Source organism: Sparus aurata, chromosome 18, assembly GCF_900880675.1.
Source record: "Sparus aurata chromosome 18, fSpaAur1.1, whole genome shotgun sequence".
In the NCBI taxonomy this organism is placed as follows: Eukaryota; Metazoa; Chordata; class Actinopteri; order Spariformes; family Sparidae; genus Sparus; species Sparus aurata.
The window spans coordinates 852,220-924,308 of NC_044204.1; the positions used below are offsets into that span (position 1 = coordinate 852,220).

Consider the following 72,089-nt stretch of genomic DNA (forward strand, 5'->3'; position numbering starts at 1 on the left):
AGATATAAAATGCTTCAGAATCGCTATGTTTGGAAATGAGATCACGTGTATGTGTGAATCGAGATCGCGATCTTTTTTTAATGATTTTTCGTGCAGCCCTACTGTGGATTATCGATTGATTGTCAATTACTATTCTTGGATTTTTTTTTTTTTAATTTCTATTCTAAAGTTTCTGTTGAAGTTAAGTTTTTGCCTTTTGTTTGTGTCTTTGTTTGTGGTGGTCAGCTGGCAGGACTTGGTGGCAAGTGGCGTAGTGGAGTACATTGACACTTTGGAGGAGGAGACAGTGATGCTCGCCATGACCCCAGATGACCTCCAGGAGAAGGGTGTGGCCTACTGCTCAACCTACACACATTGTGAGATCCACCCCTCCATGATCCTTGGAGTCTGTGCTTCCATCATTCCCTTCCCCGACCACAACCAGGTACAATAAAATCCAAAAACAAAAGTCATCTTAAAACCAACCACAAAAACAAAGTTGGTTACTTTGTTATGTACCCACTGTTCTATGAATCCATGATGACCACCAGAAGCAGAGCTTAAAGCAAGAAGTAATCCAAACACTTGGATATCAATAAGGTCACGCTGCCTATGAGAATGCATAGTGTAGGACCAGTCATAACCTCATCAGGATCATGATGTTTCTACAGAATTGTCTCACCAAGATTCTGAGTAGCAGAACTGTGGCAGTCTATACGTAACTTATTCTTCCACTAACATCACCAATAGCTGTTACATCACCAATAACAGTATGGTCATGAATCCTACATTACCAGGCAAGGCCTGAGGATTCTTGAAAGAGGCTGCTGCTTCTGTCCATTTTGACAGGGTCAATGTTACTAATTAGTAATATTGACCCTATCAAACAGACAAAGATGCATGATGTAGCCCCAGGTTGCAGAGACACCTGGGACCTGATGAGTGGGCCCGTATATGAAACACTGGCAATATGATATCCTCAAAACCTGTACCTGTCCCCACCCTAGATCTGTTTTGTGTTCCACGGCTGACTACTCTCTAATGTAGGTGACTTCTACAGGATGGTAACAGCCGTATCAACCAGGAAAGATGCCATTCAAAATATTTTCCGCTGAACTGACTGATTATTGGAAACATGGCTCAAGAGGCCTATATGCCGTTTCAATTTCCTGCAACCATCCACCTGGAATGCCTTAGCTTGGTGCAGTCACATGACGAAGGCTCATCATCTTATCAATGATGTTAACCCTTTTTCTCATTGACATGTGACATCAGTTTTATTTGGTCTTGTTCTTCAGTCTCCCAGGAACACGTACCAGTCCGCTATGGGTAAACAAGCCATGGGTGTCTACATCACCAACTTCCATGTACGAATGGACACACTGGCTCACGTGTTGTACTACCCTCAGAAACCGCTGGTCACCACCCGATCCATGGAGTACCTGCGCTTCAGAGAGCTGCCTGCAGGTAGCACTTAACTGTACATTCGGACTGATATTTCTCAGACTTCAGCAGATCTGAGTTGGAAGTGAAGTGAGTTTTCTGTCCGGCTGTTTATTATCAATTTCTGAATCGGCAAGTTTCACGCACGAAAATACAGGTAAAAAGCTGTGATGCTCTTCAAAGGTTGAGTGTATATTCGGATAGATGAGGTGGAGGCCAGCTCATTGTGTCCATCTTGGAGATACTTTCCGGGGAGCCTCAGTTTGGGGCTGTGATGGTATGGATTTGAGCTTACTGTAGAGAAAGGATCGCTGTGGTTTTGTAGAGGGAAAAAATTACAACCTTGAACCAAATGAGTAGCAAGGTTCCTTAAGGCCCCCACACACCGCCCAGACTCAAACCAACAGCCTTTATCCAACCACTCCGTTGCCTCTTGTCTGACCCGTTCGGCAAAAAAGTTGCATTGAACACACCGCTTCGACGTGCTGCCAACTCCACAGTAGTGTGTACGTTCTGCGCTTGTGCGAGATGCAATAAGCGGGTTGCGCCAGTGTTGTGTACAAAAAAGACGCTGGACGAGAGCTTTATGCATGCAACTCTTTACTTTCAATCAAAACAAAACGTAACCATTTCAGACAAAAACGGCTGCATACAGCAAGGCATTACCAAATGAACACAGATTAATTCATCCTGAACAGACATAACAGCTAGTCTCGTGCCAGTAACGTTACTCCAAAACATTAAAACGGGGAATGATGGAACGGAGTGCATAGAAAAACAAAGCGCACACAGTATTCCGCCCCTCCTACACAATGTGTTGATTTGCTAGCACACCGCCAATCAGAATGGTCATACAGCTGGCACACAACCAATCAGAGAATACACAGGCTCAGACAGCCGACAGCCAACCTCCTCATCCGCGCGGAAAAACCAAAGACAGACAAATCTCGTCTGTTATTTCCCAGTTGCTGGGAAAGTAGAGGTCACAAACTGGACCTTTTTACAAACTATTGTTACTGGCTAACTTGGCTCCGATAGTTGCTGATGGCTGCGCAGCCTTCACCGACCACGCGGGGAGAATGTCACTATTTGCATGGAGATGCACTGAGTTAATCATCATCATTTAAGACACACTTCTGCTGAAATTATCAGCGTAGAGATATATTTTTTGTAAAATAAATCTCCACTCCATCTAATACCTCCACACAATACTCTGGTGATAGGGTTAGAAAATATGGGCTTGTTTTAAATCTTTGCTGTCCCGTCATAACGTTAAAAACGTTGAAAAACAGCTGATTGCACCGGAGGCTGATTGGTGTGGCATTCAAGTTATATCTAGTCTCATATAGCCAGAGTTCTCTCAGTTCTCAGAAGTTTTTTCATCCAGCGTTGATCCACCAAATAAATCCATGACGATTGATATAGCAATTAACGTCTTCTGGGATTTTTAAAATAACATATTGTAGATCTTAGCAATTTTTATGTGATTTGGCGGTACATATAATTTAGGTGCTAACTACAGTCAAAACATTAGGGGTGGGAAAAATAATTGATTCTTAGATGAATCGCGATTCGGACGTGGATGATTCTGAATCGATTCACAAATGTCAAAAACCAATTTTCTACATGTTAATTGACAACGTAATGTTGACGGAACGCAAGAGGCGGAACTCAGAAGCGCGGAAGTGCAGCGCCCAGACAGTTGACGGCGTGCACACAACAAAAAGCATGGGATGTGTCGTGAATGTCTGTACTCACAAACAACTCATGGGTGGAACGTCTGAGGCATTTGTTCACGCCGAGCGGCTCGAGAGCAGTGTGGAGACCGCTGTTAGCCGTTGGATGATAGCTGTGGCGTTGAGTGCGCAGCGTCCAGGTTAACTTGCGACACCTGTAACTAACTATCGGGTATTTCTGTCATTCCGCCGTGCGTTCAAATGGTTACTTAAAGCCATCGTTCCCAGCCGCATACATCGTTATTAAGCTGAATTCAAGTCGATGTGAAAACTGTACACTGTCAAACAGCCCGCACAGTATGTTGAAATCCAGCCCGAACTCAGTGTGAGGTCAGTCAGCTGTGGCAAAGTGTGAGACGTCCAGATCAACCTGTGATACAAACACCTGTATCGACCGTCGACCAGCTGCAGCTGTATTAATGTACTACATGTATGCTGCTACAGGAACACTTTTCTTTTCCTTTTGGTTCTTTGCAAAGCTGGATGTTTGCTAGCAAATGTAACCTTCCAGTTGACTTGCCACATTTCTTTCATTTGTTTTATTAATTAAATATATTGGAAGTAAATTAAGTATGGATCATTACAAATACTTTGCTTTGAAAGTACCAAGTAGTCACACAGTGAGAAAAAGTAGGAAGTGATTAGCAAACTTAGATTTAATTATTATTATTTTTTTTTAAAACGTGCATGGAAATGTACATAAAAACCTTGCTGCATCGAGATGCATCGAGAATCGAGTTAGAATCGAATCGTTGACCTCTGAATCCGAATCGAATCGTGAGGTGCCAAGAGATTCCCACCCCTACAAAACATGTAATGCTGTGATCTTTCCCTCTCACTGAAGGTACAGAGAGCAAGAGACAGAGACACCAGTCACCTTGTTAAAGACAACTGTCCTTGTTTTTCAGGTATCAACTCCATTGTTGCGATTGCCTCATACACAGGCTACAACCAGGAAGACTCGGTGATCATGAACCGGTCGGCAGTAGATCGAGGCTTCTTCAGGTCAGTTACCAGTTTTTACGCCTGATATCAGTTACTGATCTGAGTGTTAGTTTCTGATGTAACAATGTGTGTTTCAGTGTTTTCTTTCTGTGGCTAAACCTGCTATTTACTCTGCAGGTCTGTCTTCTATCGATCCTACAAAGAGCAAGAGTCTAAGAAAGGTTTTGACCAGGAGGAAATTTTTGAGAAGCCGACACGTGAAACCTGCCAAGGTGAGAAATGCTCAGCTGAAGTCTGTTTAGTTGTAGTCTGGTGTTTGCAGTATGAAAATTCCTGTCGATCATCTTGGGTGTGGTAGCAGCGTCTAGTCTCAGCTGTTGAATGTTATTGGTGAGCGGAGATAATCTTACATCAGAGATTGAGAATTCATTTTAAATATCCTCAGGTATGAGGCACGCCATCTATGACAAGCTTGACGACGATGGGCTCATTGCACCTGGTGTCCGTGTCTCTGGCGAGGATGTTATCATCGGGAAGACAGTGACGCTGCCGGAGAACGACGACGAGCTGGACAGCACCAACCGGCGCTACACCAAGAGAGACTGTAGCACTTTTCTGAGAACCAGCGAGACCGGCATTGTGGACCAGGTGATGGTGACTCTGAACCAGGAGGGCTACAAGTTCTGCAAGATCCGGGTGAGAGGACACCACACCTGACACTAGGGCTGGGCGATATGGCCTAAAAATTGAATCTAAAAAAAAATCTTAAAATTTTTCACACCAAACTCGATTTACACATTTTTTTTTCCTTCTCGAAAACAAACTTGAAATGACAACAAAATTTTAAAAGCATTGCAGTTATTTTAATGCTTTTTATTTTAAACAAATTTGCCCTGTCATTGTAAACAGTGCAAGCTGGAACTCACTTGAAAAAGTAAAAGTGCATCCTTTTGAAAACATTTTGTCCCTTTTTGATAAAATGCTTTTGTAAACATAATTTTAACATGTGAGATTGTATGTTTTTATAAAAACAGATCAGTTTCTCCATTGGGATTGATAAAGTGTTAACATAACTTTCATTAAATACTTTTTTGCAAAAGGTGCCTTTTGTTTACAATAGGGCTGCACGATTATAGCCAAAATGATAATCACGATTATTTTGATCAATATTGAAATCACGATTATTAATCACGATTATTCATTATCAGTGTTTCCTCTACATTCTTTTAGGAGTGGCGGCCCGCCTAAATCCTAGCCGCCGCTCCTTCAAATTTCTTTTTTGTTCTTTTTTTTTTTTTTAAATTGTTGACCACCGCCGCATCATATCTCCACCTTCACAGCAGAGTCCTGCACTGGGTCGGGTGTCACGAGTGCTGAGGTAAACTAGATAACTGTCTTGTTCATTATCTACTCTTTGGAGTAGATTCCCCCCGCCCTCCCCCAATAACTTACCGGTGCCATCAACGTTAATTACTCGCGAGAGCGTGGCCTTGAAAGTGACATCACGTCAAGCACCCAGGCACCAGGGGCCTCATTTATAAAACTGTGCGTAGGATTGACGTCAAAAGGTTGCGTACGCACAAAAATATCCTGATTTATAAAACAGTGCACACGCACGTCCTACGCCGATTTCCCTTTATAAATCACACTCCAGTCTAAATGTGGCGCACCTGTGTGCGGGTCATACCACGCCCATATTTGCCTATGAATATTCAGAGAAACGCCCCTAATTAATATTCATTCATGACTGAAAGCATGCCGAAAGCAGAGAGTTGGGTCGGGTCACCAATGCCAAAAAGGCTCTAGAGTGGCAGCATGTGGCAGACAATGTAAATGCTGTTGCCTCAGAAGGTCGGAGTGTGGCCGAAGTGGAAAAAAAAGTGATCAGACGTAAAAGTGGAAGCAAAAAAGCGCCTGGCATCACACACAGGCAGAGCATCTGTGTGACGGGCGGGGGAATGGGCCAACCGGAGCTCACCCCGCTGGATGAAAAACTGACTGGGATCATCAGGGAATCCCTCCTTAGTGACGTGGTCACGGAGGTGGAGGGGGACACCGATGCCGGCCCAATTCATTCTCACTTTGGTGATCTTATAGCAACTTGTGTGCAGTTAGTGGCACCGATTACATTTGGGTCAAACCGGACATTGCTGGAAATTGCGCATTTTTATTTGCCTGTTCACCCACCGTATAAGAAACTTTATGTACTGCTGCGACAAACCAATTATACCTCCTAACACGTCTGGCCTAACACGGCTAAAGTTTGGCTGGGATATCCCTGACCTGTCAATTCCCTCTGGAATGTGCCGGTTGAAACCCGAGTGTTGTGAGCACTTGAAGCGGGACCGGCACGGCGTGGTTTCTGCGGGTGCTCCTCTCTAACGCTGGGCCCAATACCGCACATAGATCCAAGAGGACAGCTCGTGGGAGTCGGAAACGGCTCATCAGCCACTCATCACTGTTGGCCAGTGGATCTTGCTGGTCACTGCAGTTCCGCTCCCTCCGTATCCTTCCGTTTGCCACATCCTCCAACAGTGCCAAAGCAGCCATTGTGCGCCATAACGCATTGTAAATACATGCCTTTATATGCCCATCTATTAGGTAATATCTGCTTCACGTGTGAGAATTACCCTGACTGACTAACAGTCCTTCAGACTAACATTATAAGATAATTATAGTCTTTATCTGTATGGCAACAAAACACAGTTACAAAGTGTTTTATGCGTTATGCATTGAAAACGGAGATGAAACGAAATGCACTATATGGTATAGGATATTAATATATTAAACTGCATTCATATCAGTGTAAACGTAATTTGCTCTACTGTTGTCTTACTTTTGTCCTAAATCATATGTTTCCCATGTACACTCCAGGGAGTTTGTTTGTTTATTCATTGTAAAAATAGTTTTTTTTTTTTTTTAATTCATTTCTTGCAAATAAACTGTTCATATATGAGAGGTAATATTACTATTTATTTTACACGATCAGTATCAGTTTCACACAGTTTCTCCTGTTTCTTTCTTCTGCCATCAGTGGCGCAGTTTCTCCTTACCCTTACTTAGTAAACTAATTGATAGCATTAAGCGAATATATACACGCCATGATGTAACTGCTGACTGCATTTTCAGATGAGCTTGTTCAAATATTTCTCAAAACCCAGAAAAAATCATTGTTCTGAGCCTGGGTGCAATCTTTGCCACTGATTCTACAGCCCCATCAAGAAATTATTATTTATTTTATTTATTTTTTTATTTTATTGTTGTATTTTCGTTATTTTTTATTTTTACATTCAGCCTTTAAAAAGCCATTTTCCATGCCAGCCATTCAATAAAAAGGGGGATTATGCTGGGCATAAAAGTGAAATCTGCAGTCAAGTGTATTTTGTTTACGCCGCCAAGGCTCCCCGAGAGCCTGCCCCCGCTGCTGAAAAAAATCCTAGAGGAAACACTGATTATGTTGGGTAAAACATATCTTTTTTTATTGCACTTTCTTTTTTAAACAAACCATATGTGAACAAGGCTTCAAATTGAAACTTAAAATAATAGTTAATCATAAATAATAAAATAAAATTTACCCAAGACAAAGGGCAAAAAATAAATATGCCATTGCAGAGTGCAATCATAAAGTGCAAACAAATGAAAAAAATTAAGCCTATGCAGAAAAGACGCATACTACAAGGAACAGCAACATACTACGTGCCTACAGATTTTTGCATACATTCTATTGGATAGTAATCATGACATGTAGGTAGATGTACAGGACATGAGGTGTGTGCTTGCTGTCTATTTTACACATTTTTGGCCAGGAAGACGAGCCTGTCTCCTACCTCTGGCCCGAGGTCTCACTGTGGCTTCGTAGCACAAACCTGGGGCGAACATTTTCAGTATGTGGATTAACCTCTGGCTTTCCACTGTATATACAGGCACCATATCTTTAGCGATATGCAACGTGACTGCATCCATAAAAGCTGTCCACTGAGCCCCTTTCTTCTCATACGGAACACAATGATTAAATTATTCTGCTAATTTCGGCTGCTTTATAGCAGGTGTTTGTGGGCTGCCGTGCTCCTGTACATCTCGTAGTGAACAACAAGAGTCCCACTGTGATGCATGTGTCTGTTTGAGAGGCTGAAATAAATTTGTCGGTCTGCTGCCTTTAGTTGCAGCAGCCTTTAAACAAACTTTGCAGCGGACAGTGGTTTGTTTGAGGTCTGACGCTACAGAACTAAACTACTGATGAGGCTTGCTGCCATGTTGTTGATTGTTTCTCTGTGGAAACTAAATGCGGGGGGAGGGCGGAGCCCACTATGAACTACAGGAGCCCATGGGGAGGGGCGGCGCAGCAATTTAAAGAGAAAATCTATTTTATTTTTTTAGAAACGTCCTAAACCACAAACTCGAATTAAATGAATTTACCGATTTATCGCCCAGCCCTACCTGACACACGTGAGACCACGTGAGACACCTGATATACCTGACAGAACACCTGTTACACTTGACAGAACACCTGTTATAACTGAAAGAACACCTGTTACAGCTGACACAACACCTGTTACACCTGACAGAGCACCTGACAGAACATTCTTGGAGAAGATACCTTTTTCTTTTTTTCTGATGAGCTTCCTGTTCATGCAGGTTCGCTCAGTCCGAATTCCTCAGATCGGAGACAAGTTTGCCAGTCGACACGGACAGAAGGGAACCTGTGGGATCCAGTACAGACAAGAGGTAAATGTGAAGTAAACAGACAGGAGGTAAACAGGAAATCAGCAGACAGTAAGTAGCTGTATCATGTTATTTGTTAAGTCCAAATAGAAAGTCTTACCGATTATGAATGCTGTGAGATGTTTCTGTCGTCAGTGGCTGGCCTCTAGTCCTGGATCCATTCATGAACATATCAGGTTCATGGTAATCAGGCGCCAGTCACAGAAAATATTTTTCATCAGTCAGATTGTGTCAATCTGTGAAGTTTAAACATGACGCTGGTGAACGATTCTTCCAACTTCTCTAAGGACATGCCATTCACCTGCGAGGGAATTACACCAGACATCATCATTAACCCTCACGCCATCCCCTCTAGAATGACAGTGGGCCATCTGATTGAGTGTCTGCAGGGCAAGGTACCAGTCATAAATATACATATTGGTAATAATCAATAATTGTAGCTCTGATCACAGGCTGAAAATCTATTATAATGGTATAAATCATTTACTTAAATGCAACATGCAGGTTTATTGACATACATATGCATATTTTGTTTTTGCTTCAGGTTTCTGCGAACAAAGGCGAGATTGGTGACGCCACGCCTTTTAACGATGCTGTCAATGTACAGAAAGTGTCGAACCTGCTGTCAGAATACGGATACCACCTGAGAGGAAATGAGGTCAGTCGCTTGGTTTACTTCCTGTTTAACTTGAACACTTGATCCCTGCCTGAGTGATGTCAGTGCGATGTGGTGTACATTTACTGAGCAACTTCAGTGCTTTCAACACTATTGATCTGTGCTCAGGTTCTGTATAACGGCTTCACGGGGAGGAAGCTGACTTCTCAGATCTTCATTGGTCCAACTTACTATCAGCGTCTGAAGCACATGGTGGACGACAAGATCCACTCAAGGGCCCGGGGCCCTGTCCAGATCCTCAACAGGCAGCCCATGGAAGGACGATCACGGTTAGTGAGACATTTGTCTACCTGTCTGTGTTACATCTGAGTGATCTCTCTGACTCACCTGTCTGTCTCACAGTGATGGCGGCCTGCGGTTTGGGGAGATGGAGCGTGACTGTCAGATTGCTCATGGAGCAGCTCAGTTCCTTCGAGAACGTCTTTTCGAGGCGTCTGATCCATATCAGGTTCATGTGTGTAACCTGTGTGGACTGATGGCCATCGCCAACACGCGGACACACACATATGAGTGTCGAGGCTGCCGCAACAAGACACAGGTAAACATGATCAATAACTAATTGGTATTTGTTGGTATCATTTGTTTTATTATTGATGTTTTTATTGGTATGAGTATTGATCTTTGTGTCTTTCAGTATTAATATTGATATTTTTATTAGTAATAATATTGATCTGGTATTGGTTCTGTTTGTGTGTCCGTCAGATCTCTCTGGTCCGGATGCCCTACGCCTGTAAGCTGCTCTTCCAGGAGTTGATGTCAATGAGCATTGCTCCTCGTATGATGACATCATAGTGTGGCATGGCGAATCACATGCGCCTGTGGGCTTAAAATGTGACAACAGCAGGAAGTGAAAGAAGTTGAAGTAGAAGTTTAATGTTTTTATAGTTTCACGTTGTCTCACTTTGTTTTGTTAAGTCAAATAAATTTGAATTTGTTCTGATGTTGATTGGACATATGGGTCTTCATTGGTTTACATTCATCATGTGACCTAACAAATGGGTCACATGAACAAAAACAAATTTTATATCGCCGATATAATTGCTGATTGAACTGAATATCATGTCTGTCTTCCACTGAAACTCTGTACGGCTCATTGAATATTTTCATAAATGCACCAACATCAGTGACTATGGTGATGAAGCCTAGTTAATATTATAGTCAGTATGATAATAGTAATAATCATAATTGTTCTTAATATGTCCTCAGAGGCAGCAGTTTACTATTAGATTTTAGCAGATAGATTTTCTGCTTTCAAAATAATCTAAATGTGCTCAGATTGATGTGAGAATTTTGAATTTACACTGATCAGGCGTTAACATAATGACCATTATGCCTTATGTTGTGTTGGTCCCCCTTTTGCTGCCAAAACAGCCCTGACCCATCGAGACATGGACTCCACTAGACCCCTGAAGGTGTGCTGTGGTATCTGGCACCGAGGTGTTAGCAGCAGGTCCTTTAAAGGAGAACTTCGGTCGATTTAAACATGCAGCTTCATTGCTCAAGCTACCCTTGACTTGCCAGTGCCGAAGATGCGAACACATTTGGTCAAACCATTACAGAGCTCCGTGAACGCAGATTTAGCATTGAACGCTAACAGCATGGGGTCAGAACTTTACACTGCGTTTTAAGCGTCTTAACATGCTCCACATCTCACACCAAAACTTATGCAACATCAGCAGACACCTTAGCACACAGCACTGTAGCGTGTATGACTCAAAATGAATAAAAAAGTAGTTAAAACTGTGTTTGTGCAAGCAGCTACTTACCTGTTTGTTGAAATTCGCGTCTTCCGGTAGCTAGACCAAACTAGTCAATCCGTCGAGCGTGCACTTACTCCCTCACTGGCGGAGACGGAAACGTATTCCAGCATTTTCATGTTTCTGTTCATAATGTACATGTCCATGTTGCAGCCTGTCATGAGCCATGAGCCTTACAATAGCCTGTTAAGCCTGTTAAGTGCACACTCGGTGGATATACTAGTTTGGTCTAGCTACCGGAAGACGTGGATGTCAACAAACAGGTAAGTAGCTGCTTGCACAAACACACTGTTTTTTTTTTTTAAACTTTGTTTTTATTGATTTTTCAGTGAAAAACAAAACAGGTACATCAGACAGGGTCATCTACAGCAAAACACATTGACAGGCTTTGTAAAAAACAAAGGGCTGGCAGAAAACAGGCTGAGGGGTCGGGTCCAGGGTCTTTAAGGGACCCACAGTTCTCCATTAGAGTCCACAGTGACACAAAATACCTTCCTTCGTACAGTCCCCAAGATCACCAGTAAAAAACACAATTCCACACAGAGTATACATTCAGTAATAAGCTCACCTCTTACCTATATATTCCCTCCACTTCCCCCAATATTGGTCACCTTTTCCAGTATCATGTCTCAGGGAAAACGTCAACCTTTCCATGTTATGAATTTCTTCAATTATTCCAATCCAGTCTGAAATCGTCGGACATTCCTTGCTCAGCCATTTCCTGGTTATTGCCTTTTTACTACCTGCCAATAATAGCTGCAGTAAATATCTATCTTATTTGTTTATTTCAGTTGGTATGTTGCCTAAGTATATGACTTCGAAACTGAGATCAGATTGCAAAATGATTATTAATTTGATTGCTGCTGTAATATCTTCCCAATAAGATGAAATAATAGGACATTCCCAGAATATGTGGAAGTGGCCAGCTGACATATTGCCACACCCTCTCCAACATCGTCCTTGATCTGGATTTTTGGTCTGTAAACTTTTGATTTTTGGTGTTATAAAAAATCTTGCAGTGCTTTTCCAGGTGAATTCCCTCCATAAATCTGAGCTGGAGGTGGTGGCAAATGTCCTACAGATATTTAGCCAATCATCTTCAGTTAACTGTATGTTAGCTTCTTTTTCCCATCTTGATTTAATGTACATTGTGGAAAGACCTCTGCCCTGAGTAAATCCTTGAAATCAGTTTTCTGTTCAAATTTCCTTTGTAAGTATTGACAAATATCTCTATCAGGTTCATTCCTTCCTCTCCAATAGTTTTGATATTTTTATTAAAATAATCTCTCAATTGAAAATATCTGAAGAGATCCTGTTTCTCCAAGTTGTGCTTTTCCCTGAGATGCACAAAGGAAACTAGACCAACACTAGTAGAGATTTTGCAATATGAGGTAATACCCAGGTTTTTCCATCGTGTGAACCTGCTGTCCAGCTCGGCCGGTGTGAATTCCGTATCAAATGCTACCCAGCGTAATAGTCGTGCATTTCTTTCATACTTGGGGTCTTTGAGGATTTTGTACCATATATTCAGAGGGGTTGCGATCCAATTGTTTAATTTATCTCCCAGTAGGTACTTTTTCAAGGGGATTTGTCTCCCAACACAGATGGGAGAGGTTCACATATAAAATTTTGTTCTAACTCCTTCCATTTTGTTTCGCACTCCGGATCACACCAACCGACCAGGAAGCGAAGCTGTGCCGCTCTGTAATAATCCTCCAAACAGGGCAGGGCCCTACCACCCTTATCTTTGGGTAACTGTAGTGTCTGATATCTAATCCGTGGCCTTTGTTTTGCCCAGATAAAAGTAGATATCATCCTATTCCATTCGTTAAATTGCTTTGGTGGTATCTCGATTGGTAACGACTGGAAGAGGTACAGGAGACGGGACAGCACATTCATCTTAATTATGTCTATCCGATTATACATATTTGTCGGTAATAGAGACCAACGGTTTAGGTCTGCCTTGATATCAGCTGTTATGGAAGTATAGTTGTGGTCGTAGATGGTAGTTAAATCTTTCGGTATTCGTACTCCAAGGTACTCCATTATACTGTCTGTCAGTTTAAATGTACTTGTTCTATAAATATCTTCATGTGGATTTAGATTAAAAGTTAGAGTTTGAGTTTTGTGTAGATTAAGTTTATAACCAGAGTAAGAGCCGAATTCTTCAAGTAAATGCAGTAATTTAGGAAGACTTACTTTGGGATTGCTAAGGGTCATAAGAATGTCATCTGCATATAAACACATTTTATACTGTGTATTTCCAATCAGTACACCAGTTATGTCCTTATCTTCTCTTATCGCCTGGGCCAGTGGCTCAATAAAAAGAGCAAAAAGTGTAGGGCTAAGGGGACAGCCCTGACGACACCCCCTCTCAAGAAATACTGTATTAGACAGGGACCCATTAATTTTTATTCTGGCGGTGGGGGAACTGTAGAGGGAGTTCAGACATCCAATTACCTGGTTGTTGAAACCGAAATGTTTGAGAACCAAATACAAATATTCCCATCGAACAGAATCAAAAGCCTTTTCGGCATCAAGGCTAATAGCTATAGATTCTCTATTGCTACTTCTCATCTGATTAATGAGGTGAAGAGCTCGTCGCACGTTGTCCTGGGTTTGCCTGTGCTTCACAAAACCTGTCTGGTCCGGGTCTATTAGATCAGGGACAATATCCTCCATCCTTTTTGCTAGTATTGATGCATATAGTCTGTAATCCATGTTTAATACTGATATGGGTCTGTACGAGCTACATTCTGTCCTGTCTTTTCCTGGTTTGGGGATTACTGAAATTATAGCTTGTCTCCAGGAAAGCGGCATTTCCCCACCCCTAAGGATATCATTAAAGCATTTTTTAAGTACCGGTACAAGGATTTTTCTAAAGGTTTTATACCATGCCGCTGGGTAGCCATCAGCTCCTGGCATTTTACCTGTTTTCAATCTCGATATGGCTTTATTTATTTCTTCATCCGTTATGCCTTGGGTCATTATTTTATTCTGCATTGTTCCTACTGACGGTAAATCTAAAGATGATAAAAAGTCTGATACAACTACTGATTCAACTGCCTGGGGCTGTGAGTATAAGTTCTTATAGTACTTTTCAAATGAGCGTTGAATATCTTCTGGTTTGTGATACATCTTATCAGTCTGTGGGTCTTTAATTTTATGAATAAATCTCTCTGCCAATTGTTTGCGTATCTTAGATTTAGGGCCATTTTCATAAAAAGTTTGTTTGATATATTTAACTCTTTTTTCCATTTCACTTTCATATATGTTATTCAGAGTTTGTTTTGTATCTCTGATTTGGCTAAGGACATCAATATCATTATACTTCATGTGTCTGGTTTCCAGGGATTTAAGTTTTGCAGTCAGGTCATTAATTTGCTTCTCTTTTTCTTTCTTCTTACGAGCTGACCACATTATAAATTTGCCCCTAATAACAGCCTTGGCTGCATCCCATAATGTATCGGAAGACACTGTCTCATTATCATTAAACAACATATACTCTTCAAATTCTTCTTCTATATACTTTCTGCATTTGGGGTCATTTAAGAGACTGGTGTTTAGTTTCCACAGAGTTTCTTTAGGTCTGTTATCTAAGTGCAATGTCAAATACACTCCTGCATGGTCAGAGATGTCCCTTACCCCTATGTCACATTTTATAATCCTATGTCTGTCGGTTTTAAACATAAAAACATAATCAATTCTTGAGTAAATACGATGCGAGTGGGAGAAAAAAGTAAAACATTTATCAGTTGGGTGCAAGTCTCTCCATACATCCAGCATGCTCAATTCTTTAAGAAATTTTTTAGTGTATAGAGCTTCAGGTGTTATGTTTTTTATCTTACTTGTGGAGTCCAAGATGGGATGTAAATTAATATTCCAGTCCCCAGCGCATGTCAACACACCTGATGTATCAGTAGTTATCATGTTGAACACCTTTTTAATTAGTCCTTTATTACTTCCCGGTGGTCTATAAAAATTCAATAATGTAACTTCCTTATTATCAATGAAGCCTTTAACCAACAAATAACACCCTTCTTTATCTGTAATCTGTGAGGAAAATTGGAAATTTACCCTGTTTGAAATTAATACAGCTACTCCCCTTGCGTTTCCCTTCTCATATGAGGAATAGTATGTGTTCCTAAACCCCATTTTACACAGCTTCTCATGTTCAGTATTTGTAAGGTGAGTCTCTTGCCAGAAGATAATATCTTGCTTCTCCCTTTTCATTTTAGCGATGGCTTTACTCCTCTTTATGGGGTTATTCAGCCCATTAACATTTAGAGTAATCACTCTGTATTCATGATGGTACATTGCAGTTGTTGAAAAGAAAATAAGTTTACCTTAATAGTCCAACGACCATAGATGACCAAAACAACAAAACACCTGTCTGCGCACCAAAATGAAACACAACAAATGAACTTAACATACATAGTGAACATTAGTGATCTCCATCCTCGAAGTATAAATTCAACTTCTAATTTGGGAGGGGAATCCCTTAACCTAGAAGGTGCCCCTCCTCGTGCCCCACTTTCCCTCTGACAAGTTAACATCAGAGCAGTGCACATAGAACAGTAAACAAAGTAAACATTGGCTCCCAGACACGCTGCAAATTTAACTGGAAAATGTTCATCACAAGAAAATAAACCTGTATATGTTAACAGCCTTATGTGGTATTGGACGTGATAGTCTTACCAGTCTTTGTAGAATATTCAGTCATTCACAATACCAAAAACTTTCATGAAGCCTCCTTGTTGCGCCGAAACCCCTTCAGTTTATCCTGAATATGTTTGAGGCGTGCCTCTTGCTGCCGGCGTGATTTTGAGCCAGCTGTTTCCCAGGGGGCTTGTCTTGATCTCACCGAAGGTGTGTTTGGCGTGGAGAAGTCTGCTTCGTGTCCCACCGCGACAAGTCCCCTCTTCCTCAGATCATCGGTCGCCTCCTCCACGTTGTTGTAGACTACTGGCCCCGCGTCGAAAAAGACTCTGAATTTCGCTGGGTAAAGCATCTGGAAACGGATGTTCTTCTCCTTAAGAGCTTTTCTAATAAAGGTGTACGCCTTTCTTTTCATGTGTATTTCTGTCGGGTAGTCCTGCTCGAAAAACACTCTTCTTCCTTCATAATGAATCTCCTTCTTTCTCCAAGCGGAGCGGAGCACCAGCTCTTTAGTTGAATACTCCAAAAAATAAACAAGCACGGACCTGGGGTTGGCACTTTGCGGCGGTCTGGGTCTCAGTGTGCGGTGGCAGCGCTGAATACCGAGGGGGGTCTCGGTGAGAGACAGTTCACTTTTGAAAAATTCCTCCAGAAAAACTTTCATGTTGTCCCCCTCGGCCCCTTCTGGGATACCGTGTATACGGATGTTGTTCCTGCGGGAACGCCCCTCTATGTCTGTTAGCTGCGCTTGAATGGATTCCTGAAGTTTAAGTGTGTAGGTCAGCATCTCCGCGGTTTCGGCGTGGCTCTCCTCCACGACGGCCACTCTCTGCTCCGTTGCCTCAACTCTGTCCGTTATTTCTCTTAACTCAGTTGAAATGCCGTTTAGTTTCGTACTTATTTCTCCTCGGAAGTCCACCAGCTCGCTCTTGAGTGTTCCTAATGCTTCATTGAATTCCTTCTTCACATCCACGCGGACCGCTTGTATCTCGGCAATTATCTTAGCTTGGACAGCCTCCATAGCCTCGTGCTCAGCTAGCATGCTAACTTTGGCTGTATCCTCACTTTCCATAGGCGAATTACCGTCTTTTCTCAGGTTTCGTCGTGAATTACTTCTGGTCTTGTCTTTTGTTTCCCCCTTTCATGCTACAGTGACACCTTTTCTGAGTAATTATTCAGTGTTATTTGGGGGGAAAACAAGGCTGTCTGGGAGCCTCCGTTTTATGCTGCTGTTTGCTTCGGTTACACCCCGCCTTTCCGAAACCCCGCTGTTCCGAACATAGACTTCAATTCATCGTAATGGCGGGGTTTCCCTTTTTTTCAAAGACCCCGCTATTCCGAAAAGTCTATTGGGGAAACCCCTCCATTCCGAAACCCCCCCACTCCGAACGGACTCAATCAGAAAGGAATCGGAGGCTGCGCATTTATCCCTTTTTCCTTTGTGGGTTCAAACGGATCATGTGGCTGATTAACCGCAAAACAAGCCTACTTCATATTAATGACATAACGCTCATTATGCTTCAGCTGGACAAATGGCTATTTTGAATTGAAATTACTTTATCATGCTAAATATCCGAAATTGTATGAAAATTGCTCCAATGTGTTATACCGATCTTCGTGCATATTCAGACACAGCCTGATATGGGTTCTGAGCAAAGGAATGTCTGTTTTCTCCCCCGGTCTGTTGTCAGCAGGAGCAGGGGCTGCAGGCTCGCGCCTGGGTGAAGTGGGCTCAGGCCAGAGTTCAGCCGGGAGAGAAAAAATGTGTATTTCTTTTGCTCTGTGGGAGATCTCCCACAACAGAGTGGATGAGAAAGCAAGGGGGACAGATCTGCCCAGCAAACATCAGAACGCAGAGTGCAGCCTTTGTCTGTCACCAGGTTCAGCACCCTGGACAGCTGCCTGCGTAACTGGATGTGGGAATTTGATGCATTTGAAGCCGCGACATTTGGTCAGAAACGTCATATATAATAACATTGTTTCGAGTCGTAAACAGTTCTGTAAGTGTAAGAAATAACAATCAATTAGGCTATTAGTGTTAGTCCTTCTTCATATAAAGTTGTGTTACAGTCGCACAGCTGAAGACCGCTAACAAAGTTAGACACAAGAGAGACAATGAATGAAATCCCGCGAAATGATGTGCGGTCAATATGACCGCTTATGGCTGAAATAGGTAAAACAAATCATATTTTCTTTTCCTTTTGTGTAATTTATATAAAAAACTATTCTCAATTAAAATACAGACACTTTTAGAAAAATGGTTAGAAGTCTGTAATGTTTGCATTTTGTTTACATCGCAGATTGATAACCTAATTGTGATAATGTTCAAAGTTATCATTGTTATTATTATTATTATTATTATTATTATTATTATTTACTGTGCTAGGTATTATTTTCGTGGTTCTTGGAGCAATATTGTTGTTGTGGCCTTCATGCCAATAAAGCGAATTTGAAATGAATTGCATTAATAAACCTTTAGATTCTTGCCTATAGACTGACAAGTGTTGTGTTTACAAATGAGCAATACATCCAGATTTCTTGAGATTTGTACCTTAAATGGGAATTTAAATTTAAATGTCAGGCGATGTTTTCTTCATGGAAATTATTTTTCGGGCAAGAGAGAGGGAGCGCGGACGGGGGATCCGTTGTGTGACAGCGGAGCGGAGGGTCAGCAGTTGAATTTTGCACGCACGGTCAGTATTATTAGTAGGTGTTTGAGGTTTATTTAGTTTGCGGACATTATTACATTCAATTTAATTATGTAACAGCCTTTGCGTGCGCACAGTTTGCGTGTGTAGGCCCGTGGTCATGATAGTCTATGGCTATAAGAGATGGATACACAATCAATTTCATGTAATGTTTATTGAATGCTTTTTTGAATTGCTTTTTTTTTTTTTCAAAGACAAACTGAGCAGCAGTGCTCAATCCACTCATACCTTGTTAACCTTCCACAAAGACAAGTTATGTTAAAACGGACGAGAAGAGGGGTCATTCCCCGGCAGATCGCACCCATGGGCCACAGTTTATTTCAGAATTGTGCGAGTGCGGCTGGAAGTGGGGATTTCAGCACCACGGATAGTGCGTGTAAAAAGATTAGACAAACGTTTAAATGTGTTTGCTGCAAGCGAAAATATACTATATAATAAATGAAGATAGTGACATAGGCCTATTAGCAATAAAAAGCACTGAGTTGTGTGAGTGCGGCCGGTGAGCGGACGGCTGTGTTTGATGTAGGAAGTAATGTAAACTTGAAAATCAATTTCGGAACAGCGGTGTTTAATTTCGGAATGGCGGTGTTTTGAGGGGAGGGTCGGAACAGCGGTGTTTCGGAGTGGGGGTGTTTCGGAAGGGTGGTGTTTCGCAATGGAGGGGTGTCGGAATGTCACGGCGCCCCCGTTTAGCTTCTACGCCATACCGGAAGTCTCACAAACACACTGTTTTAACTACTTTTTTATTCAGTTTGAGTCATACACGCTACAGTGCTGTGTGCTAAGGTGTCTGCTGATGTTGCATAACTTTTGGTGTGAGATGTGGAGCATGTTAAGACACTTAAAACACAGTGTAAAGTTCTGACCCCATGCTGTTAGCTGTCAATGCTAAATCTCCGTTCACGGAGCTCTGTAATGGCTGGACCAAATGTTTTCGCGTCTTCGGTACTGGCAAGTCGAGGGTAGCTTGAGCAATGAAGCTGCATGTTTAAATCGACCGAAATTCTCCTTTAAGTCCTATAAGTTGAGAGGTGGAGCCTCCATGGATCAGACTTGTTTGTCCAGCACATCCCACAGATGCTCTATTGGATTGAAATCTGGGGAATTTAGAGGCCAAGTCAACACCTCAAACTCATTGCTGTTGTGCTCCTCAAACCATTCCTGAACCATTTTTGCTTTGTGGCATGGCGCATTATCCTGCTGAAAGAGACCACAGCCATCAGGGAATATTGTTTCCATGAAGGGGTGTATATGGTCTGCAACAATGCTTGGGTAGGTGTGAAAGTAACATCCACATGGATGGCAGGACCCAAGGTTTCCCAGCAGAACATTGCCCAAAGCATCACACTGCCTCCGCCGGCTTGCCTCCTTCCTGTAGTGCATCCTGGTGCCTGGTGTTCCTCAGGTAAGCAACGTAAGCGCACCCGGCCATCCACATGATGTAAAAGAAAACTTGATTCTTCAGACCAGCCACCTTCTTTCCATTACTCCGTGGTCCAGTTCTGATGCTCACGTGCCCATTGTTGGCACTTTCGGCGATGGACAGAGGTCAGCATGGGGCACCCTGACTGGTCTGCGGCTGTGCAGTGCCATACACAAACAACTGCGATGCACTGTGTATTCTGACACCTTTCTGTGAGAAACAGCATTAACCTCTTATGCAATTGAGCAACAGTAGCTCGTCTGTTGGATCGGACCACACGGGACAGCCCTCGCTCCCCATGTGCATCAATGAGCCTTATTGGTGGCACATGACCCTGTCGCCGGGTCACCACAGTTCCTTCCTTCGACCACTTTTGATAGATACTGACCACTGCAGACTGGGAACACCCCACAAGAGCTGCAGTTTTGGAGATGCTCTGACCCAGTCATCTAGCCATCGCAATTTGGCCCATGTCAAACTCGCACAACTCCTTAAGCTTGCCCATTGTTCCTGCTTCTAACACATCAACTTGTTCACTTGCTGCCTAATATATCCCACCCACTAACAGGTGCCATGATGAAGAGATTATCAGTGTTATACACTTCACCTGTCAGTGGTCAAAATGTTATACCTGATCAATGTGTGTTTCTGCTGTTTAAAGAAGTTATGACTCGTGATGGAGTCACACTTGTTTTTCTGTTGTTTAAATAAGTTGTTCTGACTTGTGACGGAGCCACGCTTGTTTTTCTGCTGGTTCTGTTGGTGTCACTCCTCTTCCTGATGATTTTTGCTGTTTCAGCTAGCTGCCGGCACAGACAGAATGTTGATCCCAAGATTAAAATGTGAACAAAAGAGAGCAGCGGCCGTCACAACAACACTGAGCTTGTCCTCTATATGACAACAGCACGCCAACACCAAACATCACAGCCACAGAGGACCTGCACACAGACACATCAGCAGCCAGTCAGACGTCACGAAAACTCAAAAGACTTAACGTCATCTCACACATTGCAGCCGCTGTCTTCCTGAGTTTTGAACCAAGATGTTTGGCAGGACTCTTCTGCTCATCTGTGTCGCTGTTTTCTTCCATACAGGTAAGACTGGATGACACCAGAGGGGTGTACTGCGAAGCCAGTTTAGTGGGTTAGCGAGGTATGTTGAGTCTAAAGCCAGGCTTCCCTGTACTACAAAGGTGGCTCTCTTTTAACCCGGCTAGATCACCATGGTAACTTATGTTTAGCTCATAACCTGGTCCCGACCAGGTGTGTTACACAGTGAAACACACCTTGAGCTTTTATAGCCGATTTTAAGCTGAAACTCTGAACATAACCTGACCAGGTTATGTTCAGAGTTTCAGCTTAAAATCGGCTATAAAAGCGCCACTGTTTCACTGTGTAACACCATTCATTGAGAACCCGGTGGACCTGGGAGCAAGAATAATTCGGGCAGCACTGCGACGTGAGCGGCTTCTTCGAGATCGCGCTGATCCGCTGGCATTTCCTGATGAAATTCTCTATGAGCGATATAGGTTTTTCAGCCGAGGGAATACGGTACATTTGCTCACTTATTGAGCCGAGTGTCAGGAATGCCACTCGAAGAAGCTGTGCGCTCACTGTCGGGCAAACTGTTTGTGTAGCCCTTCGTTTTTTCGCCACGGGAACCTACTTACATTCAGTTGGTGATGCAGAAAATCTGAGCAAGAACACACACTGACAAAATGATGGGGCAGCTTGGCTACATACCACTTTGAATTATGTTTTTGTATTTGGCTCTAACTTGCTGCCATGTCCGACTGCTGCTTCCACATCTTAATAAAATGCAATATGAAATATTAATTAGGCCAACCTAGTATTTATTTGTCACAGATAATGAGTAAAGTTAGTTATTTCTTTGATGTGGCCATGAATAAACTGATGAACTGATCAATGTTTCACCCGTTGTAGAGCAGTGTACGCCCAAACACAAATCTTACAGGCTTGAGCTATTTTCACTGTCAAAAAGGTCTTTATTGTCATTGTACAGGGACAGTAGCTACATTTGCTTGTTCATCCCGACACAGTAATACAAAAAACACTGAACATTTATAGCCGACGCACACTCAGCCTCGCTTTCAATAAAACACACACGCGCATTCTGAGATCAGTAAAATGTGAAAACAATATAGACATCATTCAAAAATGAAAAATGATAGTTATTGCTTCAGTTTATTTATTTTTTAAATGGATGAGAGTTAATATGTAAAAGTTGCACAATGTTGAGCTTTCAGAAATTAAAACACCAAGGGCTTAATATAATATTGATCATAATATTTATCATTGTTAACTTACGCATTTACACGGTCAGCACTTATCTGCCAGCAGCCCTCCCTCGCTCTATTGGCGGCGACAGTGTTACTTTTTGCCGTGATGGTTTCTTTGACTTCTTCATAGCCTTGCATAATAAGAATCTGCTCATCTTGAGTAAAATATGTGGCCCGGGATCGATCCATTTTCGCACGGAAGTAGAATAATATGACGTCAAACGCTCCCTTTTATGTGAACAAGCGCAGAGCACAAAGCAGAGAACCGGACTTGACAAATGAAGTTGATAACCACCGTCGCAGTACAGTTTAACTCTGATTGGGGACTTGGGGCTTTGTTGAGCTGCATCATGAGCACAAAGCCTGGCTATGTTGAGCCCCCTTCGCAGTACAGGCCTCAGGAGTGACACGTATTAAACAATGTGTACATATAGAAACCATGCGTATGCCTTTTCCTGCACATAAACTGTATTCATAAATGGAGATTGTTCAGTGAGAATGAACGTGCCTCACATATAGCGTACACTTTGTTTTCTAGTGATAGCTGCAGGTGAAAGGGACTTGTTGACCCACCTTAGCAAGTTGAACTAATAGAAAATGATAATACAAGGTAAACAATGGGGATCCTCTACATGTCAATAAATGAAACTGATGCAGTGTTCCTCAAAAATGTTTATTTTAAATTGTAAAACATTTTTAAACTTAAAAATCCTGGTCCGGTGGTGCTGAAGGCGGCCGTGCTTCTTCCTGGTTCGCGTCTCCAAAATATTTCAGAATTACTCCTGCAAAGACAAAACTCCTCAGGTTACCAAGCAAAATACATCCTTAGCAAATATTCATTCTATATAATTGAGTTATGTTACACTAATGCAGAAATTCGTAATCTGTTTTCATATTAAACTTTGCAATATACAGCACATAGTCTCTTTAAAGCATGCACCCAATTTCAAAGTTGTTACTTTTAAGCATTACGACACATTGTAGCTACTTGTTAGCGTTATAAAATGAAGATAAAGGACTGATGAGCTATGTGATACTGAAGGAATGTGTTTCTGTATATTTCGCAGGGTATTACAAAGTGGACTACTTGTGATTAACTGGCGATATGGTCTAAATCTATATTCTGTGGGCAGAACTAACGGTCATATACAGTATAGTTTACTTAAAATGTACTCTATTTGACAAAAAAATATATCAAAACAACTAAACTGTAGGAATGTAGGCAAATTTGTTCACATTATATTGTCACAATAAATATTCTAATAAATGTGGTAAAGACAGACCGCAACTAACTCAGTAGAGAAAACAATAACCCACTCAGAGCAATGATCCACTGCCACAATAGTCCAAAATAATCCACAGTAGGCCTAATATGCATTAGTGTTGTTGTCACATTAGAGACCTATAAACTGGGGAAACACTAAAATAATCTAATATTACATGGCAAATATTTAACAGCAGAGGAGGTCTATGACGGAACAGCAGCTCCCACTGGACGAGGATAAAGCAGACATGACAGACATCTGCCTAACAACACACCCTCCCTCCCAAATGTAAGGCCAATTTGTTGGACCTGCTATAATTCACCAGAATGGGCATCACTTCAGTCAATCAGTCTTATGGCAGTCACATGTGACATACATTTTATGTGAGCCCTTTCCTAAAGAAAACACTTAAGCTAGCTAAAAAAATCATAATTAAAGCTCCCCCTCCACCCAACATCATGGAAAAAAAAAACTTACCTTTATCCTGTGAGTGTTTTTCTTCATCCAGTTTCTTCTTCTTTCTTGTTTCTGAACCAGAGAATACGTTTGTTTTGATACCATGCCGTGAATGACCGGTACCGGCAGCTCAGCTCAACTTGTTTTTTTATTTATTTTTTATTTTTTTATTGAATGATAATTGTACACAACATATTGGCATAGTACATTGCAATACAGAATAAACAAGGCACATGGACAAGCCTCAGAATATTGTCAACTGTGTAAGACGAAAAAAAGGAAGAAATCTCAGAAAATAGATTGGGAAAAGTAAAAGTAAAATAAATAAATAAATAAAGGGGGGAGAGCTAGGGGTTTTCAGTAAGATTAAGCTCCTCTACTAACCTACAAAGTTTCAATGCATTTTTATTCTCCATACATTTCAGGGATGAAAAATAATGACATAGTTCTTTATGAAAAACATAGAAATTAGGTTTGGATTTCATGCATCTATTTTTATGAATTAAAAATTTACCAAGAATGATGAAAGTGTTAACAGCCAGGTCATGGGATGCCTCTTTCATAGATACACCATATAAAACATTTTCTTTTGTTAGAATAGAGAAATTGGGCATTTTAGGGAATAACCAGTCGCACAAATCTTCCCAGAAGGTATTCACAAATTTACAGTCATAAAATAAGTGTTCAGTTGTTTCATTGTCTTCATCACAAAATGAGCAGTCATTGTGGTCAAAATTAAAACGATTCCTTAGAAATTCAGAGGAGGGGTATACTCTATTAAGAATTTTAAAGTGCACTTCCTTCGCTTTGGGAGCAATGGGAAACTTAAATAATTTGGATCTCAAACTTTTGTAGAGAAAAATTGTAGAATTGATATTCTGTTCGATGAGAATGGATACAGTTCTTCAACCAAGGTATGTCGGATTGTGATATTAGGTAGTTTAAGATCAGTGATATTGTGGCCATTTATCGAAAGCGAAGCAAGTGTTGGGTTCACATTACTTTTATACAGATTATAAGACATCACAACAATAGATTGAGGGATTGCTTTGACAAGATGATTATACTGCCTTCTGTCATTCAGGTTATATTTAGAGCAGAGAATCTCAAAAGGTACAATGTTTCCAGTATTATCCAAGAGGTGCATCACTGACCAAATTCCTTTCTCTAGCCAATTTTGATAAAAAAAAGATTTATTTCTCGATAAAATGTATCTGCAATTCCATAATGGGGTGCTGTGGGGACTAAAATTGTGCTTGTAGATCATTTTCCAGTAATGTAAAACCTGTTGATGGAAGGCAGATAACTTGATAGGGAGCTTCTTTAGGTCAAAGTCACATCTCAGAAGGAAGTTAACACCTCCTAGATCATTAAAAATGTAATTTGGGATATAAAACCACAAGCTGTTTTCATTCTTCAAAAATGATCTCAACCAGTTAATTTTATTAATGCCGTTGACACAGTCTATATCAATGGCTTTAAGACCTCCCTCCTCATATCCTAAAGCAGTGGTTCCCAACCTGGGGTCCGGGCCCCCCCTAGGGGGGCGCCAGAAATCGCAGGGGGGGCGCACAACTTTGTCTGCTCTGAGGTTGTGAGGTTACCAAAATTATATTTGTGCACATTAAATGTATAAAATCCCAATACCACACCCAACTGGACAATCAAAAGTCTTTATAATCCAAATTGAATGTATCCTTGGTCCACATTTAAATTCATTAAGCTATTTATCACCAACACCCCTATGAAGTAGGCAGGTAGGTAGGTAAACTGTGTGTGTGTTTGTGTGTGATACACCTGATGACACAAAAAAGGAAGAAATGTATCTATATACATTGTAAAACAAGGAGAATAAGAGCAAAAACCTACAACTGTTGTTTATTTTTGCAAATAAAAGTTTGTAATTAATCACTTTATTCTTTCAGTGTATGCGGGTTGGGGTCGGGGGGGGCCTGGCTTGTCTTCGACACAGGCAAGGGGGGCTTCAAGGAAAAAACGTTGGGAACCACTGTCCTAAAGGATAGGACCAAAGTTCCTTTCCTAATGTAGTGTGTTTTTCTATTCCAGATGTAATTAAAGTTAGCCTGATTTATAGACTTGATTACTCTTTCGGAGAGTGACAAAGAGTAGGCCGGGTAAATGAATCTTGAAAGGCATTCCATTTTTGTGAGAAAAATTCGACCAATGATAGAGATGTCCCTTTGAGACCAGAGATTTAAAAGTGATTTACATTTGTCCAAATTGTTCCAAATGTTTAGGTTATTTGAAGTGTCATTATCCTTAGTAATGTGTATGCCTAAGTATTTAACCGTTGATTTAACAGGAATATTGTGAATTGTATGGAGCCAGAACGGTGACTTTAAAATTTGGCATCCAAAAAAAAAATTGGCATTGAAAACAAAACCAGTACTGAAAAAAGAAACATTGTCATTGAAACATTTGTATTGAAAACAGTTGTATTGGCATTGAAACAAGTATTGGCACTGAAAAAAGAAAGTAATTCAAATAATTCAAATCCGAAAATCTTATCATTTTATTTTATTGGGATTTTTTTGCATTTTTCAATGACAATCTTCAGATTTTTTCTTCATGTCACTTTTTTTCAGTGACAGATTTTTTTTACAATGTCAGTTTTTTTTCAGTGTCACTGATTTTCAGTTTCAACTTTCTGTCACTGTTTTGGCGTCGAGAGGGAGGGGCCTGAGGGGAGGGGCAAGTAGAGCGTGGTTTGCATATCATTTGAGAAGGTAATGGCAGCAGCCTGCGGGAAGGCGGGGCTGGACGGTCCAGCCATAATACCGTTGTACCCGGCCGTCTCTGGGCAACACAGAGCCCAACTACCTCGCAGACTTTTCTTCAAGCTCTCTCCTGATGTGTCCAAGTCTCTGTGTATCTGGTTCTGTCCCGGAGCTCCCGAGCCCCGCTCCTATATGCGTATGGAGTGTGGTAGTAGTAGTACCGGAGCGCCGAGCACGGAGCATTAGCCACAGTTAGCATAACAGTAGAAAAGCCTGTTGCTCCGAGCCGGGGCTGCAGCACCGACAGCAGCGCTCTGGTCTGCTCCCTGAGCTCTGTGCCACCGCACCGCTACCGGAGACCGGACCTCCCGAGCTCCGGTATCTATATGCGTATGGAGTGTGGTAGTAGTACGGAGCTAACGAGCATTAGCCCCAGCTGCGTTGCTCCGAGCCGGGGCTGCCTCGCCGACAGCAGCGCTCCGTCTGCTCCCCGAGCTCTGTAACACCGCACTGCTGCGTACGCATACAGAGACCGGACAATAAAGGAGAGTGCTGGGAGAAAAGTCAGTCAGTTATGAAAATATGTGTCTGTTACTTGATTACAGCCATCTGTTGTACTTTACCATGAACCACAGTAGCACAATCACAGCTGACTTTACCCGCATACTGGCGTGTTGAGTTTATTCGCTTCGACTCAAAGGAGTCATTGTAGGAATAGTGATATTATTCACATGACCTGAGTTTATAGGGGAGCTCAGGAGCTCCGGTCTCCGGTAGCAGTGCGGTGGCACAGAGCTCGGAGAGCAGACCAGAGCGCTGCAGTTGGCGCTGCAGTCCCGGCTTGGAGCAACAGGCTGTTCTACTGTTGTGCTAACTGTGGCTAATGCTCCGTGCTCGGCGCCCGGTACTACTACCACACTCCATACGCATATAGGAGCGGGGCTTGGGAGCTCCGGGACAGAAGCAGATACACAGAGACTTGGACACATCAGGAGAGAGCATGAAGAAAAGTCCGCGAGGTAGTTGGACTCTGTGTTGCCCAGAGATGGCCGGCACACGTGCCCTAAATGGTGTATTATGGTTGGGCCGTCCAGCCCCGCCTTCCCGCAGGCTGCTGCCATTACCTTCTCAAATGATATGCAAACCACGCTCTACTTGCCCCTCCCCTCAGGCCCCTCCCTCTCGATGCCAAAACAGTGACAGAAAGTTGAAACTGAAAATCAGTGACTCTGAAAAAAAAGTGACATTGTAAAAAAAATCTGTCACTGAAAATAAAAGTGACATGAAGAAAAAATCTGAAGATTGTCATTGAAAAATACAAAAAAATCCCAATAAAATAAAATGATAAGATTTTCGGATTTGAATTATTTGAATTACTTTCTTTTTTCAGTGCCAATACTTGTTTCAATGCCAATACAACTGTTTTCAATACAAGTGTTACAATGACAATGTTTCTTTTTTCAGTACTGGTTTTGTTTTCAATGCCAATTTTTTTTTGGATGCCAAATTTTAAAGTCACCGTTCTGGCTCCATAGAATTGTTGTAAGCGGAGAATCATGGATTGGTAACAAATCACATTTTTTAAGGTTTAATTCTAAGCCGGACGCCTTAGAAAAAAATCAATTGTCTCAATGACTTTAGGGATTTGATCACTATTTTTCATGAAACTGTCAGTTTTTCAAAGTCTGTATTTTTGATGAGAATTGATAGCATTTCTGCTGCTGCAATGAAAAGCAATGGAGAGATGGGGCACCCTTGTTTAATGCCTTTACTTATTGAGAATCTTGGGCATGTACCCTGCGGTAGTATGACTGTACTATTTGTATCTTTATAAATTAATTTAATCACATTAATGAAGTTTTCGCCAAAGCCAAATCTCTCTATAAAAGCAAGGAATCTCTGTATGTCTGTCTGTCTGTGCGTGTGTGTGTGTGTATGCCTCAAATATCTCTGCGGATCAGGATCAGACTGACCTGAAACTTACAACATGGCTGCTGCGTGTTTCAAGGGTGTGCGACACCGTTAATAAATTATTTCATAAATGCTTTACAAATTCAAGAGCATTGTCCACCGGAGCCACCACAGTCACGTGCGCACCAGAGCCAATCACTGCACACCATAGCCATGTGCGCACCAGAGCCAATCACTGCAGAGCCCACCTTAAGAAACAAGCAGATTTATACCTGCAGCGGCGCGAGCTGAACGGGGACTTTGCCGGCGGTTCGGTCCCGTTCTGTTCTGTGCATCTAAACTGACTGTTGTGGATTAATGAGACTAAATGAGTCCGGACCGAGTCTGTTCGGGTCTGAGGAGATCCGGAAATGCGCGGACAACAAAGTGGAATCGGAATCTGTGGATGTTCGTGTGTAGCTAGCGGCTAGCCGCTAGCTGCTAGCCGCTAGCTGCTAGCTACACGGCCCACCTCCCAAGTCGACGGACCGGACCCACCGGCACGTCCAAAACCGGACTTAGGGTAAATAATGTTCGCCACACTTTTTCGCGAACATTGCTGTCACGTTTGCTTTGTGTCTGGTGCAGGAAGAAACGGTAAAAACTGGCTTTTGTCACGAAAGTGTCCAAGCAGCAAGTTTGGTTGTTGAGGAACAGGAAGTTGTGGGAGGGACGTAGGTGGATGACAGGCAACGACGGTCGGTGTAGAGACAGCGATATTGAGAGTTGAGAGATTTGTGACATTTAGCGTGTTTGGAGTGTATAGTTAGTGTGTTATGTAGTGTTTGGTGTAGTGTAGTGGAGTCGGTTTTTCGTTTATTGAGTCAAAACAATGAGGAGACTGCTGAATGTGGAGCAGGCAGTGCAGCTCTTCATTCAGCTGGAAGGAGCTCAGGCAGACCTGAGCATTGCCTGCATTTAAATGTAAATAGTTACATATACCTTTGTAATTTTTTTAAATGTATGCACATATTTAGCAAACAACGATTTATATTTGCATTATAAGTAATAAAAAAATGGTTTGTTAAACATATTTGTGGTTTTCACAGTAAAAAAAATTAACCTTTTCAACTCGGATTTTATGTTTTTTTTGTTATTTTAGGTCCATTGTGTTAATACAGTGTGTCAAAATAAAAAAATAACTGTACAGACACACATGTGAGGTTGTGCTGAAAATAATGACACAAAGTAAATAGTTTTTAAGGTGAAATATAATGGCAAAATCAAAAATAGTCAAAAATGGCCAATTATACCCGGGAATATCAGATTTCACAACAAACCTAAATATCCCTGACGTCCCATCTTCAAACACAGCCTCATTTGGCCATCCATGAAAAAGCTACTTAACCTCCCACTTTTCTATATATATATATACACATATATATATATATATATACAGGGTTCTCCCCAGACGGTGGAACAGCGGCGCTGCGCCGCTATACCGCTCGGTCAGCGCCGCTATACTCCGCGCGTGACAGTGTCGAGCGTCCGTCCGTCCCCCGGCTGACGGAGTTGATGACCGGCTGTCCGTACGTCCGTGTCTCCCCCCCCGGACTGACGTTGATGAGCGGTCGCCCCCCCGACTGACGTTGACAAGCGGTCGCGCACCCCCCCCCCCCCAGACAGACGGTGCGCCGCTATACTAAGAATTTCTGGGGAGAACCCTGATATATATATATATATATATATATATATATATATATATATACATACATTGTTCTTACTGGCACTGCACTAGTAATTCTAAAGTACTGAATATAAATTTGAGTTCAGTTGTGTCAATCTAGGAATAAAATAAAACCCTCTTCAATTAAATGATGAATTAGTATCTCGCACGTGCGAGATATTAATTCAAGCGCATTTTGACGTAATTTAACAGTGCAGTCCGTTAAATGCAGGCTTATTATCATGGATCGAGACCATCTCAGAATTTTAATTGATTAATTAATTAATTAAAGTTAATAAAGTGTCTTATTCTTATTGTGTAACGGTAAGAGGTACATGTAACAGGTATTTTGATGATCCACGATGAGTGTCCAGGTGTTTTAATAGCTATTTGAATGGCTATTATGCTAGCCATGATGGAGGAGTTGTAAAGGTAATAGTAGTTTGGTTATAATTAATTTAGGAAATAACGTTGCAGCAGTCACAACTGGCAATCAGGACAAACGATTAACAATGGATGCAGGTGCATATAGTATCATATTTATGTGAAAGTTGTGACAGAAAACCTACATTTACTAAAATACCTTCAATTTTCCACGACATTCTCACACAGACCACATTCTCTCGGCTTTCACAGTACACTAAACACGTTTGTTGTCTTCTGTTATAATATAAAACAGATATACTATTGCTCTTTATACCACAAGTGGGCGCTGTTATATAAGACAGGTCATAGTTAACACGCTGCACGTAGAGAGGTCAGAGTGCAACAACATGGTGATTATGTACGATATGACGCTGCTACTGAGAACAGTGTTACAGTATAAGTTGTTGAAGTAAATGGCACTTGTTCATGATTCCAGCGTCCCATCATTGTTGAGTTAACACAACAACGTTCACTTCATTCAATCATTTGAGCCAGAGTGCCAATGCATCTTACTTACTATCTCGCGAGTGCGAGTTATTATCTCGCACGTGCAAGTTACTATCTCGCGTGCGCGACTGACCATCTCGCGCGCACGAGATATAGTAAGTCGCGCCTGCGAGATAGTAAGTCGCGCGCGCGAGAGACAGTAAGTCGCACTCGCAAGATGAAAAAAACAAACTATCCATGTCACCTCCAGGGCTCCGTAGTTATAGGTCTAAGATTGTCAATTATTTTATGGTCTTTACCAGGTTTAGGGATGAGTGTGATTATTCCCTGCTTCATAGTGGCTGGAAGAATGTGGGATTCAGATATTTCTTTTAACATATGGAAAAAGTTGTCTTTAAGATGATCCCAGAAATGCCTGTAGAAATTGCTAGTTAGACCATCTGATCCCGGAGATTTATCTAATGCTAGGCATGTCATAGCCTTTTCCACTTCTGCCATACTGATATCTGCCTCCAGGGCAGTTGCTAGGAATTCTGGGCCCCCTGAAAGAATATCGGTGTGGGCCCCTCTACCCCATTCATTGCCACCTTCAATTTTCTTGTTTTTCAGTATTCTTGACGGTGCCTGGTGTAATACACCTAATTTGTTTCCTTTTTTACGATTAACAACTTAACAAGTCAGAGTATTATTATGTAAATTGTGTATAATTAGTTGTCTTATTCTCATTTAACTGATTTGCAACACGTTAATACACCTCTGATTGCAAATACATGTTCAATTAACCACTCAACAAATAGGTAGTGGGTCACTAATAAACCAAAACAGCCAACCAGTGTCTACATCACTCACTCACCATCAAAGGTATCATTGGACTGCTGGGCTGAACAACTGCTGTGGGGTCAAACTCAGATGAAGCAGCCACTGCTGATTCTAGTGCAGCAGAGCATAAAGGTTTATTGTTCCATTATATATATTGTAAACATTATATGTCATGTTTCATGGGGAAACTGATGCAGAACTAACCTATTCTTGGACAAAATCTAAATGGGCTTCTTAGTACCATAGTTCTAGGTGGACAGCTTCACTTTCCCAGGCAAAAAATATTCTTAAACCATTCAAAAGTCGGTGTAAACTGTCCACAACTCTAAATAGTCTTTTTTACTTTGTTGTTGTCAGCTATTATGGTGTCTTTTATTTTATACTGCTATGAAAACAAACAAATCTTTGAACATTTAACTTTTTTGTATTTAGGCTATTCAAATGTCCCAGCACATTTTACAAGACCACATTGAACACATCATGATAACGTAACTGACCTTCGTCAGATGCTCATAATTACTGAATAGAACTTGAATGCGTCATAATACAATTCAATGCAGCCTCTGAATGGGCGCATACTGGAGCACTGTCCGACAGTGATATGTGTGAAACACACAGTCACTGTAGTAGCCCCTAAATTAGTCACGCTCAGTTATAGCTACTCTAGGAACCGTTGCTCTACAATGAACTGGCGACTTGTCCAGAGTGTAGCGCGGCCAGATGACAGCTAATGTAGGCTCCAGCCTGCGCCCCGTCAAAGGTAATGTTACAGACATTAAATTAATGAACAAGTAGGCTAATTGTTTCAGCCGCCCTCGGTAGTTTTACTCTCACCATTCTTAGAAAATAAGCTTTTGATGTCCTGGGCCCCTGCTCTGTTGCTCCTACTACTGGCCTACTTCTCAACTCTCTTCTGGTGTCCAGACTTGTGCTTTTTGGTGGGCATCCAACCCTGCTGGAGTTCGCTCGCGCTCACCTAATTCCGATGAGGAAGAACCCTGGGAAGAACGAACCGCGGTGTGGACCAAACCATTTTTTAAGAAGGGACCAAGGGGGTTATTGAAATAATTAAAATTAGAATATTATATGACTTGTGGCTTTGTTTTAATTCGGAATTATTCGTATGAATATATAAATATATATTAGTTCAGTGTATGCATAAATATTTTGTCATAGAGGCTACTGTGGGCTGTGTGTGGGCCCTATAGCGGGCTGTGGGCCCTTAGAATTGTCATCACCTTTCCCCCCTATACGACGGCGCTGTCTGCCTCACATACGTTTTTGAAACACTCATCAACTCTGGGGATCCATTCCTTAACATGCTCAAAGAAAGCATCAGCATCTGGGGATGAATAAGAGGACGAATATAGTTTACTGTAGAATTTAAATATTTCCTTAGAAATTAAATCTGGGTCAGTGCATTCTTGATCATCTATCAGTAATGTTATCAGCTATCAGCATTCCGTTCTTGTCTCTTCCAATCTACAAAAATATGCTGAGCACCTCTCTCCTCCTTCTATCCATTTCGCTCTTGATCTAATATATGCTCCTTTGGCTTTAGAAATGTAAATGTTATCTAATGAAGATTGCAAAAGTAAAAGTTGTTGTTTGTTATCCTCATTTATAGAGAGTTTATTACAGATACTGTTGATTTCTTTAATGATTTCTAGCTCTTTTTTCTTACTATCCCTACTTATTATTTTACTTTTTGAAATAGAAGTCTGGCGTACTTTAAATTTCAAATACTCACATTTAGCTCTATAAGTTTCAATGTTAGCATCTGTAGTTACATCATTTATCGCATCAATAGTTTCTTGGCAGAAGGGTTCATTTTTTAGTAAATTTGAATTAAATTTCCAATAACCTTTTTTAAAATGTGTGTTTGAGGATATAAAATTAAGCTTTATTATGCAATGATCTGTTAGAGGTGCAGCTGAAATTGTAGCAGTTGATTCAAGCCCAGACCTGATATCTGACACCAACCAAAGATCAATTCTGGATTTAATTGAGCCATCAGGTTTGAACCACGTATAAATTTGGGTATCCGGATTATCAATACGCCACGTGTCTTTGAGATTAAACTCACTACAGAAGTCAAGCAAAACAGGATTATAAAAATGTCTTTGGTATTTTGTAGGATACCTATCAAGCCATTCATCCATAACCATATTATAATCGCCACCAAAAATAAGGTTTTCAGTAGGATATCTTTGATAAAGATCACTGAGTCTCTGTGTGATTTCAGAAATAATTTTTTTGTTCTGGTTAAAATTGTTGTACCATAAATATTTCCTAGAATTAGAAAATCATCATTTGCTTCAAAGACAAAGACAATTATCCAGTGACCTAAAGGGTCCCTGTTTGTGGTCAAGATTTTCCCAGGGAAGTTGTTAAGGAGTATGGCCACACCTGCCAATCTGTTTGTACTGTTGCTAAACACAATTTTGTCGCCCCATTGATTCGACCAGAATTTTTCATCCATGTCATTCAAATGTGTTTCTTGCAGGAGAACACATTGTGCTTTTTCATTTTTGCAAAGTAGGAAGGTTGATTTTCTTTTAATAGAATCTCTTAGACCCCTAGCATTAAGAGTGATAAAGGAGAATTTAGAATTAAAAAAAGGCATAAAAGAAAGAGGTATAAATTCAACTGAGAAATGTGGATGTTTGTTTGAGACTAAGCACTGTAGTGTTGCCCCTAACACTATTAAACATAATAAAATGTGTAACAAATCTTCTTGTCTTCCTATATTTTACTGTATTAGGTGATTATGTGAACTCATACAGCAACGAAAAGGGAGGTAGCTCAATGTAAACTTTGAGACAACAAGTGTAAATTAAGGTTCATATTTACTTGATGCATAATCTTCAATCTTAGGTTCTAGAAAAGTGCATCCTATCCTTATTTAACTGTAGCATATAATGTAGAAGTACTCGTATCAAAAGAGAAAAGCTGAGATGACCTTAACTTCAGCAGATAACATTATGATGTATCAAAAGAAGAAATTTGAGATTTTCTGCTTAAGCATAAAACCTTTGGGTTTTTTTTTGGGTTTTTTTATAAACCGTGTGATGCAACACATCAAAAATAACCCTGAGTACTTTAAAGCATAATATCTAATAGATTTTTTTATTTTTTTTTCCCCCCGCGTTTTAAACAAACCTGAGATAATACTGTAAGCACCGAGCCTCCAATTTGAACATAAGCGGTATGTGCTGAAAAATGAATTAAACACATTCACCAAAGGAAGACTCAAATACCTGGGGGAGAAAGGTGCATGACCTCTTGCAATTTGTAATCTATCTAATCTGGTACAACCTTGTTACCATCAATGTACCCCATATGTCCTCTGTAGTACACGTTCTTCCCTGCAGCCCAAGCTTGCTCCATCAATGGCCACGCAGCAGTGCGAGCCTCTCGGTCAGCTTTGCAGAAATCTTGCTTAAAGTGGATCCCCAAGTCTTTGCAGATTTTACAGTTCTTGGACAGCTTCCAGAAGGCATCCTGGTGGTGTCTCATGGTGAACTGCATGATGACTTGGCGGTTTTTCCCCACCTCTCTTCTCCCAAGGCGGTGAACCGTGTTAACCATGGTTTCGATCGACGAAGCCCACTGCGGCGCAATCTTGGACAGGATCTCCACGATTATGTCTCGGATGCGTTCGTCATTTTTTTCTTTTAAGCCATGCGTTTTGAGGTTCCAGCGTCTCTTGTACCTCTCCAGCTCAGTCACTCTTTCTTTCAGCTCCTCATTTTCTTTGATGAGACGGGGCATTTCTTTTTTCACAGCTTGAATCTTTTCTTTGCCCTCTTTAATCTCTGCTGCATTTATCTCCACAATTTTGGATATGTTAGCCACCATGATGGAGTTTTCTCTTAGCTGAACTCCGAAGCTATCCATCTTATCAGTTAAATTCTCTATAGCCTTTACAAGAGCCTCGTTTGAGACTGCAGGCGCCTCTTGAGAAGTTTTTACCTTCATGGGTGGCGTATCATTTTTTGTTGGAGTGCCAGGAGGGTCCTTTCTCTTCCCTGTACCGGTGGTTGTTACCTCCATTTGTGAATAAGCATGGTCACTCAGGTTAGCTTTGACCGAGGCTGCAGCTAGCTTAACTTGCGGTTGCGGTTTTCCGGACGGCATGTCAGCTCAAAAGTACTTTCTTGATCTCAACCTGTATTTTGAGGTGGAGAAAACGTATACACAACTGTTCACTTAAAAGTCTGTTCAAGTCTGACTGAAAATTATCAAGTTTCCTTGTAAATTTCTGGGCTTTGGCACGAGAGCTTAGAAACAGCAGCTTGTCCGATCCGCCATCTTGCCGCTCTCGGCAGCTCAGCTCAACTGGCCTGCCTCTCCTGCCTTAGTAGTACTGGTATAGCAATGCTAGAGACAAGATCTGACCAATCACTAGAGAGCAGATCTGACCAATCAGCAGGCCAGGTACTTTTCACACCTTTTCCATCATGTGGCTCCTCAGATATTGAGATTGGACTTGCAACTTGAGGGGGCCCCCTAGTGGTGCGGGGGCCCTATGCACCTGCTGAGTCCGCATATAGCAAGAAATGGCTCTGGTTAGAAAAGATGGCCAGTCAGCAGGGTCTATTGGTGCAGCCTTTAGTCCTGATGCTGTGTCACACTGCTGTGCTGAGGTAGGGGGACAGGAGCACCTGATGCTCTGTCACTGGGGGTGTTGGCTAAATATTTAGGGCCCAAGCAGGTCTCGACCCCCATTTTTTTTGTAGTGACAACTTTTTTGTCCCAAATGATCGCATTTTTCACTGCCTGAACATACCCCAAAACTCACCAAATTTGGAATATAGGTCACACCTGCCAAAAAATGTTTTAATCTATTGTCACTGTGAATTTCCACCACTAGGTGGCGCTATAATCGAGAAAAGTGCGTTTTGCGTTATAAGTCCCATATACTTTATCACACATTCAAAAACTACTTCCTAAAAATGAAGGTTACTACTTCCCCATGAGCCCCTAAGGCTCTGTGCAAAATTTTGCCCGATTACCACTAGGTGGCGCTCTTTAAATTAAAGTATTTTATATCCCCACATCGGTAGGTTGGATTAACATGAAAGTTGGTACAATTATTGCCAGTACCCTCCTGACGATAGCTGATGACAGCTGTTACCAGGAGACTCTATAGCGCCCCCTGGAATATTCAAAATCCAAGCCCCGCCTCCTACATGCATATACATCAATCACATTTCGGTACGCATATGTATCATGACCAGACACACAAAAAACATTGGGGTACCAAACTGTCACTCCAACAGGAAGTCGTTCATTTTGATTCTAAGTTCCCATTTCACCCCCATTTTGATCCATTTCCATGCCTTGTACTTCTCGAACAAACTCCTCCTAAAGATTGAACACCACAGACTTCCAATTCACTTAGTATCATCCTCAGACCTTGAACATGAAAAGTTATCAAAAGCTTTCACCTACATCAAACATGGTGGGTGTCATGGTGTGGTCCATTTTCATGCTTCTCCATAAAACAGCAAGCCCTTATAACTTCAACATACAATTTCCCATGTACACCAAATTCATCACACGAAGTCGCCCTGAATACCTCCATGCATCAATACTGTGTCATATCCATGGTGCCATCTACTGGACACAGGAAATCAGACAAACATCCTATTTACATGACATTTATAGGTTCTTTCCTCCATATCATACACTACAAGATGACATGCAACTAAAAGGTGAGCGCACCCTCCGACAGCATCACCGCCAATCAATAATCAAAACACAACTGCCCACAAATTCGTTTGAGTGATTTTTCACCTGTAGTCCATTTTGTTTTTATGTAGATTGCACAGAGTTCTTCTGACTTAAGCATACCATTTTTAATACCGGCAGGAGCAGGCCACCAAATAATAAAGGAAAAAACTTCCTCATTCCTATCTGGACCAAACTTCACATGTATGATAAGAGTCCAGCCCTGAACACATAGGCCAATATACAGACATAGTCACAGCGCCACATGTTGGACACAAGAAATGACATTTAACACCTTCCTGCACTGTCCGAAACACGGACAGTAAAGAGATGCGTACACAATAATCAGGCAATGGGGCCGGGTATGTGGCACAGCCCGACACACGTGGACTGCGAGGGCCCGTTCATCGCTGCTTGCAGCTTTAATTTAAAAGTGCATCTGAAGAGAGAAGAGAAGTATATGCGGCCACTGGATGTTACATTTTAATAAAAAAAACAGATGCTTGATGCGTGCTATACATAAGGCTGATATAGACTAATAATGAAAATATGTTGAGATTCATTCAACTTTATTGTCATTGCAAAGCAATTCAGTCTACAAAAAGCAGTAAAGCGCAGTGTATATCGCCTATGAATGATATGGGAAAGCTAAGGTATGGAGTATTGACAGTAACACAGTTTAACTGCACTTTAACACTGATGTAAACTTTAACAAACATAAACGGTGACACAATAAACCAAAGGCTTACAACCACCCTATTACTTATAAAGCAATGGAAAACTAATAGCATTTTAACTGACATACAAGCAGGAAAACACAGCCAACAGGTTAAAATAACACCTGAACAGGCCTAATGTTAACTTTCCAATAGTCCCTGACGAATTAAAGGTGGAATAACATTAACTTACGTAGACTCAAGCTATTTATTGGTTATTAAACAATGCTGTTATCGTCTGAAGTGAGATAGGCAAGCTATAACACACAATTTCATTCACTTCATCACACTGACATTACTGTACCTCTATCCTCTTCACATTTTTCTTCCTCTTCTTTTGTTTCACTGGGTGGATGCTTTCAGTCCTTGGGACATTGTGATTCCACTAGAGTATCAATAAATCTCTCTCTTGGTCTTGGGGTCTCGGTGCGGTCACATTCAGGCAGCTCGCCTCTTGACCCCGCCCTGCTCATAGAGGGCAGGCAGGGCCGGCCTGAGGCATAAGCGAACTAAGCAGCTGCTTGGTGCCCCCTTGCCACCCCCAAAAATGTTTTACATATTAAAGAAATTAAACAAGTGACATAAATGAATAATTCAAGACAAGATGATTCTGATTTTATGATCAATATACCTGCCTACAACTACTGTGTCTGCCAGCATTTGAGTCATGTGCATAAACACCTCGCGTGCATAGACACTGCATCAAGGTCAGTCATCTTATTAGAGTCAGTTAGAAGAGACAGCAATGTTAAGCCATGTCACAAGAAGGATGTATCCCTCTGGTGTCACTGTGTGACATTTGTGTCAATGATTGTCAAGCACAGGTGACCCTACGGTGGTGGGAGGGGGGCCCAAATAAAATTTTACTTAGCCAGGAACCAAGAAAAAAGGCCTGTCCATTATTTAATAGTATTTGCTATGAATTTATGTTGCTGTGGGCATAATATTTGGAAATAATAGTAACAGTAGTAATAGTAACAGACAGACAGACAACCAGACAGGCATGTGGCAAAGCACTCAAAAAGTCAAAACAGGCGTATTTGAGATGACTCACATACAGACGATCATAGTGTAAACATTACAAGTAGACACTGTTAATAATGCATAAAACATCAGCCTAAAGGACCCGATAACATCACCTGGTTACATACCATTTCCTATGATTCTAACTCAGATACCCATATTTTTGTTGTGTTTGATAAAATGATATTTTCTAAGGAATGTCAGGTTGGTTCTGTTGTTTGAACTCCTAAAACTGTTGCACAGCTTGTGAGCTAACATCATTTCCTGTTTACAAAGGTTATTGTTTCATTGGACATCTCTACAGATGTTTCCCACAAAGCGATTCCCACAGAAATTCTTAAGCATCTCATATTCTTCTTAGTTTCAATGGTGCAAATTGAGTTCATAGTGCAGGTAAGATGCGCTGGATCAGGTGTATGAACAGCGAATACTGGAAGATAAATTAACCTAAGAAACTTAACTGTCCCTTTTCAGATGCTGAGGATCCATCCAGGCTCTACAGGAGGGTGAGAACCAAACAAAAAAACATCCTACAAACTACTACAACTATTTATTACTACTACTAAAGTAACTGAAATACATTTAAAATGTACATTTAAGATTTGGTCTTGAATAAGTACACAAGTACGTACTGTGGCCAGAAGAAATGGTCAGTGCAAAAGTCCACTGATAGATAGTTATACTCTAGCTCCGTTCAGACAGAGATTTTGCAATAACGCTGCAAAGAAGGCTTGCCTCTACACCGCCTTGGAAATTTCACACTAAACCAAGCAGCACCATCTTAAAATTCATACGCCATAAATACATTCTTTTAACATGTTTCCAGCTGTAAATCTAAACATGTCTCAGCAGACTGTTTATTATCATAGTATCATATCATGTATCGTGTAAAGTGGCAATGATAATTGTTTTACTCCAAATGACATCATCACATAATCACCGTCAGTCACTGACCCTGTCTGGCTCTCACTCATGGAGAGAGATGCTGTTTTCAGGGGGAGTTCCACTGAAGTGTCGGTCAGGAGAGCTAACCAGTGGTTTTATTTCTAGACAAGTTGCCAGAGACAGTTACTTCAGCAACACAGTAGTGAAAGGCAACAGAGACATGGTGAGATAAAGTTTCAAACTCTCAATCTTATCACATAATACTTTCAGTAAACAACAGGAGCTGCCTGGCTCTCTCTGCCGGAGACAGACGCTGTTTCACCTCTGGTACAACCTCCATTGAAGGATCAGAGGCGGAATCAAACTGTCCCCTCATTCACCTCTGTGACTTTCACTCAGACGGCGAGGGGGAATATTATATAGGCTCTTCTATAAACCTTTCACACAATCACTCTTTGACCTGACATTAAAAGGAAGGTTTTTCTTGCCACTTCGCTCATCAGGGGAAATAAAGTGGGTCTGTGTAAATTGATTTAATTAAAGAACATGATCTAGACCTGCTCCAATTTAAGTGTCATGAGATAAATTATTTATTTGTGGTATTTAGATAAAATGGACATGATCTGACTTGGCATGTCAGCAATGGTACCTCAAAGGTATACATTATTTGTAAAATCATTTAAACTCCCTAAAAAACAGACGTTAAAAAAGTAATTTAATGGTGATTTAATTCCTCAGATCTGTTTGTAAAGATTATACCATCTGGTCTGAATTCTGAGTTGTAGAAGAGGTACGGTAAACCCTCCAGAACAATGAAGAGCCTCAGGTCTTCAATAACATGTTAAATCAAATATTAAACAGAAAGTGAGTGTAAGATTGAAACAGGACTAAAGATTTCTGTACAGATGCTGCTGCAGTGATCGAACTATAAGATCAAAGTCTGTCACATGTTTCTTTAAAGTACGTACATGTATATTCCTGAAATATCTCATGATTAAACAGGTCATATAGGGTGATGATAATACTTCTGACATAATTTTACATGTTTTAGTTTCATTCTGTCAAATTTGTTTCTATATATTTTTATTTTTACTCGTGTAGTTGGACTGAGTTTTGGTCATTCCACCAAATGGGGACCTTTTTCTCTGGGACCTGGTGGGGGACCCTAACCCTAAACCTAAATATTAGTTTTTCAGTGTTTAACTCCCAATTAATTATATTATTGTAAAAAGATGTTTTATCAGGAGAACTGGTTTATACTGAATGTTACTTGTGACACTACACCAAAAAATACACTGCTAAAAAAAATAAGGGAACAGTTGATGCTCACAGAATAAACAGTCAATCAGTTAAACCTCAGGATTATCAATCTGTCCAGTTAGGAAGCACAAGAGAATGTGAGTCAGGTTTATCTGTTATAGAGTAAAAGAAAGTGACAGCAGGTGCAGTGGAGAGGCAAAAGCAAGACAACCCCCAAAAGGGAATAGTTCCTCATGTGGTGGCAACAGACAGTTGTTCTCTCATGATCCTTCCTCACTAATTATTCTCTAGTTTTGTGTTCTGCTAGTGTCCTTGTCACTACTGGTAGCATGAGGCAGTACCTGCAACCCAATCAGGGTGCACAGATAGTCCAGCTCCTGTAGGATGGCATATCCATTCAGCTGCCACATGAATGTCTGCTCTCCCAGCACAGTCTCAAGAGCATTAAGGAGATACCAGGAGACTGGCTGTTACAGGAGGAGAGCTGGACCAGGCTGGAGAAGGGCATCAACCCAGCAGCAGGGACTGGCATCTGCTCCTTTGTACGAGAGCCCTACAAAATTATTTCAACTTCAATAAATCAGTCATCAAGAGCTGAAGTGTGATTAAAGTGTTCCCTTCATTCTTTTAGCAGTGTACATGTTCGGGTTATCGTTTGATTTTGTTTTAACCTAACTTATCACTGAGCGAGTCTAAACCTGATCATAATCATTGTGGAGTCTGACTTTGAAGCATAACTAAAGCTAACCATAACTATCTGTTTTTCTTAATGCAGCCCTCTTGTGTGGGGATGACTGTTACACAGATGTGTCCTCTGAATTACTCTCCAGTGTGCGGCAGTGATGGCAATACCTACCCCAATGAATGTGCTCTGTGTGTCCACAGACTGTGAGTTGTAATTCATCAATAATTCTGATTGTGGAAGGTTGTTTTTTTCAACCCCGGTCCAAACCCTGATGGTCTGGACAGTGGCGTGCACAGACTTTTTGAAGGGCAGGGGCGAAAAGAAAAAAAAAGGCACATACAGCGTGTTCTCGCCACTGAAGAGGGCACTAAGGTCTGTGTGTTGCCGAGGGCTCTTTAGACATGTTTATATGTTATACAAATAGCACATTATATAGCCTTAAAACAGTCTAACTAGACAGACTACTCAAGTTAATTTGTAGTTAGGATCAGCATCCACGAGAACTTTGTAGATTCAACATTGGACCGTGAAGAACACACAGAGACATGGATGTATGAAGGAAATAAAACCCGAGGGGATCTGGGGGTCCTCCCCCAGAACATTTTCAATTAAGTAGATGTCTTTTCCTGTATTCTAGTGCATTTTAACACCAAATTAGCACCAGATAATCCAAACTGGTTCTGTGAAATATAGTTCTGGCTCAATATAGATCAAAAAGGGGCCCAACATAAAAGTTATTGCAATAGTAATGTTTCATAGTATTTCTTGGTCTTAATGATCTTCTGGAGTTTAGTGTGTTTTCTTCACCCAATAGGGCTCTGTGATAAAAACACAGGGAACAATACACATTTAAAATATTTATTTGACACCTCAAAAGAAACAAACTATGATGAAGCATGGACATACAGTGGCTTGCAAAAGTATTCTACCCTTGAACTTTTCCACATTTTGTCACCACAAATGTAAATGTATTTTAATGGGGTTTTATGTGATAGACCAACACAAAGTGGTGCATAATTGTGAAGTGGAAGGAAAATGATACATGGTTTTTAAACATTTTTAAAAATAAAAAACAGAAAAGTGTGGTGTGCAAAAGTATTCACCCCCCTGAGTCATTACTTTGTAGAACCACCTTTCCCTGCAATGACAGCTGCAAGTCTTTCGGGGTAAGTCTCTACCAGCGATGTACACATAGAGACTGAAATATTTGCCCATTCCTTCTTGCAAAATAGCTCAAGCGTAGGATGGATGGAGAGTGTCTGTGAACAGCAATTTTCAAGTCTTACCAAAGATTCTTACTTGGATTTAGGTCTGGACTTTGACTGGGCCATTCTAACACATGAATATGAACCATTCCATTGTAGCTCTGGCTGTATGTTTAGGCTTGTCCTGCAGGAAGGTGAACCTCCGCCCCAGTCTCAAGTCTTTTGCAGACTCTAACAGGTTTTCTTCCAAGATTGTCCTGTATTTGGCTCCATCCATCTTCCCATCCCATGGATTGAACAGTGCTCTGTGAGATGTTCAAAGCTTGGGATATTTTTTCATATCCTAACCATGCTTTAAACTTCTCCACAACTTTATCCCTGACCTGTCCTGTGTGTTCCTTGGGCTTCATGATGCTGTTTGTTCAACAGTGTTCTCTAAGCAAACCTCTGAGGCCTTCAGAGATCAGCTGTATTTACACTGAGATTAGATTACACACAGGTGGACTCCATTTACTAATTTAGGTGACTTCTGAAGGCAATTGGTTGCACTGGATTTTATTTAAGTGTATCAGAGTAAAGTGGGGTGAATACTTTTGCACATCACACTTTTCAGTTTTCTATTTTTAAAAATGTTGGAAAACCTTGTATCATTTTCCTTCCACTTAACAATTATGCACCACTTTATGTTGGTCTATCACATGAAATCCCGTTAAAATACAATTACGTTTGTGGTTGTAACGTGACAAAATGTGGAAAAGTTCAAGGGGGGTGAATACTTGCAAGCCATTGTATATGTTTCCAACTGAGCTGTGCACTTAAAAAGGCATTTTAAAGAAAAGCATTTTTAAAAATTAAAATAGAATAAAAAATCCCAAATGCCTGGCGGAAACCCTGATATGCAATGCTAACCCCACTTTTAATTTTACTGGCTAGCTTTCAAAAGCTGTTCCCGCAAGACTTAGCTAGGCCAGCTCCTCAGCCTAGGCTTAAACATGTGATAGGCATCACTACTATAGCACTTCCAGGCTACATACACTAGTATTTAGTAATGCAAAATTGATAACTTAATAGACAGCTTGCTATATTAGCTACCTACCTCACACAGCAGTAGGATGCCGGGTTGCACCTCAGTCAGTATTAAGTCCCCACTGACATGTGACCATTTGAGAGAGAGTGTGTCTAAAACTGAATACTTAAATGGATGGAATGGACCTATTTTAACAACGGTAATGTGTTCTTAAAACTTAAGTTACCATCTAACAAGCTGCTATCAATTTATTCCATCATTTACTATCTTACATCTTTCCATCATTTACTATCTTACATCTTTACATCTTTTCCATTACTAAATACAATGAATCTAACTGACCTAGCCTAAATTGTAAATTGAAAATAAAATCTAGAAAGTTTATTACCCCATCGGCCGTTTGCAGAAAATAAATATATACATAAATTTAAAAAAACAGAAAATATGGGCTAATGGCCATAACAAAGTGTATTGAACATAAACAGGGTTTCACTTGTTGAGACCATAAAATGACTCTGGGAAAGCTTGCATGCCTTAATTGGAATCAATATTCTCCATTCTCCATCTCCAAGAGGGCACATTACTACGCGTTTTTGCCACCCAAGAGGGCAGTTGTATTTTGCCAACCAGGTGGGCACTTTAGCACGTGTTTTTGCCTCCCTAGAGGGCACTTTAGCGCACGTTTTTGCCACCAAAGAGGGCAGTTTATAATGTTTTAACCAGCCAAGGGGGCAGTTTAGTGTGTTTTTTCCACCCAAGAGGGCAGTTTCGCATGCGTTTTGGCTCCCAAGAGGGCACTTTAGCATGTGTTTTTCAACAACTTTCTGTCCTCGTTGTTCTTGGTAAATTTATCCTCATGTTATTTCAACCAGTCTACTTTTGGTTTTTTTCCGCCTCTTTTGATTGCCTAATTAGATTCACCTGTCCGTCTGTAGTCTTCCATCCACTGGGTATTCAAGTTGGGTATTCAGATCATCTCAACAGACTGACGGCTAGAATGACAAAGGTTGTGAGAGGCTATAGCTCCTGCAGATGATGACTCTTAGACCAAATATAATATCATTTAAAATGCAAGTATTGACTTTATACCTTATGTTTTCAATGTCATGACTAGGTTTTCTATCCATTTGGCATTTTGCATCAGTCTTTAAATGGGTGTTTTCATAGGAAAGATTAAATACTTTAGGCCGCCCAAACTTTCTTTGTAATTTCAGATGTTAATATGAGCCTAACAATATGAGTGAAAAGCTTGAATGTTGAATGTTGAATGAAGTTTTCTAAAATCTGAGTATTTGGTATTTCTCCCCATTGATGGAAATAAAAGCATAGAGGACAATCAGGACTTCTTGGTCTTCTCTGGTCTTCAGTTGTTTTCAGCTTCATCAGTAAATTAACTTTGTTCATCCTGCACTGTGAAATTCTGGTATTTCTGAGGTAAACTTAAGTTGATGAATTTACCTTCTGATGGTGTGACCACTTTGGCTCCAGCACTGCCCTCCTAGAAACCTCTAGTGCATGAGAAAACCATGCTGAGAAAACCTGTCTCTAACTACAATAACAACCTGATTTCTGTCACTTTCTTTTACTTTATGAATCCTCAAACCTTCTGATTACTTCTAAATGTATGTGTATGTATGTATGTAAGATGAGATATTTAAACATTATGCCACTATTGAAATATTTTACTTGAGTAAGAGTCAGATTGGGTTAGTAATTGTGTGGGTAAACTGTTTATTTAATGTTTTAACAGATTGAGGATGAGATGTGTTTTAATGTAAACGAGTGACAGCTTTACCTTGTGAGAAGGTGTTTATAAGACTGGTAGAGTTTATTGACACAAACAACTGTTGTGTTCTTGGATCAGGAGAGAAACATCTGTTTTTAAAATACAATACAATACATCAGAACTGTTGTAATGCATTATTGTTTTTGTTTGCAGGGACACAAATGCCGACATTTTGATTGTGAAGGACGAGGCCTGCTGAGGATGACACCATCGTACTCGTCACTAACTGATAATGTCATCAGACTTCTGTGTAAACGATGACATTATGACATACATCTTTGACTCCTGTTTGAATGTAGCTGTTAGCTTGTAGCGCACATACACACAGACACTTAAACACACTTTGACTGCAGCCATATGTAGTAATAATTTGAACGCATTAATTTCATAATGCTGTGTTTTATATTTTCATGTGTTTGTAAACACATCTGTGATTGTTACCTTCCAACAATAAAGATTTGTTTCAGCTGACATCAGCTTTGTCATTTCTGTGTGACAAATGGATTATTCAGCATGTATAAATGGGGCACCTGTCACCATGGACAAATTTATTTAGAAACGGGTTCTGTCTAGACAGAAATGATTTGGGCTCTGACTGACCTCCCCACGTCTGAGGCATAGAAGGGGGTGGGGGGGTGTCATGGTTGGAGTAAGGAAAAGAGGTGAAAACCATGATGGCCAATAAGAGAACGGCATTTTTTTAAAATTATATTCTGGAGGTTGTAGACATGCTCACACATTAACATAGTTTCCCAAGGTATAACATTTGAACATGTTAACAGGACTGGTTAACATTGTTACCCATGCATTTCCATGGCAGCTGTTGTTATAACATTTTAACATTCTGAGACGGGATAACATTGTTACCTACTAATTTCCATGTGTAGGGGATACACTACTATAAAAAATATAATTAATCACTGGCGATTAATAACACACTCGTAAATGGGGCACCACCTCCGTTGTTTTATCTATTTGAATGATCCGGAGGGAATTAATCAAATCCGACTTAACAAGTTTAACTTGGAACCATTCTAATCAATTTCAAATTGATATATTCAATCTCATATCTGAAGCAGTGACTTCTTACACAGTTCCCATCAGTTCTCCACATTAAAAATAAACCTGCACAGACAACGACAGACAGTTAAATATGTTTATTAGCTAGATAATTCAGGGTAAATAAATGATATTGCAATTTAAACGAATAACGAAAGATAACAGAAAATGTGACAAATGTGCAGATGGTGAAATTACGTGTCGGGTGGAAGCCTTTAAATATATCGAGAGTAATTTTAATACTAACGAGACCCTAAAAGAATTTCTCTTAATCTCAAAAGATAGAGATCAGAACCTAAGACACCAACTCATTATTAGATTGAATGCTGAAGGCAATGTTAATTTTGAGGCTAAATTTCTGGAGGAGAGCAGACGGTTCCCTGATTTGTCTCTCGCTTTTCTGCCCTCATTGCTCACTCTAAAGAAATAAAAACTACATGAGTGCGTTCAGCCATGTCTCCTCTCACTCAAAATATAGATATTTGGATGATAACATTACAGTTTTTTCATTCATTCTTACGGGGACATTTTCATTTTTGGCCCTCGTACTTCTCCAGCGTGTGTATCTGAAGAATGCATGTGTATTTCATCAGCTAGAGTGCGTGACATCATCGCTAGAGTGGAGAGCAGCTAGACAAACTGGAGAAAGAATTCTCTTCAGCTTGATTTGGATCCCACACCTTTTACTTTACATAGACATTATATACATAGAAATGTAGGAAATGTTGTTGGCTTGCTCCATGGTTGCTCCTGCTCCAGCGTAAGCTCTTTCACCCTTTAACTTTTTTTACATTTTCATCCTTTTTTCACCTTTTTAAGCTTTTTCGGCCCTCTTACTGTACACCTTTTCATCCTTTATTAACCTTTTTAAGTTTTTTCAGCCTCTTTCCAGTACTAAGTATTAAGCAGATTTCTGAAATCCCTTTAGCCTTTCGCATTCCCACTGTATTTTCACAGGAAATGCAATTTTTCTAGTTATAGACAAGAATCCAACTTCCATTCTTCTGTAAAGTTTTGGAAAGATTTGTGTTCCAGTACTTTTCAGACTAGCTTCTTAATAATAATCTTCTGGAAACTTTTCAGTCAGTTTTCAGAGCCTGTCATTCAATGGAAATTGCCCCTACTAAAGTGGTAAAGGAACCAAGAAACTAAAGAAGGAAAAAAGGAAGGAAAAAAGGAACTAAGGATGGGACAAATGAACAAAGAAAGAAACAAAACAAGGAATGATGGAACAAAGGAACGAGGAAACAAAAGATGGAAGAACGGAAGGCACAAAGGAACAAAGGAAGGAACAAATGAGGGAACAAAGGTACAAAGACAGGAACAAAGGAAGGAACAGTGGAAGGAAGGAGCAAAGCAATAAAGGAAGAAAGATATAAAGTTACAAAGGAAGGAACAAGGGCTAAAAGGAACGAAGGTACAAACAAAGGTACAAAGGAACAAATCAAACAAATTGAAGAAAGAAAGGAACAAAGGTACAAAGGAAAAAAGGAACAAAAGAAGGAAAAAAGGAACAAACATACAAAGGAACAAAGGAAGGAAAACAGGAAGAAAGATGTAAAGGAAGCAACAAAGGTACAAGGGAAAAAAGGAACAAAGGTACAAACAAAGGAAAACAGGAAGGAACAAAGGAAGAAAAAAGGAACAAAGCTAGAAAGAAACAAAGGATGGAATAAAGTATAAAATGAACGAAGGTCCAAAAGAACAAAGAAAGTTAAAAAAAAAAGGATCAAAGAAAGGAAAAAAGGAACAGAGAAAGAAACAATGGAGGAACAAAGGAAAAAAGGAACTAAGCAAGGAAAAAGTGAACACACGAAGGAACAAAGGAACAAAGTAAAAATTGTACAAAGGAAAAACAAAGGAAAAAAGAAAGTAACAAAGGAAGGAATAAAGGTACAAAGGAAGGAAAAAATCTACAATGAAAGCAACAAAGGATACATACATGGTAGGTACAAAGGTCAGAAGGAACAAAGGATAAAAGGAACAAAAGCACAAAGGAACAAAGGTACAAATGAACAAAGATAAAAAGGAACAAACAAAGGATCAAAGGTACAAAGGAACAAAGGAAGGGGCAAAGGATAAAAGGAACAAAAGTACAAAGGAAAAAAGGAAGGAAAGAAAGGAAGGAAAAAAGGAAAAAAAAACAACAACCAAGGTACAAAGGTCCAAAGAAACAAGGTAAGGAACAGAGGTACAAAGATGCAAAGATACAAAGGAAGAAATCGAACAAATGGAAAAAGCAAGGAATTAGGCTCTTTGAGCTCATGAAATGGAAGTCGAAGCTTTATAAACACCAACTCAGATCTGTATGACTCCAGCTGTGTGCAGAAGTTTTCAGCCTACTTGTTTGTAGATGGAGAGTTCCACGGATCCGGTTCCGCTGGCTTTGGTCTCGACTTGGCTGCAGATTTGCGGCAGCAACCCAACAGCTGGAGAATGACGTCATCTCTTATCTGATGATGAGAATTAGAGGCCCAGTGGAGTTTTTGCTTGAGTGTGTTGTGGATGTCTGGTTGTGGCTGGATGATAATTTCTCTGTTCAGCTGGAGACGTCTTCATGGTTTCTTGAGCAGTTAAATGCTGCACCAGCTTCTGGATAATGATCGGTGTCTAATCAGAGTTTGTTTAGAGCAGTAATTATTCAGCTTCGACTATGAACTGATTTAACTTCTTTCCTAAAAATAACTGGAGGATGAAACGCTGGCAGGGCGAATCTTCCTTCGTCCCTAAATACAAGAATAAAAAGTAGTTTCTTCTGAGTCGGCAATGATACTTTGCAAAATATAAAGACAAAAAGAAATAAGTTTCGTTCTTGTGCGTGCTTTCAAAATAAGTACTCAGTACTCAGAAAGAGTATACTTCACAACATGTATTATCACTTTGACAACAAGTGTTTTAAATCTGCGTAGATTTCAAGTCTCGGAGCGTGTCGCAAAAAAGAAGAAAGTAAAGTACGGAAATCAAAAGTTAAAAGAAGAGTAAACACGTACAAGAGTTAAGAATGCAAAAAGAAGAGATTAAGAATGTAAGAGGGTTAGCGAGAGCGGAGTCTGCTGTTTTATATTTTAGACTGAAGGCGGACCCGAGGGGCGGGCTGACCGCTTCATTTCCTCTGGCGATATTACAGTTTATCTCGCGGACTTATTACCGGATTAAACTATTCCTATCGTTTCACATAACGCACCATGGTCTTACATAAACATTGGTTTACAGGTTTTAACAGAACATAACCGAAATCACTTAATAGGCAAGGAACATTACTTGTTAGAATATATCCAACACACACACAGACATATGCAGAAGCAGCAGTGATGACTTGAACATATTTCGTATAGTGCTAGTGTCGTATATGGACTTCTCTTTTCTCGGTTGGTCCAAAAGATTTCAAAGATCAAAAAAGTCACCAGGAGTCTTCAAGGCTGAGTGCAGTAGGACTTTATTTGCCGGCAAAAAAGAACGGGATCAGACACAGACAAAATCCGTTAAAAAAACCAAACTGACCCGAGGCTCAAAGCCTCGAACATCCTCTTTTAAACACCGTTCGGACAACATGGCCTCAACCAATTAGTATTCTGCTCAATTTCTGCTGACACTGCTATTTCTCTGTGGAAAAACACCATATTTCTTATGGAAAATCCCCGTACCTCTTGTGGAAAAACCCTGTATTACCTGCTGCGCTTGCGCGAAGATTGGCGTACGTGCCGAACTTCATGTCGACCAGTTGCTCTTCGCCTCGCTTTGTTTTTTTTACATCAGGGCTTTCTCTGTGCCGCTATCACCGGCTCTTAGAAACTCTGGCCTTGAGGCCTTCAGGTTTTTGATAATTCACTCCCCTTCTTGATATATCCCATTATATCTGATCACTCTTGGCACTGCATTTTTAAACATAATGAAAGTATTACATATTTGGTGATATGATGTAATTCTTAGATTTGTGGTTACATTTTCACACTTGACATCATCTGACTATAGCCGCTTTAATTAGTAGATGCACTTTTCAGTCAGCTGGTGCCCAGTAGTATAGTTCAGCAACTCTTTCACACATGTTACCCTTCATTTCTTACTTTTATCATCATAACAGTTATTATCAGTTACCATTAGTCACTGTTTACTAACTGTGGTTATTTTATACTGACTGCTATCTACTTACTATGGTTATTTTACACACTAGCTTAATCCTTAATACAAAAATATATGTCAGAGGTAGATAATTATATTTATAAGCATAAATGTAAAGTCAGTTCGTTTCAGAAGTTTTTCTTCCAACTATACTGGAACTTACCAAAAGGTTGCACTGTGGCTCCACCAAACATTTATACACATTAATTCAGAATTAGTAGTTTGGTCCAAATTTGTGCCAGAAGGATGGGAGAAACATCATATTTGAGAACTTTTTATAGTGGTTACAAATATGTTGTTTCTGAAAAGATGAAATTCCAGTTCGATACTCGTCCAGGAGTAAGCTGAAGTCAGGTCTGACTGGCTTCTGCTGTGGAATGAGGAGGCAACAGTTTCACACAACAACATAGTAAATTATGCTTTGGCTAAAGAGAAGACAACACCAGATGCTGGTCTCCTGGCGTTGTTATCTCTGGAAGAAGAGACTGTCATTTCAAATCGAAATCACTGGATCCAATGACCATTCGTTTCTAATTTACAATCAAAAAGGCACTATTATCCACACTTCTTACTAGAAAAACAGTTTATTTTCCAAAGTCCAGATGCTTAGATCCTGAATCGGGGTATCAAGTGTCGATTGGACTGAGAAAAACTGTGAAAAAGGGTCTTATGAGAGGGGGAAGAGATGGCAAATAGTGTCTCCACTTCTTCCTGCAGAGAATGTTTTATGGCTGAGACAAGGTCTCATCCTCTCGTCAGGTTGAGAGGTGAGAGAAAGGGGCTTCACAGCACATGTGCTGGAAAAATTAGGTGAAAGTTGAATCAGAAACCATACAGGGTCTCATGAGGAGACTAGAGGACATGTTCCTACATGTGCGTATTTACCTGTGCATGTATGTGTGTATGCTATTCTTTTTGGCTGGAAGTGCAGGTTTCCTCGCTCTGAGGTGTTGGAGCCTTGGCACAAACCAAACATTCATTTGGTGTAATTTCTTTCACTGTATACCAAACCCACTTATACCATGTTCTAGTCACTATTGGCAGAGCCGTTTCTTGCTATATGCAGACTATGCGGGTGCTTAGGGCACCAGCACCACTCGGGGGCCCCTCAAGTTGCAAATCCAGTCTCAATTGAAGATGGATCATTTGCGAACGAATCAGTTCGAAGGAACGACTCTTTACCGCAAAAGAAATGACCTGATTCCACGTTTCACTTTTCTCTCATTCTAGACTAGTCGCTGTGTTGTTCACTGTTTAGTTATCAGAGTGGTGAAGAGGACTAAGAGCCAGCCAATCGTATGCTAAGTCTAGGACACTGTCGTCGAATTTTAGCCAATGTGAAAAAGGAAAGCATAGCAACTGCTCATCGTTTTCATTTAGTCAGTCAGTCAGCCACCCTTGGCTTACCTTCCTTGTCAATTTAATGTCAAGGTAAATATATAGGCCGGGAGCCAGGTTCATCCCTGAGGATGTTTTTTTCTACCTTTTTTCCACTATTATTTCCCATTATCCCATACATTGGACCATCAGAAGCTGATAACCTCCACCCCCAACTCTGAGCCGTTTGGCCTAAGGGGCCAAAAATAAACCCTTTTTGGGAAAAGCATCCGGCAAAATGATGTAATTGCATATATTTAGGGTACTGCAACTGCATAAATGGTCGAAAAGTCTGAAATTTTGCATGGTGTATGCTGACACATCTATCAGAATAATATTCTGGGCCTTACTGCCTTTCTATTTTCAAATATCACCCTCAATTTTTCCCAAAAGACAAAAAAATGTGTGTCCGCCTGACAAATTGTCATCAAAGGTGATCATTTTCAAGCATTTTATTATACTTATCATTGCCTTACATGGATGTGAACTTCCCAAATTTATAGGCTTCAATTAAAGTCCAAGATGACCTTTCTATCTAAAAGATTACACCTCATATAGTTCTCCAGTGTACCTTGTAACAGTCGGAGTTATGGAATGTAGCGCCACTAGGTGGTGCCTCCTTTAGTTAAGTGAATAATTTAACCTGTACCTAGAAGAAGAGTTGATGTACTTCCGCTCCACTCTGTGTGCCGCCAGCGGAGTTAAGACCCCTTTTATTTTACCTTTATATTGTGATGTATTGGTGTAGGATCTTCGGCCTATGTGTGTCAGAGACCTGGCTTGGTATGGCCTGTAAATTAACAGTGGATTAAAGTATGTGCGGAAATCCCACATGTTGCCTGCCGTGTCGTTTGAGCTAACCGGAGCTACCGCCACTGAGAGCAAACTATAACCTTTCCCTTCACCGACCACGTTACAATTGGCTCCCAAACATTATCCCCTGGACCTCTCTTCACAAGCGCGGACCGGACCAGACCAGACGGGCCTGCCTTCTACGCTTCTACACCCCGGGAATTCGTGTGAATGGCAGTTTTCCCGGCCGCGACCCTGCCATGTTGGAAGCTAACTTTTCCTCAAGCTAACTGTAGCTGTGAACGTTATTGGAGTTGGATGTGTGTGCTTTCTGTTGCTTTCCTGTGAACTGGAAACTAAGGAGAAAACGGAAAACCTCTGCGCAGTGTTGGGAATAACGGCGTTAGAATAAACGGCGTTACTAATGGCGTTCCTTTTTTTCAGTAACGGGTAATCTAACTAATTACTATTTCCATCGTTACAACCCCTTTACCTCTACCGACTATTAAATGTGGCGCTTTACAAACTGAAGCTGCTCATTGAAGCTGTTGTCATCTGACTCGACTCAAAGCCACCGGAGCTGCAGAGCTGTTTTTTTTTCCTCCGGTGAGGGAGGAGGGAGGGGCGAGACAACCGCATAAGTGATGATGATTGGCTCTCTAATGTTGAGTGAGATTTCTTAAGCCAATCAGTGGCAATGTTCAGTTTACACACAAGCCACACACACACACAGCAGCCTCAAACACACAAACTAGCAAAGGTGAACTGCAGCAATGGCGAGTCCAGAGGGAAAGTTAACGTTTTCAAAGTGGAAGTACAGACACTACTTTAATCTCCTTTGTCCACGTCCGTTGTAAGCAACTCTGATCTAATGAAGCATCTTTCAGTGGCACACGCTTCTACAAAACTAACACTGGCCAAAAACTCTGTTGCTGACGCTGTTGATGATCATAGCAGACCAGGTGTGGCTAACGTGAGCTCCGCTAACACAAAAACTTGTGACACAGACTGAACTGAATGCAATGATAGGCAGGTATGTTGTTGAGAACTTGCTCCCGTTATCAACAGTTGACTCAGACTCCTTCATTGGCAAAATATCGGGGAGAGCAGGTGCCAGTCCGCCATGCAGAAATACATTTTCTAAATACATATGTAGATGCCGAGTACGCTAAAATGACTGCCGAGCTCAAAAGGGGGAAGAAATAAAAGTAACGCAATAGTTACTTTTCCTGGTAACTAATTACTTTTATAGTGGAGTAATTTCGTTACTAACTCAGTTACTTTTTGGGAGAATTAACTTGTAACTATAACTAATTACTTTTAAAAGTAACGTGCCCTACACTGCCTCTGCGTTCAGTCTGGACAAGGCTTTTCACTGTGGATTAGGTGAGCCCAAGCTCAGTGCCCCAGTTTTGTGGATATTTTGTTTTCTCTTTAGCGTGGATGGACCGGACTGTGTGAGTAAGGACTGTGTGTGTACAGTAAAAAAAAAAAAAAAAAAAAAGATTGTATCTGGACTGCCTGTTAAAAACTGCATTATTATTTACTGATTATGGTGGTACATGGCCATTTAACTTTGTTTTACAGTGTTAATTGATCATTGTGCCCTGCAGCAGTCGGATTTTTCAGTTCATTTGTTTTTATTTTTCTTCCTCTTTCATAATTCTATCTGGGTGGTATTTTTTGTTTTTACTACAGTGTGGTTTAAAAGTTTTTCAATTTAACTGTATTCTGTGTGAACAGTTAATTTACTCCTGCTCTTGTCAGACCCTATAACTGTAATTTTAAGGTGTGTGGTTTCATAGCAAACTATCAAATATGAACTAATTACTGCATTATGGGGAGGACAGTCCATGACCACTCTTTGCATTGCACTTATTTAACCTTCATGTGGTATTTTATAAGGTTTATATTCATACATTCTTTAAGGTACGTTGTTTTCTTTTCATGTAAGTGCGCTGGATTGAGAAATAAATAACAAAATAACATTTCTTTTTGTAATTTTCAAATTTTGGACTCATTACTGAATATGAAAAGAATGAATGAAACACAGATTGATAGGAGCATGGTAGATCTGCCACCTGCTGACCCAGATCTGAATAGTTGTGTGTATGGGTGAATAATTAAGGATACAGCATTTTAAAACAAAACATGATAAAGTCCTGTGGGGTGAATACACACATGTAAAATAAACATACAACAAAATAAGCAATGTACTTACTTAGACACAGATTAGACCTAGATATGTCTGTTGGCCAAGTTAGAATAGAATTACTATAATGATCCCAGACTGGGAAATTATTTAAGTTGTCATCATATTATTTTTAATTTCTGTTTAATGTACCACAATTAAAATAGCTTGGTTGCTGTCCACATTAGTTGCATTTGTGTTGTATTGAGTAGAGGTACATGTTGCTCAGGTGAAATACATGAGGAAGAAGTATGTGGTGAAGGGATGATGAAATCCATGAAAGTTGGGCCTAAATATCTATGTTTTTAAACCCACCCAACCTGAATCTCTCCACAGTGGCAAGCTAGAACACTAGCTGCTGATGGCTCAGAGCACTGGCAGCCAAGATAGGTCAAACGACTGCAACCCTGTTGCTAGACAGGAATTATCATTCAAAAGGTAGAGGAGACGTAATTTTCTAAACCACAAAATGAAACACAAGGAAAAGAGAGGTTGACACTGAAAGCACTACCGACCCACCATCACCCCAAAACACTCAAACTAGGGGAAACACTGGTTTTAAAAATGTAAAACTGTGCATTACCATTTTGGTCATCCTTGGGTGAGCCAGGGTCTGGCTGATATCATCTTCAGTGGGTAGTGCAGTCTTTTGGCCATCTCTTTTTTTTATGTCCTGCTGAACATTTCTTTCTGTGAAATACATCAAAGTACAAAAAAAATAAATGTTTTTTTAAATGTGGCTCTTAGTAAACTTCAACTTTACATTATATTTATTAAGTTCTTGCAGCAAATCCTACATTAATATCATGTAGTGCACAGAAACCTGACTACTGAGACTACAGTCACTTCACCAAGAATACAATCTCTAAATGCCCTACAGGTCTTTATTTCAAGGTTGTTAATGGGCTTACTGAAATTATTTCTTACTATAAACGACTAGTACTGAGAGCTCAGATCCCCGTAGATCAATGATATGATGTTCTTTGGATCAACAATAGTCACAGTTTTCTGTTCATACCTATTTTTTGCAACACACAAACTATTTAAGGTACACAGTATGCAAAGATAATCAAATGCCTCATTTAAGAAATGGTGAAAAGAGCAATTGGACTGTGTTACCTCATCTGTTCAGCTCAACCTCAGTAGACTGAAGAGATCACTCAACAACTTTTCCTTGGGTTCACAGCACAGCAGATTATTTAGCAGCGCAACACATCTGTTGAATAATTAAAATAACACAATAACGTTACTGATGGTGAACTGCTGTACAGCTCCTTGACCTGCACATTAAAAATGAATAAAATAAACAACTGTAACCATATTACGTGATTTACATTTTACAACTCAAACAGTACTGCTCGAGGCTCAGCGGTTGTCATGACTAATGGACTCAGCAAGCTAGCACAGTTTCACTCAAAGAAAGAAAAGACAAATAATAAACAATAAAACGGTGACACAGTGATAGTAAAAAAAATGTGACAGGACAACTCAAATAACATAACATGAACTTAAACCTATATAAGGCAGTTTCATAGATGAATATCTGATAAAATCACGGAGCTGTCACAGTACATACCAACCCTGCGGTCGTCAATGGCAACAGGGTGAAATTGATGTTGTTGCCGTAATTACAACAAATGAAAGGAGCCTTGCATGGATAAACACAAAAAATATGAACTCGTTTCACAAGAAAATAATGAGAATGGAAAACAACAAAATACCTTGCTTGCAAAAGAAAATAAATACTAAAGGAATATAAAAATACATTTTGACGAACTTGATGAATCTATAACAACCCTGTTACAACTGCATGCAAAAGGCATGATTTCTTCCCCAAAATGCATGCATTTAACATAAAATGGGCATATCTGCAAAGGGGAGACCTGCGGGTACCCGAAGAATCTATTTTCATACAGTTATACTGAGGGACTCCTTTGAAAATGGCCATGTCAGTTTTTCCCCACAGTAAAATTTAACCTAATTTTAGAGCATTATTTTACCCCCTTGCCAATACCCTAGGATGGCCTGCTTGGTACCAAAGTCACCTTAGGTTGCGTAGTTTAAAACAAAAGCAGAGTTTTAACTACAGCTTCAAACCGCGTTAGCTGTAGGCGGAGTTAGCTGGTGTCCTCTGCTCATTTTAAGAGGCTAATGTGTAGCTATAACATTAGCTTTAAAACAGAGTCCTCTGCACACCATCTAAACTAATCTATGTTACCTCGGCTGAGGTCGCTGAATTTCCAGTGGGTTTAATTCCCCCCTATAACCGGACTACTATAGCTAATGTTGCTAATGCTAACAAGTTCATAGTCATAAGATGGTTTGACGCTAACGTTAGCTAACGCGCTATCGTTATGATATGCAGACACGTTTTTAACGAGGGAATCATAACCAGCATGAACACTTGCCCTCTAAATGATCAATTCACTCAAATTTCTGTACAAGCGAGTCTTCAAAATCAACAAACCAATCACAATGCAGAGTGTGTGACGCTGCTGTCCAATGAGATAGTGTGTACATCATCCAGGGTTCACAGGTCATATCTTGTTGCCATGTCTGTTTTGATGAGCAACTATATACATTGAGGAATAGTGTTTACAGCTGCCAATATGGAAGCAAATTTGTACTATAACTCAAATTAAAATGCATTTACAGAAATGCTTTTTCATTTTCAGAATGTAGCTGCATTTTTTGACTCATAAATAAAATTAGTAATAAATCATACAAATTGCATTTTCATTTTCTTCTTCAAGACTGCTTATTTTGTAACTTAATTCAAATGATAAAGAAAAGGACATTTAAGATTTAATATTCAAAAGATGGCCCAGCAAATAGGTACCAAAATTCAATTTGAAATGTGAAATTTGAAAATTAAAATGCATTAGCAGAAATGCTTTTTCATTTCAAAGTCAGAGCTGCATTTTTGACTCAAAAATAAAATTAGTAATAAATCATCCAGATTGCATTTTCATTTTCTTCTTCAAGACTGCTCATTTTGTTACACAAAGACAAAGAAAACTGCTTTTTCGTTTTGAAGCCCTCCCCCCGCAAAAAAAGGTCCAAAATTCAATTTGAATTGCAATCCCAAGCGGCGCAGGAGAGTGACGTCAGCGGCCTCTCTTCTTCAGTGTTGCCAACATGGCGACTGTCTCGCTAGACTTAGCGACTTTTCAGACCCTCTAAGCGACATTATTTCGAAAAAGTGACTAGCGCCAAATTTAGCGACTTATTCAGATCATCGGGGGAAAGGCGAGAAATAGATTATATTGTAATTCACATGCTGCTCAGAGTCATCGCAGTCCACGGCTCCTCGCAGCAGTGCCGGGGTCTCTCCTGTCCCCTCCCGCGCAGCTGCGCAGGCGACAGGCCGGTGTGTGGGGGCAGGCAGGAGCGTGGATCTGATATCGGATAGCTGCCGTTTACTCTGTTTTGATCTGTTAATGTTAGGTGTCTTTAGCACAGGTGAGACCCAGAAGCGGACAGGAGGCTGTAGCTGGATGCAAGGAGTGTTTATTGTAACACGGACAAAGTCAGAGTAGGAAGGGGTGTGCACGGGGAAGCCACGCTCCGGGGCGCCGGAGAGCTGGCAGTCCTATGGTGGGTGGATAGTGCCAGGGTAACCCTACCGCAGGAGACTCTCGTGTGACATCAACGTCTGAACTGGCTGACGTCGCCAGTTCAAGTCGTTGTTGATAAGTACGTCACCTCACCTACGCCGTCATTTTGTCTATTGCATGTTTCCACCTGATTATTTTATATTATATACTTATTAATGGTACACAAATAAAATAAAATAAAATATACCGGACTGAAAAAAAAAAAAGGAAACACAGCAGGACTCGAACCCGTGCCGCTCCAGTAAAAATTGCAACAGGTATTTGTTGAAGAACTCCTACCAGATGAGCTATTGAGGTAACAAATAAACAAATATGTAGGGGGGTGTCCTTTTAAGCCAGTGTCCCACAGTAGCTGTTAATAGTTACACTAGAGATGTGCTGCCCTCTATTTGTTTTGAGCACTTATTGTCTGCCAATTCTTACATGTTGCATCTTTCATCTTAAAAGATTCTGAGTGTGACGACGTACTTTGGTGACGACGTGTGTTTCAGGCGTATATTTGGTTAGTAATTCTAACATACGCCGGTGTCACGTCGCCGTCGATACACGTTCTTTCAATGCACTCGCCGTGAAGTCGCCGCCGGTGTCTCATCTGCTGCCCCATTCACACCCATTCAAAAATCCACACGGTCAGGCGGTGACGGAAGGGGAGGTTGCTCCTTCTCCGTCTCCTGGTAATCCTTGCATTGGCACTATCCACCCGCCATAGCAGTCCTGTTGGCACTCGGAGGAGCACCGGGCGGGTGGAGCTGGAGCGGGGTCTCGGCTTGGTCACGGCACGGGAGGTCGTTGGAGGCAGAGTAAAGCAGAGTTAGGGGGGAAACACTGGTAGAAGTTAATGCACAAAAGCTTTAGTCTTTAGGCAAAACTATGACTTAGCCAAATACCGTGTGTAGTACACGAAATCAAATGGCAACGGGGCGGCGTGAGGCACAACAACACAACAAAACCACAAACAACAACAAGAACAACAACCAACACAAACAACACAAAACAACAAAACAACCCCCCAGGGGGGACAGCCTGACATTCCGACAAACCACCATTGCGAAACCCCACCATTCCGAAACACCCCCACTCCGAAACACCGCTGTTCTCCCCTCAAAACACGCTGTTCCGACCCTCCCCTCAAAACACCGCTGTTCCGAATTTGATTTTCAAGTTTACATTACTTCCTACATCAAACACTGCCGGCCGCACTCACACAACTCATTGTTTTTTATTGCTAATAGGCCTATGTCACTACCTTCATTTATTATGTAGTATATTTTTGCTTGCAGCAAACACATTTAAATGTTTGTCTAATCTTTTTACACGCGCTGTCCGTGGTGCTGAAATCCCCATTTCCAGCCGCACGAAATAAACTGTGGCCCATGGGTGTGATCTGCCGGGGAATGACCCCTCTGGTCGTTCGTTTTAACATAACTTGTCTTTGTGGAAGGTTAACAATGTGAGCAGTGGTGCTCAGATTGTCTTTGAAAAAAAAAAAGAAAAGCAGAGGAGAAGACAATAGGCTTTGATTCAATAAAAACTACATGAAATTGATTGTGTATCCATCTCTTATAGCCATAGACGGATTATCATGACCACGGGCCTACACACGCAAACTGTGCGCACGCAAAGGCGCAAAGGCTGTTACATTATCACATTGAATGTAAAAATGTCTGCAAACGTAATAAACCTCAAACACCTACTAATACTACTGACCGTGCATGCAAAATCCAGCTGCTGACCCTCCGCTCCGCTGTCACACAACGGATCCCCCGTCCGCGCTCCCTCTCTCTCTTATAATTGTTTGCCCGAAAAATAATTTCCATGAAGAAAACATCGCCTGACATTTAAATTTAAATTCCCATTGACAACACAAATCTCAAGAAATCTGGATGTATTGCTCATTTGTAAACACAACACTTATCAGTCTATAGGCAAGAATCTAAAGGTTTATTAATTCAATTCATTTCAAATTCGCTTTATTGGCATGAATGCCACAACAACAATATTGCTCCAAGCACCAAGAACCACGAAAAGAATACCTAGCACAGTACCATTATACTTGCTGTGTGTGTGTTTATGTGAAATAACAATAATAATAATAATAATAATAATAATTTTGAACATTATCACAATTAAGTTATCAATCTGCGATGTAAACAAAATTCAAACATTACAGACTTCTAACCATTTTTCTAAAAGTGTCTGTATTTTAATTGAGAATAGTTTTTATATAAATTACACAAAAGGAAAAGAAAATGTGATTTGTTTTACCTATTTCATAAGCGGTCATATTGACCGCACATCATTTCGCGGGATTTCATTCATTGTCTCTCTTGTCTCTAACTTTGTAAGCGGTCTCCAGGTGTAAACCTGTAACACAACTTTATATGAAGAAGGACTAACACTAATAGCCTAATTGATTCTTATTTCTTCCACTTACAGAACTGTTTACAACTCGAAACAATGTTATTATATATGACGTTTCTAAACCAAATGTCGCGGCTTCAAATGCATCAAATTCCCACATCCAGTTACGCAGGCAGCTGTCCAGGGTGCTGAACCAGGTCACAGACAAAGTAGGCTGCACTCTGCGTTCTGATGTATGCTGGGCAGATCTGTCCCCCTTGCTTTCTCATCCACTCTGTTGTGGGAGATCTCCCACAGAGCAAAAGAAATACACATTTTTTCTCTCTCGACTGAACTCTGGCTTGAGCCCACTTCACCCAGGCGCGAGCCTGCAGCCCCCGCTCCTGCTGACAACAGACCGGGAGAGAAAACAGACATTCCTTTGCTCAGAACCCATATCAGGCTGTGTCTGAATATGCACGAAGATCGGTATAACGCATTGGAGCAATTTTCATACAATTTCGGAAATTTAGCATGATAAAATAATTTCAATTCAACATAGCCATTTGTCCAGCTGACCCACCGTCACTGCCAGCAGCTCTTCAGAGCGGCTTCATTACGATCACCGTAAATGTTAGAGAATTTCGCACTGGAAAATAAAATGTGCGGCTTATTTAACCAAGCAAACGTGAACCATGGCTGGCTTGACCACAGTACAGAACTGGACATGGTGGTGATTTCCCCGCTGTTTCTGAAAACATGTACCACAGTCTATGCTACCAACACAGCCTTCACACTCTCCTCTTGTCCCTTCTCGTGCTCCAGTGTCGAATAAGCACACCGCCGCCCCCTAACGTAGATGCGTAGCACGGTCAGACTGGGGGCTGAAGAAGAAGAGAGGCCGCTGACGTCACTCTCCTGCGCCGCTTGGGATTGTGAATTCAAATTGAATTTTGGACCTTTTTTTGCGGGGGGAGGGCTTCAAAACGAAAAAGCAGTTTTCTTTGTCTTTGTGTAACAAAATGAGCAGTTTTGAAGAAGAAAATGAAAATGCAATCTTGATGATTTATTACTAATTTTATTTATGAGTCAAAAATGCAGCTCTGACTTTGAAATGAGAAAGCATTTCGGCTAATGCATTTTAATTTTCAAATTTGACATTTCAAATTGAATTTTGGTACCTATTTGCTGGGCCATCTTTTGAAAATTAAATCTTAAATGTCCTTTTCCTTATCATTTGAATTAAGTTACATAATAAGCAGTCTTGAGGAAGAAAATGAAAATGCAATTTGTATGATTTATTACTAATTTTATTTATGAGTCAAAAAATGCAGCTACATTCTGAAAATGAAAAAGCATTTCTGTAAATGCATTTTAATTTGAATTATGGTACACATTTGCTTCCATATGCCAATGTATGCAACGCTGTTACTGTGATGATACATGACAGTTGAATATTTAATCTGTGTCTATAATAACCACTTCCTGACATGTAAATGTGACATCAAAGTCAAGAATATGCAGAAAATAAATTTAAAAATCCCAAAATAATAAATAAATAAAACTAATAATAATAATAATAATAATAATAATAAAAACTATATATGCTGCAAATTTATAAAAGTAGCCAACTGCAACTTTAGTTTTTTTTTTTACCATGAAATATTATGTTATGCAATATAACATTTTATAATGTTCTGTCATAGAGTATATCTCTTCACTGCTAAAAGAAAAGACAACAGGCTCACTGCCAGTTGCAGTTTCTTATCTTGATTTGCAGACTTTGTTAATTGTTTGTCTCCACGATTGTTATTATTAGTACTTAGATGATCAAAAAAGACTGTATTTATAAAAACGACGTTGGTGCCTTTTATTCCCACAGACATCACATTTACATGTCAAGATCTGGTTATTATACACAGATTAAATATTTAACTGTCATGTATCATCACAGTAACAGTGTTATGTACATATGCAGCTGTAAACACTGAAAAACATTATAAAAATCCATTTTGGCTCCTATCTGTTTCCTGAATATATTAGTATGTGTGTGAATGTGTAAATGAGTTACATTAACTAATAGCACTTTGTAGAAGGTGGCTTTATAAAGTTAAATCCATTGACTTGTCATAGTTCACAGGGCTGAGCTGCCACCTTCAATATGGCGGCAAAGTCAACGTATTGCAGCAGCCGGCCAACCCGCTCAATGAGGTGTCTATGTATATATGTCTATGGTGATGAGTGTCAGAAACAAAAGTAAAAGTCATCAGGAGATGAAAATATACAAGGGTTTTATGTTGATATTATACTGTGTTGAGATAGTATCTTTATAGTGCTCCAGCCACCAATAGTTTGATTTGACAGTATAAAATAGACCTAATACATGACATTTAAAGGGTTTGTTTTGTGGTCTATGAAACAAAGTTGCAATGATACAAAAATAGGCTATTGCAGACCTGACTAATGCACCCATAGAGTGGGAATCTACTGGTATGCATGTTAGGAAAATGGCATTTTAAGTCTGGATGAAACTTCAGTGAGCACTTGCAGAGAGCTGTTTATTTGCTCGAGGTGAGGTCAACCTGAGATACATGACTTGAGGAGACTTCAATGAGAGTAGATCGATTTCATAAAGAGACCTCTCTGATGTCTCTGCTCGAGATCAAAAAGAGACACAAGAGTTGAGTTAATCTGTGACTTCATTAGGGGCTTGATGAGATCTCCTTTGAAACTTACAGGGAGCCCAAGTTGAGATTTTATGCACCTGTTTGATCAACCTGAGATACATGAATTGAGGAGACTGGGATGAGAACAGATCGATTTCATAAACAGACCTCTCTGATGTCTCTGCCTTAGATCAAACAGAGACGGTAGAGTTGAGACATCCTGAAACTTCATCGAGAGCTTGATGAGATCTCCTTTGGAACTTACAGGGAGCCCAAGTTGAGATTTTGTGCACCTGATTGATCAACCTGAGATACATAAGTTGAGGAGACTGGAATGAGAGTAGATCGATTTCATAACAAGACCTCTCTGATGTCTCTGCCTGAGATTGAACAGAGACACCAGAGTTGAGACAATCTGAGACTTCATTGAGAGCTTGATGAGATCTCCTTTGAAACTTACAGGAGCCCAAGTTGAGATTTTGTGCACTTGTTTGATCAACCTGAGATACATGAGTTGATTTTTTAGTCACTTGCACATACCTAGAAAGGCTCGCCGGTTGCTTAAGTTCAATGTGCAGTTTCAGGTTTGCGGTACAGGATAGAGTACAAATTGAAAATGAAATACATAAATAAGTAAATAAATAAATAATTTTAAAAAGAAGAAAGGGAAAAGTAAAATAATAAATAAATAGATAGTTCAGACAGTGGCTTCAGGGAAAAACTTTTCATAATGACTCAGTAAGGTATTACTTTTTTTGTTATTTAACAAAATCAGAAATTTAAGCAAAGAGCTCAGTTCCAGGAGAAAAGGAGCAAATTTAGGTCGTGATTTTGCAAATTTTTGTTTGTGAATAAAACATTTTGCATAAGATAACAAAGTTCATCATGTGTTCAAGAGCATTATCTTCTGGGTTAACATAGTAGCAAATAACATGTTTAAGGGTAAGAGAATGGACAGAGTTAGCAGCATAAAAAAAATGAGATTCAACATCACTCCATCAAAACTGTTTAGATATATCACAATAAAAAGAAAGATGTGAAGCCTTCATTTGTTTTTGTCTCCATGCTTAGCACATTGATGACGCATGCGCGGTGCAACTCTGTGGTGGCTGTGTTGCCAGTGTTCTGTCCGTTCAGGACAAATTCATCAGGACGAATTCATCTGTGTTCGTTTGGTAATGCCTCATTGCATGTTTGGTATGCAGCTACTTCTGTCTGAAATAGTTGTTTCTTTTTGATCGAAAGTAAAGCGAGTTGCACAAACCTCTTGTCCAGCGTCCTTTTTATACACAACATCTATATTGGGTGTTTTTCCGCTACATATTAAAGCCTGTTCACGGTGTGTTTTAGCCTGTTTTCGCCTGGAAGGCTCGATGGAAATCTGGCACTGTCTTGAAAGAAGTTAAAATGTGAGAACACGCCATTCATAAACGCCAGAATGAACGCGTTTACGCGTTAACGTTTATCAGGCAGAAATACGTACGTTCAGTTCACGTTCGCCCAAAATATGAACGCGTTCATGAACGATCGTTCATTGAATGCGTTCAGGCACAACACTGTTGTTCATGACATGTATTGCACCAGGCCTGCGGCTGGACCTGGTACATCCACTACAAGCATAGGCTTTTGATTTGCAACACAATGGCTAACACACTTGTAGAGGGCTTCTAGCTCATATATAATGTTCAGTGCATTATTTTTAGTATTTTTTTTTTTAATCTTGAGTGTGTACAAATTGTTTTACTTCAGGCACCAGAGGGCCTCTAACGTTCATTACAATACTATTTTTACTGGCTGTTTAGGTTTGTAAGTGCATTTTCCCATTTGTAGAATTTAAAGACGACCAAATGAGGGCGGAGGGACTCCTCTTTTCTCCGAACAACAAGAAGCATTCATTGTTGACTTTTTGAAATCCAGCAGAGAGTGATTGAAGACAATGTTAACTTTAAAGGAATCAACAGTGTGTCTCTGTCAGCTATTGACCATGTCCTCCAATGCAACAGACTTAGCATGAAACAAGTGTACAGAGTACTGTTTGAGTGCAACTCTGCAAGAGTCAAACATTTTAGATATCAGTATGTGAAAGTAAGTGTAGTACTGTAAACTATATTGTAATACATAAATCTGGAGTGAATATGCTGTAAATACACTAGTCTAGGCAATGTAACAGGCCTGTGATGATATAACTGTTAAGTCTAGTCAAAGCTGAGTTCGGCACACCAGACAGTTTTTCTCCTGTTGCCAGGCAAGGGAAAATACTGCCTGTGACTTGGATGAAGTCCTCTGGCTGGACCCTGGACACAGACATAATATTGGAGTATGAATCTCAGTGACTTTGTTTGTGCAGTAATGTGCTTTTCATTTATCATTTTTTAATTTTTTGGTTACGAAAGTGCTGAATGTAGGATTGTAGACTATAATTTTTTGCTAAATGCATTTATAATAAATGTTTTCTGTTAACTATGTGCCGTGGGTGCTGTGTCCTAAATAATTTTATGTAGTATCTAATGAATGTTTTGTGGTGAATATATATTTTTACTTGCTGTGTGTATAATCTGAACAAAATGTTTGGTTTTGAACACATGATAACTGGTTTGGAGGTGATAGTTTGATTTTAATAGAAAAGTCTGGGGATTTGTAAATGTAGGTTGAATTTTTGGATTTCTGTTAAAGTTTTGAGAAAATGGGTGGAGGTTTCAAGAAATGTGTTTTAGCAAATGGGGAAAAACTGTATTGGATGGGCCTGCATGCAATGCAAGGCACATCTATTGTTATCTTGCGCATTTAATATTCTTCATCTTCTGTACAACTTTCCATTCGCTACTCCTTCTAGGACTTTTGACAAACCCCCACATATATATATATATATATATATATATATATATATATATATATATATATATATATATATATATATATATATATACGTATTTTTAAAAAAAAAGTTATTAGGGTTTTTATGACCAAAAAATCCCATTCATTTTTAATAAGAGCAGTTCTTTGAAGCTCTACAGCTCTGGCATACTTTAGCATAGAGACACCATTTTAACTTTAATGAAGTCCCAAGAGCTAGAAGTTTTAGGTGTGTACAACATCATTTTGACATCTTTTATGTTTTTTTTCATAATCTCAGTTCAATTTTTAGGGTGGTTTTGATCCTATTTTATTGTTGAATTAAGACAGTGTTTTTGTTTTAAAACCCTGTACAAAGAACAGGGTGTTGAGGTGAAACGACAAATTTAGAATACTTAGACGGAGAGAACATTTTTTTGTGGGGTTACAGATTTTGGTGCAACACTCTATTAGACTTTTTTCCCGGGGCTGGAGCTGGAAGTAGAAGGACAGCGGTGGCGGCGGCGGCGGCGGCAGCGGCTTTCCTCCGAAATAACTGCAAGCAAGAGCGCCATTGTGCATCTAGTTTGTGTAATTTTCATGTACACCATATCTCTCTATAAAAGCAAATAACCTCTGTCTGTGTGTGTGTGTGTGTGTGTGTGTGTGTATTCCTCAAATATCTCTGCGGATCAGGATCAGACTGACCTGAGGGTTTCAACATGGCTGCTGCGTGGTTCGAGGGTGTGCTATTTCGCATTTGTTTGGACTGCAATGATACCGTTAATAAATAATTTCATAAATGCTTTACAAATTCCACGAGCATGTCCACCGGAGCCACTACAGTCACGTGCGCACCAGAGCCAATCACTGCACACCGTGGCCACGCGCGCACCAGAGCCAATCACTGCAGAGCCCACCGCGACCCCCCACCTTAAGAAACAAGCAGATTTATACCTGCAGCGGCGCGAGCTGGACCGGGACTTTGCCGGCGGTTCGGTCCCGTTCTGTGCATCTAAACTGACTGTTGTGGATTAATGAGATTAAACGATTCCGGACCGAGTCTGTTCGGGTCTGAGGAGATCCGGAGACGCGCGGACAACAAAGTGGAATCGGAATCTGTGGATGTTCGTGTGTAGCTAGCCGCTAGCTAGCAGCTAGCCGCTAGCCGCTAGCTACACGGCCCACCTCCCGAAGCGACGGACCGGAAGCATCAGCACGTCCAAAACTGGACCTAGGATAAATAATGTCCGCCACGCTTTTTCGCGAACATTGCCGTCACGTTTGCTTTGTGTCTGGTGCAGGAAGAAACGGTAAAAACGGGCTTTTGTCACGAAAGTGTCCAAGCAGCAAGTTTGGTTGTTCAGGAACAGGAAGTTGTGGGAGGGACCTAGGCGGATGATTGACATGCAACGACGGTCGGTGTGTGTGAGAGTTGAGAGATTTGTGACATTTAGCGTGTTTGGAGTGTGTAGTTAGTGTGTTATGTAGTGTTTGGTGTAGTGTGTTTAGTGAGTAGTGGAGTCGTTTTTTTGTTTAATGAGTCAGAATAATGAGGAGAAGCTGAATGTGGAGCAGGCAGTCCAGCTCTTCATTCAGCTGGAGGGAGCACAGGCAGACCTGAGCATTGCCTGCATTTAAATGTAAATAGTTACATATAACTTTGTAAATTTTTATGTTTTATGTATGCACACATTTAGATAAACAACAATTTATATTTGCATTATAAGTAAAAAAAAAAAAAAAAAAAAAAATGATTTGTTAAACATATTTGTGGTTTTCACAGTAAAAAAATCTAACTTTTTCTATTCGGATTTCATGTTTTTTTTTGTGTGATTTTAGGTCCATTGTGTTAATACAGTATGTCAAAATAAAAAAAATAACTGTACAGTCACACATGTGAGGTTGTGCTGAAAATAATGACACCAAGTAAATAGCTTTTAAGATGAAATATAATGGCAAAATCAAAAATAGTCAAAAACAGCCAATTATACCCTGGAATATCGGAGTTCACAACAAACCTAAATATCCCTGACGTCCCACCTTCAAACACAGCCTCATTTGGCCATCCATGAAAAAGCTTTTTTTTTTTCCATAAGTATATGACCTTTCTAGCCAAAGATACAAATCTGTTAAATCAATTTCCTATACGTTTGTGTTTCCCAACTCCACAATGGTTACAGATATGAAGGTACTTCCAAGTTTGTGGCACATACTTTTGTTTTCTCTTTTTCTAGACATGTGGTAGGGAGTGGTTAGGGGAAGGGTAAGAATAAGAGTTTTATTAAATAAATAGTAAAGTAAATAAGTAAGAATATTAATTGCACCGTGAAATTTGCATATTAATTATTGCACATTATTATTGCACATTATTAGATGTCTTTCACAGTATTTAAGTGATTGAGTCCTTGTGTGTGTGTGTGTGTGTGTGTGTGTGTGTGTGTGTGTGTGTGTGTACTGGTGTATCTAACAGTGACATTTTTCAGGTGGTAATTTTTTTTCATATTTTCCAAGAGGGGCACTGAAGGTGTGTGAGTGTTTAAATCCATAATTAACAGTCTCCTGGAAGACTGGAGCAGGAATTCTAAGGATTAACTCACACACGTCATATTTAACACATATGACTGGCCTGCAGCCCCAGAGGGTCGTTCAGACTGCAGAGGGGACTGGAGAAACCAGTCTCTTAAAAGATAGAACAAAATAGAGAAAGCAAAGCTTACATGATTCCAGCTCTACACATGATTCCAGCTCTGCCCTTGTATAGCCCAGTGAAAAAAAACTACTGACCAAACATGTATATATATATATATATATATATATATATATATATGTATATATTATATATTATATGTATATATATATATATATATATATATGTATATATATATATTATATATATATATATATATTATATATATATATATATATATATATATATATATATATATATATATATATATATAATTTGCTGCTGATGTTTCTTGTGTGTATTAGTATTGAGCACTGATGGGAACTTACGATGCTAGCGTATTAATGGGTCAAGTAAGACTAATAAATGAATAAGGGGGTGTCACATGCTGGAGATTTATATATATATGTATATATATATATATATATGTATATATATATATATATATATATATATAGATAGATAGATAGATAGATATAGATATAGATCTAATATATCGATATATATATATATCTCTAATATATCTATATCTCTCTATATATCTATATATCTATATATATCTCTAATATATATATATATATATATATATATATATATATATATATATATATCTCATATATATATATATATATATATATATATATCTCATATATATATATATATATATATAGAGAGAGAAAGAGAGTGAGAGAGAGAGAGAGATAGCAGCAACATGAGCTCCTGAAGATTACCTCTTCAGCAACATGAGCTCCTGAAGATTACCTCTTTTTTTTAATTTTAAGATGAGATAAACTTTCAATTCCGTCAAATTTTGAAGAAGACACACTTTTAGAGGAATGCAGAAAGAAGAAAAACAGAAAAGAAAACAGAAGAACTGAGAGAGAGAGAGAGAGAGAGAGCGAAAGAAAGCAACAGCATCATCATGAGCTCCTGAAGATCCTCACTTTTTTCCGTCTTAAAACGAGATAAACTCTCACATTTTTGACAGAATTAAAAGAAGAAGAAAAGAAGAAGACACAATTGCTGAAAGGAATTACCACCCTGGAAGCAAAAAACCCAGCAACAGCAAAGCCAAAGAGAAAAGCTACCCAACAGCTAACCAACAGCTAACCAACAGCTAACCAACTGCCAGAGGAACTCAGTTAACTTATCTGCCCTGATGGCTAACTGACACCAGATTAAGAAGAGGAAATCCCCCCCCCTCAAAAAAAAAAAGAAAAATCAAGTGAGTGAGAACATGAAGAAAACAATGCAAACTATGAAAATATTTGTAACATTTTTTAACAATAACTGTTAAAAACTAAATAAACCAAAGCTAGCTTGGAGTTGTTTGGTCAGCTAGCTCACAACAAACCAAGCCCTAGCAACCGTTACCAAGGAATACCAGCAGCAGCAGCAGCAGCAGCAGCAGCAGCAGAGGCCCATGGCTCCTCCCATGGCTCCTCCCACTGCCTGTACAGAGGCTATTCCTCTCCTCTACCCTCAAGAGGTTAAAAATGAAAGTGCCAGGAAGGCCTACAAACAAAAAGCGTTGAAGGAAAAACCTGAAACACTCTTTTCTGACCTATATAAGAGTGGAGATATCAGCAATCTGATCTTCCAGCCACTAGCATGGCACTCCTCCATCAGTGCCCACTACCCCTCTGTGAAGAAAGAGGGGATATGTAACGGCTGGAAACTAAAAATCAGAGAGGTAGAAGATCCAGACTCCGTCATGACAACAGTCAACCTATATAAGAACGGGACTGTCATGGTGCAGGGGAACCTCAAACAATTTGAGCTGGACTTTCCCCTTATAAAGGAAAGGGCCCAACAGGAGAAGTCCACCCCCACCGACAACAGCCATACTCTGCCAGCAACAGACACCATCCCCACCACTGACCAGCCCCCTGAGGAGAGCGAGTCCACCAACCCAGAACAGGCCCAGGACCCCCAGCTGAACCACACCATCACTGACATGAAGGTGAAGT

At 40.2% G+C, this 72,089-nt stretch overlaps 2 protein-coding genes across 4 annotated transcripts in view; both read left to right on the top strand.

The window, feature by feature from the left end:
• Window positions 1-10,447, top strand: part of polr2b (RNA polymerase II subunit B) — a 29,411-nt gene extending 18,964 nt beyond the window's left edge. The window contains exons 15-25 of the mRNA XM_030395559.1: window positions 226-424; window positions 1,278-1,446; window positions 4,067-4,163; window positions 4,281-4,375; window positions 4,549-4,799; window positions 8,739-8,828; window positions 9,113-9,220; window positions 9,370-9,483; window positions 9,610-9,770; window positions 9,844-10,039; window positions 10,204-10,447. Coding sequence (XP_030251419.1) covers window positions 226-424; window positions 1,278-1,446; window positions 4,067-4,163; window positions 4,281-4,375; window positions 4,549-4,799; window positions 8,739-8,828; window positions 9,113-9,220; window positions 9,370-9,483; window positions 9,610-9,770; window positions 9,844-10,039; window positions 10,204-10,293 — 1,570 coding nt within the window. The 3' untranslated portion in view covers window positions 10,294-10,447. The remainder of the gene's footprint in view (window positions 1-225; window positions 425-1,277; window positions 1,447-4,066; window positions 4,164-4,280; window positions 4,376-4,548; window positions 4,800-8,738; window positions 8,829-9,112; window positions 9,221-9,369; window positions 9,484-9,609; window positions 9,771-9,843; window positions 10,040-10,203) is intronic.
• A 10,484-nt stretch (window positions 10,448-20,931) lies between these two features.
• On the top strand, window positions 20,932-46,905 carry LOC115568355 (probable pancreatic secretory proteinase inhibitor). 3 transcript variants are annotated; one of them, XM_030395565.1, is made up of 4 exons: window positions 20,932-21,142; window positions 40,064-40,095; window positions 42,510-42,622; window positions 46,591-46,905. In XM_030395565.1, exons 1-4 carry the CDS (start codon window positions 21,091-21,093, stop codon window positions 46,634-46,636), a joined length of 243 nt encoding a protein of 80 aa, XP_030251425.1. In that variant the 5' UTR covers window positions 20,932-21,090; the 3' UTR covers window positions 46,637-46,905. The 3 variants fall into 3 exon arrangements, with proteins under 3 accessions (XP_030251425.1, XP_030251426.1, XP_030251424.1); XM_030395566.1 differs by lacking the exon at window positions 20,932-21,142 and adding an exon at window positions 32,620-32,874; XM_030395564.1 differs by lacking the exons at window positions 20,932-21,142; window positions 40,064-40,095 and adding an exon at window positions 40,217-40,697.
• The last annotated feature ends 25,184 nt before the right edge of the window (window positions 46,906-72,089 follow it).

Bases quoted from the DNA above. Each gene is read 5' to 3' on its own strand.
- LOC115568355 (XM_030395564.1), top strand. From the start codon at position 40,488: ATGATAATTGTTTTACTCCAAATGACATCATCACATAATCACCGTCAG. The intron at 40,698-42,509 runs GTGAGATAAAGT...TTCTTAATGCAG, and splicing joins TGAAAGGCAACAGAGACATG to CCCTCTTGTGTGGGGATGAC. The intron at 42,623-46,590 runs GTGAGTTGTAAT...TTTTGTTTGCAG, and splicing joins GCTCTGTGTGTCCACAGACT to GGACACAAATGCCGACATTT.